The sequence below is a fragment of the Panthera pardus genome, unplaced genomic scaffold, assembly GCF_024362965.1.
Source record: "Panthera pardus isolate Hobbes unplaced genomic scaffold, ASM2436296v1 HiC_scaffold_2, whole genome shotgun sequence".
NCBI classification, from domain to species: Eukaryota; Metazoa; Chordata; class Mammalia; order Carnivora; family Felidae; genus Panthera; species Panthera pardus.
The window spans coordinates 23692224-23764312 of record NW_026526765.1 but is presented as its reverse complement, the minus strand read 5'-3'; the positions used below and the strand labels follow the sequence as shown (position 1 = coordinate 23764312).

General features: G+C 35.3%; 1 protein-coding gene across 1 annotated transcript; it reads right to left on the bottom strand.

Moving 5' to 3' along the window:
- Window positions 1-44124: 44124 nt before the first annotated feature.
- Window positions 44125-44448, bottom strand: LOC109267662 (cytochrome c oxidase subunit 6A1, mitochondrial-like). The gene has a single exon (XM_019450634.1). It carries the CDS (start codon window positions 44446-44448, stop codon window positions 44125-44127), a length of 324 nt encoding a protein of 107 aa, XP_019306179.1.
- Between the last annotated feature and the right edge of the window lie 27641 nt (window positions 44449-72089).

Below are 72089 nucleotides of genomic sequence, written 5' to 3'. Positions count from 1 at the left end.
ATAGAATAAGAAAGATATGCAGAAATTCAAGGTCAGTGGATAAAACCAAAGTGCCTGAAAGATGAAAGCAGAGGACTTCTCTTTTGGAATAAATTGTCAAGAAATAGTTTTAGCATTTTCTGTCTGCCCCATTCCGAACTGGAAAACTAAATTGACATTCCCATGCCTCCATTCCCCAATATTTATATAATAGAATGTTAGATATTAAAAGGACTATCAAGAACCTAAATTAGACTAGAATCTAACAGCTTCAAAGAAAGAAAGAAAGAGAAGAAAATAAAAAGTAAAAGAAAACCACTCCTGTGACAAAGCAGGAACTTTCTGTATCCCTGTCTAAAAAGGAAAGTATATTGTAGACAACCACACATTTTTCCATTGCCCACCATAACAAAAGATAGTTTTTTATTAAGTGTTTTGTTTTAATTCTAATATAGTTAACGTGCAGTGCTGTATTAGTTCCAGGTGCACAAGATAGTGATTTAACAATTCTGTACATTACTCAGTGCTCATCCTGATAAGTGTATTCTTAATCCTCGCCATTTCACACACACACACACACACCCCCCCCCCCGCACATTTACCCTGGTTACCATCCTTTTGTTCTCTATAGATGAGTCTGTTTTTTGGTTTATTTTTTCCCTTGTTCATTTGTTTTGTTTCTTAAATTTCACATATGAGTGAAATCAAATGGTATTACTCTTTCTCTGACTTATTTTGCTTTGCATTATACTCTCTAGCTCCATCCATGTTGTAGCAAATGGTATGAATTTATGTTTTAAGGCTGAATAATATTCTATTATATATATATATATATTACATCATATTATATTAGCTGTGGCTAATATATATATATATATATATATTAAACATTCTTTATCCATTCATCAATGGATGCATGGGCTCCTTCCATAATTTGACTATGGTAAATACTACTGCAATAAACATAGGGGTGAATATAATCCTTTTGAATTTGTATTTTCATATTTTTGGATAAATCCCCAATAGTGTGGTTACTAAATTGTATGTAAATTCTATTTTGATTTTTTGAAGAGCCTCCACACTATTTTCCAAAGTGACTGAACCAATTTGCATTTTCACCAAAAGTCCACGAGGATTCTTTTTCCTCCACATCCTCACTAACATTTGTTTCATATGTTTTTGATTTTAGCCATTCATACAGGTGTGAGGTGATATCTTATTGAAGTTTTGATTTGCATTTACTTAATGCTGAGTGATGAGCGTCTTTCCATGTGCTTATTGGCCATTGTATGTCCTCTTTGGAGAGATGTCTGTTCATCTCTCATGCCTTCTGCCCATTTTTTAGATTATTTGTTTTTTGTGTGTGTTGAGTTGTATCAGTTATTTATATATTTTAGATACTAATCCTTTATTGGGTATGGCATTTGTAAATATCTTCTCCCATTCAGTAGGTTTTCTTTTAGTTTTGCTGATTTTTTCCTTTGATTTTTATTTTGATTTAGTCCCAAAAGTTTATTTTTGCTTTTATTTCTCTTGGCTTAGGAAATATATCTAGAAAAATGTTGTTATGGTTGATGTCAGAGCAATTACCAATTGTGATCTTCTAGGATTTTTATGGTTTCTGGTCTCACATTTGAGTTCTTAATCCATTTTGAGTTTGTTTTTGTTTATGGTATAAGAAAAAGTTCTAGTTTCATTCTTTTGCACATAGCTGTCTAGTTTACCCAACACAATTTGTTGAAGAGACTCTCTTTTCCCATTGCATATTCTTCCCTATTTTGTCAAAGATTAATAGACCACACAGTTTTGGTTTTGTTTTGTTTTTCTGTGCTATCTATCCTGTTTCATTAATCTATGTGTCTATATTTGTGCCAGTACCATACTGTTTTGATTACTATAGCTTTTTATTGTAACTTGAAACCTGAAATTGTGATAGCTCTAGTTTTGTTTTTTCTTTTCAAGATTGTTTTGGCTATTCAGGGTCTTTGATGCTTCTATGCAAATTTTAGGATGGCTTGTTCTAGTTCTGTGAAGAATGCTATTGGTATTTTGATAGAGATTGCATTAAATCTATACATTGCTTTGGGTAGTATGAGCATTTTAACAATATTTGTTCTTCCAATCCATGAGCATGGAGCATCTTTCCATTTTTTTGTGTCGTCTTCAATTTCTTTCATCAACTTTTATAGTTTTCAGAGAACAGGTCTTTCACCTCCTTGGTTAAGTTTATTCCTAGGTATTTTATTGTTTTTGGTGCAGTTATAAATGAGATTGTTTTCTTAATTTTTCTTTCTGTTGCTTCATTATTGGTTTATAGAAATTCAATAGATTTCTTTACATTGATTTTATACCCTGCTGCCTTACTGAATTCATTTTATTAGTTCTAGTAGTTTTTTGGTGGAGTCTTTAGGGTTTTCTATATATAGTATCATGTCATCTGCAAATAGTGAAAGTTTTACTTCTTCCTTACCAATTTGGATGCCTTTTATTTCTTTCTGTTTTCTGATTGCTGTGGCTAATATTTCCAGTACTATGTTGAATACAAGTGGTGAAAGCAGACATTCTTATCTTGTTCCTGATCTTAGAAAAGTTTCAATTTTTCACCAGTGAATATGATATTAGCTGTGGGTTTTTTGTATAAGGCCTTTATTATGTTGAGGTATGTTTCCTGTAAACCTACTTTGTTAAGGATTTTCATCATGAATGGATGTTGTACTTTGTCACATGCTTCTTCTAAGTCTATTGAAATTATCATATGGTTTTAATCCTTTCTCTTATTGATGTGATGCATCATATTGATTAATTTGTGAATACTGAACCATGCTTGCATCTCTGGAATAAATCCCCCTTGATTGTGAATGATCTTTTTTAAAATGTATTGTTGGATTGAGTTTGCTAATTTTTTTGAGGAATTTTGCATCTATGGACATCAGAGTTATTGGCCCATTGTTTTGTGTGTGTGTGTGTGTGTGTGTGTGTGTGTGTGTGTCTGTGTGTCTGTCTATCTTTATTAGATTTTGGTATCAGGGTAATACTAGCCTTATAGAACAAATTTGGAAGTTTTCTTTCCTCTTCTATTTTTTGGAATAGTTTGAAAGGAATAGGTATTAACTTTTCTTTAAATGTTTGGTGGAATTCACCTGTGAAGCCATCTGGTCTTGGAGTTTTGTTTGTTAGGAGGTTGTTGATTACTGATTCAATTTCACCTCTGTTAATTGGTCTGTTCAATTTTTCTATTTCTTCCTGATTTAGTTTTAGGAGTTTATATGTTTCTAGGAATGTATCCATTTCTTCTTGGTAGTCCAACTTGTTAGCATATAATTTTTCATAATTTTCTCTTACAATTCTTTTAATTGCAGTGACATCATTTATAATTTCTCCTCATTCATTTCTGTTATGTTTGTTCTCTCTCTCCCTCTCTCTTTTTATTTTGATGAGTCTGACTAAAGGTTTATTGGTTTTGTTGATGTTTTCAAAGAATCAGCTCCTGTTTTCATTGATCATTTCTGTTGTGTTTTTTGTTTGTTTGTCTTTAGTTCCTATTTTATTTACTTCTGTTCCAATTTTTATTATCTCCTTCCTTCTACTGGAATATCCTTCTTTCTACTGTTTAATTAAGATTTTTCTTGCTTTTTTGAAGTAGGTCTGTAGTGCTATAAACTTCCCTCTTAAAACAGCTTTTGCTGCATCCCGAATATTTTAGACTGTTGTGTTTTTATTTTCATGTGTCTCTGTGTATTTTTTTATTTCTGCTTTGATTTCTTGGTTGACCCATTCATTTTTTACTAGCATGTTGTTTAACTTCCATGTATTTATGCTATGTCCGGAGTTTTTCTTCTGGTTAATTTCTAGTTTCATAGTATTGTAGTTCAGAAAAGATGCATGGTATGACTTTGATCTTTTTAAATTGGTTAAAACTTATTTTGTGGCCTAATATGTGGTCTGTTCTTAAGAATCTTCTATGTAGACTTGAAAAAAATGCATATTATGCTGTTTTAATATAGAATATTTTGAATATATCTATTAAATCCATCTGGTTCAACGTGTCATTTAAAGACACTCTTTCTTTGTTGATTTTCTGTTTGGATGATATATCCATTGAGGTAAGTTGGGTGTTAAATTCCTAAGCTATTATGGCATTGCTATGGATTACTTCCTTTATGATTGTTATTAACTGCTTTAAGTATTTGGGTGTTCTCATATTGCTGAATAAATATTTACAACGATTTTATCTTCTTGTTGGATTTTTCCCCTATTATTATATAGTGTCCTTCTTTATCTCTTGTTATCATCTTTGTTTTAAAGTCTATTTTGTGCCTTATAAGTATTGCTACCCTGGCTTTCTTTTCACATCCATTTCCATGGTAAATATTCTCTATTCCTTCACTTTCAATCTGTATGCTTCTTTAGGTCTGAAATGAGTCTTTTGTAGGCAGCGTATAGATGGGTCATGTTTTTTAATCAATTCCTTCACCTTATGTCTTTTGATTGGAACATTTATTCCATTTACATCCATAGTAATTGTTGATAGGTATGTATTTATTGCCATTTTTTAAATCTGGTTTGTGGTGATTTTTGAAGTTTTTCTCTGTTTTTTTCTCTTGCTCTCTTCTCTCATGATTAGTTAGCTTTGCTTAGTTATTTAATTGGATTCCTTTCTCAAATTATATTTGCATATCACTGATTTCTGAATTATGGTTACCATTCTGTTTGTATATAACATCTTTTTCACATAGCAGTCTATATTAAGTTGATGGTTGCTTAAGTTTTTACTCCTCTCATCCCCAAGTTTTAGGTATACTATATATCCTTAATTTTGTGGGTCACTTGACTGATTTTTACAGATATACTTATTTTTACTGCTTTTGTGATTCCTACTTTCCTTACTCTTAGTCTTTCCTTTCCACTCAAAGAGTCCCCTAAAAAAGGAGGTTTTTATAGTAAATATCATTTTATCTACTTCGCATTTGTGTGCTTTTAAGGAAAACAATTCATCCTGTAGTATGATATCATTGAACCATTTGGAGCTACATCTAGACATGATGAAGAGGACTGAACACCAACCAAAGATGTTATACTAGAGGTTAAATACAGTAATTAACTTTTGATTCTATCTATTTGAGGAGGAATTGAGACATATTTTATGTGAGCATGAATATTTTAAAAATATATTTGTAAAATAAGCTCTTGGATAGCCAAAGAGCTTGTAATATTGGATAGTTGTTCATCTATCCACATTCCATATCCCCCCTTTCCATTTCCCTACCCAAAACTGAACCCATTTACCCCAAATATCCAATGCTTTCTATGAAGCTTATGTAACTCAGTAGAGACTTAATAGGCTGAATTTAGCCTAAATCAGTCACAATATGTATCTTCCTACTTGTCAGTGATTGGTTGGAATACAGACATGGGATTTATTCAGAATTAAAATTGAGAAATCTGCTGAGGACTTCTGAGAAAGTTCTTTCTTGCTCTTCTGGAAAGAACCTAAGAATAGGAGTTAGCGTGTAACAGTGATTGCTACTGACAGTCACCTTATAACCCTGGGGGCAACCAGTCTTAGCATGAAGCCAACCCTGAGGACAAGAGTCAAAAGGCAGATAAAATTAATGACTCTGATGACCTCATTAAGTCATGTATTCAATAAGTTTAGAAATCTGCTATAACTTCCAGTACTGAGACAATAAATGTTCTCATTATTTTAGGAAGTTTATACAAGACTTCCATTAATTAAGCCCAAAACACCCTAAATAATGTAATCATGTTCCCCATTTATTCCCTTCAGGAAAGCTAGAGGGTGCTTGTAAAGAGATTCTACATAGAACAATTTTCCAGTAGTATCCACAGTTATCCCACACATCAAGCTCTCTGTGGTCCATTATTCCAGAAAAACAAGTGGTTTTACTTTATTCTGTTCTCTTTGCTGATGATCCCCAATAAATAGGATTGTATGTACATGTCTAAATCCATTTCAAAACTATTCAAATACTTAGCCATGTGACTTTAGGTTTCCTTGGAGAGCAAAACATTACACTGGGAATTTATTTCATTGACTGGACAGCTTATGAGATAATTTTCTCATTTATTTTGGTTTCATCATAGGGAGGGCAGTGTACTCAGCAGAAAAGAACCAAAACAATATAACATTTTCACTTGGTTGATAATAGTAATGTTTTAAATATTTCCTCTAAAACATTATACATAATGAATAACTGGAATTCAACCCTATGTGTGAACTTTACCTTTCCCTAATTTTTCACTTGGGTTTTATAATTGGTTTTTGCTATTGTAAGCAATGCCTCTGTGATTATTTTACACAAAATAAATATTATTTAATAAAAATATTATTCAAATGACTATTCTGAGCAAGATGCTTATGTAGTTCAGGTTTAGTATTGGGTATTCATTAAGGAATTTGTCTCCTGTCCTCATGGACCCTACGCAATAGTGAGAAGAGAAACATGAAATGAAATCTCACAATGACATATTTTTGTGATAAAAAACAGTATTTCACAAGAGAACAAAAGCTAGAGAGTAAATATATTTTGAATTAAGAAGAAAAACTCATTTCTGATGAACTAATGCTTATACTGAAGTTTGACTGAATTGTAGAGGAGACTGGGCCTTTGAGGGAGAAGATACATCTTCCATGAATGTCTAAATGTGGAAAAGAGTTTTCTGTACTAGTGAAACTGAAAGAAAACTATTGTTCGTAGAAGAAGCAAGAAAACACACAAGATGAAGAAGTAAGGAGGAACTGGAATGTGCAAAATCTTGGATTATATAATGAATGTAATGGTGTGCCAGTTAGAGTTTGGCTAGGAATATAATAACCATTTAACCTACTGAAAAATATTTGATATAAAGAATTAGAGTTTTACACAATATTATTCTTAGTCACCAAAATATACTGTGACTCAATGTAATTTGTTTAATAAATTCATAAGTAATAGACTGGCTGGAATATGTAGAAGGAGAATGCACCCAGAAGGACATCGAGGTTTCTGATGTATGTAATTGGATTGGAAAGATGAAGGGATAGTTTTAATAAAGAAATCAAGTGTTTAATTTAGAAAAAAAACTGAAATAAGGTATAATAGAGTAGAGAATGAAATAAATAATCATATGTAGTGATACAATTACTTGTTCAAATTACCATACAATTTCAAGCTAAGATAAATACAATAAGCTAATAATAATTGAATTTTCTATGTATTCCTTTATAACAGAGGTCATCAAACATTTTCTGTAAATGGCCAGACAGTAAATATTTTAGGCTTTGAGGCCATGTGGTCTCTATCACAACTGGCAGAAATCTGCCATTGTAGAATGAAAATAGGCATAATTCATAGGTAAATGTATGAGGTGAAACTCCACAGATTAATTAAACTTTTATTATAAAGTATTTTCTGTTACTCAATTTCAATAAATTAGAAAACATAATAAATTTCCTTGAAAATTAATAATCTTGATTTATTGATTGATATATAATCAGGAAGCTTGAATAAATCAATCATCATAGCAAAGAAATAAAATATCTACTATCAAAAGTAACACCACCAAATTAATTTATGAAATCATATCACCATGATAGTAAAGCCAGATACCACAAGAAAAAAAAAAGCCTATAGACCAATATACCTGATGAATATAGATTAAAAAAAAAAATCTCTCAATAAAATACTAGCAAATTGAATTCAACAGCACACTAAAAGTATATTACATAATGACCAAATGGAATTTATTCTCGGGATGAAAAGATGGTTCAATGTAAACAAATCAGTCAATGATCAGTCAACACATTAACAGAACAAGAAAAAATATTATCATCTCAATAGATAGAGAAAAAAGATTTGCATATTTTCCAACATTCATCCATAATAACTCTCAATAAAGTAAGTATAAAAGAAACTTGCCTCAATACAATAAAGGTTATATATGAGAAGCCCAGAGCTAAAATCATAACCAATGGAGGAAAACAGAAGCCTTTACTCTAAGATCTGGTACTGGGCAAGGATGCACATTCTTGACTATGCCATTCAACATAGTACTGAGATTTTAGCCAGAGAAAATAAATAAGAAAAAGAAAGAAAAAACATTTAAATAAGAAAGAAAAAAGTAAATCATATCTGTTTTCAGATGATTATATCTGCTTTCAGATGATATAATCACATACATAGAAAAATTTAAAGATTAAAAAAAAAACTGTTAGTACTAATGAACAAATTCAGTAAAGTTGCAGGTACAAAATCAACATACAAAAGTTTGTCGTATTTCCTGTAGTTAATAAGACTGTATTGCATTATTGGAGCATTGAGCCTATTGATGTTTAGAGTAAGTACTGAAAGATATGAATTTATTGCCATTATGATGCTTGTAGAGTTGGAGTTTCTGGTGGTGTTCTCTGGTCCTTTCTAATCTTTGTTGCTTTTGGTATTCCTTTACATATGCATATAATAATAATGCGCACACACATACATATATATATATGTAATATATATATATTACATATATATATATTCATCTTTTCTCCCCTCAGAGAGAGTCCCCCTTAAAATTTCTTGCAGGGCTGGTTTAGTGGTCACAAACTCCTTTAATTTTTGTTTGTCTGGGAAACTGTTTATCTCTCCTTCTATTTTGAATGACAGCTTTGCTGAATAAAAAATTCTTGGCTGCATATTTTTCTAATTAAGCACATTGAATATATCCTGCCATTCCTTTCTGGCCTGCCAAGTTTCTGTGGATAGGTCTGCTGCAAACCTGATCTGTCTTCCCTTGTAGTTTAGGGACTTTTTTTCCCTTGATGCTTTAATGATTCCCTCCTTGCCTGGGTATTTTGTGAATTTGACTATGCTATGCCTTTTTGATGGTCGGTGTTTGTTGACTCTAATGGGGGTTCTCTGTGCTTCCTGGATTTTGATGTCTGTGTCTTTCCCCAGGTTAGGAAACTTTTCCACTATGATTTTCTCACATAACCCTTCCACCCCTATTTCTCTCTCTTCCTCTTCTGGGACCCCTATGATTCTGATGTTGTTCCTTTTTAATGAGTCACTGATTTCTCCAATTCCTAAGTCGTGCTCTTTTGCCTTAATCTCCCTCTTTTTTTCTGCTTCGTTATTCTGTATAAGTTTGTCCTCTATATTGCTGATTCTCTGTTCTGCCTCATCCGTCCTTGCCACTGCTGCATCCATCCGTGATTGCAGCTCAGTTATAACGTTTCTAATTTCATTATGACTATTTTTTACTTCTTTTATCTCTGCAGAAAGAGATTCTAATCTATTTTCAACTCCAGCTAGTATTCTTATTATCATGATTCCAAATTCTGGTTCAGACATCTTGCTTGCATCTGTGTTGGTTAAATGACTGGCTGTCATTTCTTCGTGCTTTTTTTTTTTTTTTTGCTTGTATCTGTGTTGGTTAAATCCCTGGCTGTCATTTCTTCGTGCTCTTTTTGGGGGGTGAATTCCTTCATTTTGTCATTTTGAAGGGATAAAAAGGAATTAATGAGGTAGAAAAATTAAAATTAAAAAAACAAAATTAAAAAAATATTAAAATTAAAAAAATAAACACACACACACACAGACACAAATCTAATAAATTATGCTAGATCCTAGGTGTGTTTTTTTCTGGGTGTTGAAAGTGGTTTGACATATTAGAGAAAACAAGGGGGGAAGAAAAGGAAATCGTTTGGGAATTTGAAAAAATGAATACACTGAAGCAGACTAAAATGAGATGATGGGAATAAAATAGAATTTGAAAAAATTTACACAAAATTAAATAATATAGTAGAAAAATATTAAATAAAAAAAGTTTTAACAAAAATTAAAAATAAAAGTGATTTTTTCTTTCTGTATTCAAGAAAAAGAAAAGAAATGAAAAAGAGAAAAAAATCATTTGAAAAGTTGAAAAAGTGAATGCACTTTAGTAGACTAAAATAAAATGATGGTAGTAAAATAGAATTTGAAAAAAATTTACATAAAAGCAAAAAAATAGTAAAAAAATTAAAGAAAAAATATTTTTTATAGAAATGGAATGTAAAAAATGAAGTTTTTCTCTTTCTGCATTCAAGAAAAAGAAAAGAATCAAAAAAGAGAAAAAAGAAAAAGAAATAAGAAAAAAAGGAAATCGCTTGAACATTTGAAAAGGTGAATACACTGAAGTAGACTAAAATAAAATGATGGAAGTAAGTTAGAATTTTAAAAAAATTACACAAAAGTAAAGAATATACTAAAAAAAATAAAAATATTTTTAATAAAAATTGAAAATAAAAATGATTTTTTTCTCTTTCTGTATTCAAGAAAAAGAAAAGTAGTGTAAAAGAGAAAAAAAGAAAGAAAAAAGAAAGAAAATTGAATAGATGGACCTGCTAATAGATTGAAATAGGACTGAAATTACTTCGTTTTCCTCTAGAAGTCATACTATGTAGGTCTTTATAGTCCATAAACTAAGTAGGCGGTGAGACTTGTGTTCTTGAAGAGTGAGGTTGGCCCAGTTGGGCAGCGCTCAGTGTAACGGCTCCGTTCTCCACTAGATGGCACTGCTAGCCTACTGGGGTGGATTGTAGCCGCGCTTGTAGGTGCGTATGCACATGCGCGGGAGCAGTGAAAATGGCATCACACAGCTACCCAGTCTGCAGTATTGGAACTCTGTTCTCTCCGATCAGCAATTGCACACCCGTCCTCTGTCTTCAGCTTTCATCCACCTCCCACTTTCCCACTGTCCATGACCAAGCCCCAGGCAGTACCTCTCTCCCCAGTTTTGTCACAGATGCGGCTGCCTTCCCCGGCCCCTTACCTCTGAAGGACCGCAGGCTTGACCCTCTCCACCCCTCTGCGGGAGAGTCTCACCGAGCAATGGCCGTATGAGCAATGGCTGAATATCAGCTGCACCCAGGAATGCTTGCTGGACCCCGCTGCTGCCAGTGCCCTGAGACTACGGCCAGGTGCCAGCCCACCCCAGAAAAAGTTTGAGAGATACTGTAGCAGCACCTTTGAGGGATTTTGGAAAATCACAACACACATCTGACACCAGGCTCCACCCTTAACGACCTTGTTCCAGCAACAGCGAATGTGGCCATTTTCAGGGGTCTGCTGGGACCAGGTGGCTTCAACAGTCTCTACCAAATGTCCTCCCAGCAGTGGAACCGCTTTTCCCCATGTGGCCCGAGAACCTCCTGGACCCCACTCTGTTCCTGGGGATTTGCCCTTCCCACCAGAGAACCGCCAGTTATCAAGCTGCGGAGTTGCAGACTTTGCACTCCCCCTGTTTACACTCTTAGTGGAATTTAAACCCTTTCCTTTCTCCTTTCTCCTTTCTTTTTAGTTTAGTACCTGCGGTTATTTCCAATTTAAAACGTTCTCTCCAGCTGCTTTGGGGGAGGGGTGCTTTTCCCGCATCTGCCCCCCCCCAGTCTCCGTCCTCTCTTCTCCTGAAAAAGTGGCTCCCAGCCCACTGCTGGCTTCTCTCTCCCCAAGTTCACCTCTCCGCACCACATACCTGCTGAATTCTGTGGTTCAGGTTGTGCACATTGTTGTGTTAATCCTCCAATCAGTTTTCTAGGTGTGTAGGATGGTTTCGTGTTGGTATGGCTATATTTCATGGGCCAGACTGTATTGCATTATTAAAAGAGTACATCTTAAAAGTTCTCATCACAAGAAAAAAATTTGTAAATACATATGGTGATAGAAGTAAACTACACTTATTGTAGTGATCATTTTACAATGTATAAATATCAAATTGTTGCTTTGTATATTGGAAACTAATATAATGATATATGTAAATTATACCTCTGTTTAAATAAAAGAAAAAACCCAAATGAGTCACATTTCTTTTCACAAAACTGAACTCTCTGAAAAAGAAATTAAGAGAGCAGTCCCATTCACAATAACAACAAAAATAAAATACTAAGGAATAAATATAACCAAAGAAGTAAGGACTTGTACATTAAAAATTACAAAATATTGATGAAACAAATTATATACAGACAAATGGAAAGGCATTCAGTTTTCATGGATTAGAAGAATTAATAAAGTGATCACTACCCAAAGAGATCTACAGATTCCATTCAATCCCTATTAAAATCTCAATGGCATTCTTCAAATAAATAGAAAAAAAATCTAAAATTCATATGGATCCATAAATGACTTTGAGTAGCCAAATCAGTCTTGAGCAAGAAGAATAAAGCTGGAGGGATCACACTTCTTGATTTGAAAATATATTAGAAAGCTTCAGTAATCAATACAAGTATAGTACTGCCCTAAAAACAAACCCATAGACCAGTGAAAAGAACAGAGAGCCCAAAAATGAATTCACAATTCTAAGGTAAACTGCTCTTAACAAAGGTGCCAAGAACACACAGTAGGGACAGGAAATTTCTTTCATAAATGGTATTGATAAAACTGAATATCAACATGCAAAAGAATGAAATTGGATACTTAGCTTACACCATGTACAAAAATCAACTCAAAATGGATTAAAGTCTTAAATGTAGATCTGAATCTATATTATTACTTTAATAAAACATAAGTAAAAAGTGTCCTGGCATCAGTCCTGGCAATGCATTTTGAATATGACATCGAAATCACAGGAAACAAAAGCAAACAAGTGGGACTTTGTCAAACTGAACAGCTTCTGCACAGCAAATAATCAACAAAGTGAGACAGCAACCTAAGTATGGAAAAAAGTATTTGCAAACCATATATCTGGTAAGAAGTTAATACCCAAAATACATAAGGGACTCATATAACTCAACAGCAAAGTAGTAATAACAAGAATTCAATTTAAAAATGGACAAAGGCCCTCAATACAAATTTCTCAAAGTCATCAACATGTCCAAAAGGGGCATAAAAGGGTGTTCAACATCACTAATCTTCAAGAAATTCAAATTAAAACCACAATCAGGCACGCCTGGGTGGCTCAGTTGGTCAAGCGCCTGATTCTTGATTTTGGCTCAGGTCATGATCTCACAGTGGATTCTGCTGTCAGTGTAAAGCTGGCTTGGGTTTCTCTTTCACTCTCTCCCTGCCCCCCCCTTCCCCATTCTCTTTCTCTCAAAATAAACAAATACACTTAAGAAGAAAACTACAATGAGATATCACCTTGTACCTATTACAGTGAAAAAAATGTCAAAAGATAAAAAGTGTTGACAAGGCTATGGAGAAAAGGGAACCCTTGCACACTATCGGTAGGAATGTACTTTTATGTGCCGATTGTGGAAAAGAGTGTGGGGGTTCCTCAAAAAATTAAAAATAGAGGTATCTTATGATCCAACAATCCCACTTTTGAATATATATCCAAAGAAATGAAATCAGTGCCTTAAAGAGATATCTTCACTCTTCTGTTCATTGCAGTATTATTCATAATAGCCAAGATATGCAAGCAACCTAAATGTCCATCAACAGTTGAATGAATAAATAAAATGTGGTGTTTATAATGTGAGTATATAATGGAATATTATTCAGTTTTACAAAAGAAGGGGACTCTGCCATTTGTGACAACATGGATGAACCTGGAGGACATTATGCTAAGTGAAACAAGCCAGACACTGGACACAGAAAGGTGATCTACCTTATGTATGGAATCTAAAATAGCCAAAATCATAGAAGCAGAGACTAGAATGCTAGTTTCCGGGGATAGATGTGGATAAGGAAGCAGGGAGCTGTTGACCAAAGAGTACATAATTTCAGTTATGCAAGATGAACAATTTTTGGAGATCTAATGTAGAGCAGAGTGACTATAGTTAACGATACTTATTGGGTACTTGAAATTTGCTGACAGAATAAATCTTGTGTTCTTGCCATGTGCACACACACACACACACACACACAAGCAAATGGTAACTGTGTGAGGAGGTAGATCTGTTCATTAGCTTGATTATGGTGATTATTCTCCAATGTTTACATATATCAAAACATCACGTTATGTGCCTTTAAATATATATAATTTTATTTGTCAATTATGCCTCAATAAATGAGCTGGGAAAAATAAGACCAAACACACACACACACACACACACAAAGGTAAAGATATTTGTATAGTTAATTTTCCTATAAACTTTAGTGTAATTTTAGTGATATTTAACTCACCCCTACCATGGAATAAGACATAAAACTTTTTGATTAATTTTGCAAAATAAAAATAGAGCAGAGTGAAAATATTATGGTTAAAGCCTAGTCCTATATAATATATAACTGATATGTCTGTATATACTATACTATATGGTACTGTAGCAATGTATTGAGAGCATGGTATGTTATAGCAATGTAGGATTTATCTCGAAATTGAAAAGTTAGCTCAATACCTGGAATGCCATCAGTGCATCTCATTATATACATAAAATAATATATCAGTACCTGTTTCTCATGTGCAAACAAATTTCTTGGTAGCATTTAAAAATAACTTATAATAAAATGTCTAAGCAAAATGGTAATTGCAATCAAAATCATTTATCAAATTTTAATAGCAAGCACCACTTTAGGTAAGGGAACTTTAAAGTCTTCACCAAGGAAAATTAGGATAAAGACAGAGAAGAATGACATCCACATTATCATGCAGTATTCTAAGTTTTGTCACAATAAGCTACATTGACATAGTTTTTATAAATATAAAAAAATGAAGAGAGAGAATATATATCTTTTTGAAGACATGATTTTTATGCCTAAAAAACTAAGAGACTCAAATAAATTCTTAGCAAATATAATAATGGGAAAAAAAGAAAATGTAATAATGGATATAGAGCGATCGAACAGATGCAAAAAATAATTTATTACTTGGTCTCTCCTATTAGAAGTAGTAACAGAATTTTTAAAAATCCATTAACACAGAGGAAAAGGTGTAAGATACTTTGGAATAAACTTAGAGGAAAAGTACCTAACTTTTATGAATAAACCAATACAGTTTTATTGAAGGATATAAAACAAGACCAAAGCAAAAAGAAGGAACATACCATATTGTTTGATGGAAACATACATGTTTATAAAAATGTTGATATTTCCATAATTATATTAAAAATTCAATGTGATTCTAATTTGAAATCACTTTTTAGAGTTATGCTATAACCTTAAGCCAATGCAAAAGTTTTTCTTTGCTTATTTTGTGTTTTGTTTGTAAACTGGGAACCGTTTATTGTGTGTGATAAGAAGCTTATGTACAAAAAATATAGGACCGGTGGCGGGGGGGGGGGGGGGGGGACTTTCCAGTCCACCATGTGTGGTGAGGGGCTGGAAAGTGAGCCTGATAGAGAGTCAAGAGAAGTTCTTTGAAATTGACTCAACTTTTACAATGTGTCTCATGGCAACTAGCCTCTGGGACACATGGGCAAACCAGCAGACAAGATTGACTGTAAAAGCCAAGAATTTTTCCTGCAGTGGAATCTGACCACATTTGGCAGGGACATAGCATATCTCCTGTGACCTATATCCAAGCCCTGCTTTCTCTGTGATCTTGTACAGGTCCTCCAGTTCCTTGTCTGAGACCAGGAGGTTGGTGGTGGGTCATATTGCCTAACTGCTCACAAAATTATTTTAAAAGAATGGTTAGTTGGGAATTTTCTAGATTTTAACATGTAATATAGCTTAAAATAACTAAGAGACCCCAGAAAGCTATAGACAAAGTATCCAGTCATAACAAGGACAAATGAAAGATACATTCAGAAAAATGGAAACTGAGACAATTTTTTGCCAGTGGAACTATATTAAAAGAAATACTAAATGGTGTTTTTCAGGCTGAGGAGAAACACCACCCACTGGAACTCCCATGTAAAGGGAGGAATGAGAAAAATAGAAGTTTTAATTACTTAAATAAACACGAAAAAGAATCCAGCATTTTTTCCTGCTCTTAATTTAGATAAAAACAGCTGACTATGTTAAGCCAAAACAATTCAAAACAATTACAGTGTACTATATGATATAACTCTCCCTAGGCAACAAACAAATAATAAATAATAAGAATATAAGTCAATTAAATAAAAAATATTCAATATAAATATAATTAACAGAGACAAATTTTTTTTCTTGTGAAAAACAATTAACAAGATTGGTAGAATTTTAACATGAGGAAGACAAAGGGAGAGAAAGAGTGTGGCTGCATGAGTGTGAGAACACCATCACTAAGGAGTAAAAAGATTTATTACTACAATCCTGTTGATTTTTAGAAGGAAGCCCAGAGTGGGCTGATGCACTACAATCCAGAGGAGTGTAGTTTGAGAAAAGTCAAGCAGGGAGATTTCCGGTAAGATATCCGGCAGTGACATACGTGACCCTTAGATCTGGCAATGGAAGGTTTTCTGGGGTCCCAAACTTTTAGAAGAAGACGAGCCATGCCAGATTGTAGTTAAATTAACTGTAGTGTTTGGATGATGGTTTGAAAAAAAATTTATATGCAGACAGCTTATTCAAGAAATTTGTGGAGTAGAAGGCAAGAGTACAGTCTAGCAGGAAAGGGATATATACAGTCAATACAAATTGTTTCCTTCTTTCTTCTTTTAATCTTTTTAATTGAAAAATTGAATATGTTTACACATCTGCAAAGAAATTGGCCCACAGGACAATGGAATGTTATTTCCCAGCTCTGTAAAAAAATACATGGGGATAAATAATATGACATCAGTTGTTTTTATCATCTGAAAACCTTGCTGCAAAGGGCCAATAATCTTGGTTAAATGTAAAATATAATGTTATTTTGTTTGTTTGCGTTCACCTTCCTTTCAATAATAAGAGCTCTATTAAGGATTTATAATTGTGGCTTATTGAATATAGCATTCACAATGAAACTGACAGCCAATTAGTCAAGGATCTGTTGAATTAAGTAAAACTGCAATTTACATGCTATAAACAAAATGAAAGGGAAAAAAAATAGCATTAGTTAAGAGATAAAAAGATTAGAAAATCTTGTAGGCAACTGACCTTTGTTTCAGATGAATGCATTTCTGTACATACAGATACATTTAAGAGTAGTAAATGTATCTTGAATTAATAGATAAAATGGCCAAAAGTCTATAATTATATTGTTCATTGTGTTAGGCAATTATTGTCAGTTTTAATGCTTCAGCACTGTATCATGCCTTAGGCAAATACTCTCTGTGTTCATGAATATTGGAGAGAGCAAGTCATAAATCTGTAAACTGAACATAAGCATCTTTCAAGCTGTCTGGCCTCTTGCAGTGTTTGCAAAGCTTAACATATATTTTAATCTGTGCTCTGCTGTTTTTATTTGCTGCTTTCCATCTTTCTGTCCATCTTCTTGCCTCCTGTCTTTCCATCGATCCATCATTTTTTCCAATTAAGGGCAAGCTAGATGACAGACATGACAGGCACTCACTGTCCAATGCCACAGATTCTAAGTAGAAGTAATTACTGTGTATAAAGCTGAAGCAGTGCACCAATGCTGCCACCATAGGTCCCCACGACAGTAGCCCACTTGTTTGAGTAATAGGCATACGGATGACGTGAAAGGTGGGGAATACTGAACACAGCCTCAGAAATGATCTTTTAAGATTAATCCCTTTTCCTTTTGACCCACTGAAAGTAAAACTTATGTTTCTCCAAATTTATAATTGAAGAAATGATTTCATAATGCATACTGGTATATTCTGAACAATTCAGCCCTGGAGGGAAAGATTTTTGGAAAAATGCTATAGGCTTTATGTGCAGAAATATCCTTGATTTTCTCTTGTTATAGGACTTGTCAGTAGAAATAAGGAAACAGTACCTTGCAGCTGAGCTATAATAATGATATCTATTTATTCAGCCATGAGTACAGAGTGAATTGTGTATAAAATGTTGGACAGAGGCACATACATACACATAATTTGTATGTATCGCCATATATGATTTATATATATTTAGTAAGCTCAGAAGATATTTTTGGTGACTCTGTAATAAAAGATGTATCAGTTTTTAAACCAATGTATTAATCCTTGGTCCTTTTAAATGAAAACAGTGAGTTAGGGGTCCTGTTAGAAATGCAAGATTTGTGAGATTCAAAAGAAAAATACATCCAAATTGTGTTTAATAAAATAATGATATCAGAGTAGACTGTAAGCAATCATTTTACTTGTTATAGTGTGGTATAACTTGAGATGTAATTTTTGTAAAGAAGCAGGAGACACCACTCTACAAATGATATAAAAGCTGTCCCAATGTCAAAATTGTTGTCTTTAATACAGTTCATCCAATTAAGGGAGGCTGAATTTGCTTTGGGGAGATAACTGTTTCTGTGTTTGGGGTAGAAAATTCACAAGATAGATCTGGTGCATACTACTACACCAGAAAAAAACATGGCTATTCAAAATTAAGACAGTCATGTCAGGAGGATCCAAGAGTTAGTTTTTTTTTTTTTAAGTTTTTTAAAGTTTATTTATTTTTGAGACAGAGAGAGACAGAGCATGAACGGGGGAGGGTCAGAGAGAGGGAGACACAGAATCCGAAACAGGCTCCAGGCTCCGAGCTGTCAGCACAGAGCCCGACGTGGGGCTCAAACTCACCGACTGCGAGATCGTGACCTGAGCCGAAGTCGGCCGCTCAACCAACTGAGCCACCCAAGCGCTCCCCAAGAGTTAGTTTTAATAGAAACTTATAGGCCGATATAAGATAGTTTGAATTTAAAAAAAAAAATGACTATACAATTGATTAAATCTCTTTAAGTATAGAAAATGAGTTCATAAAGACATTCATGAAAAGAAAAAAGTAGCATATCAAAATGACAAAAATCATTAGCGTTCACTAAAGCATCAACTCATTACTCTGAAAATAGATTAATGGTAAAGAAATACACATTTTACTATCTTTCTGGTAGGAACTTCATTTTAGGATCATTGCATAACTTCGAAAGTCACTTTTCTTAAAAATGAAATCTAGCTCATAAAGAAGAAATTATCAAATTTAAGTAACTTTCTTTTGCAGTTTATATTGAAATACATGATTTAATCAACAGTCATGATGGCTGATACCATTGTGCTAAGGTAGAATGTTAGTGGGAAGTATTATAATAGAGGAGTTAGGTCTCTACTGGAAAGCATTACAATCTTAGCATCAGAGAGAGGTTAGTTATTATGAAGGAAATAGACTTAGCTTCAAGTTTCCTTATTTGCATTTGCCACTTCCAAGCTCTATGAGAGACCAGAGCAATGTGTGAAGTTTGCAGTAACTAGTTAGGGTTTAGTTTTGTTTTGTTTTGTTTTGTTTTTTAATTTTAATTGGTGTGTGTGTATGTGTGTGTGTATTATTTTCTTATTATTTTTTTCTTTAAGGAAATTTTTAATGTTTATTTTTGAGAAAGACACAGTGTGAGCAGAGGAGGGACAGAGAGAGAGGGAGACACAGAATTCAGAGCAAGCTCCATCCAGGTTCTGAGCTGTCAGCACAGAGCCCAATGCAGGGCTCAAACTCATAAACCACAAGATCATGACCTGAGCAGAAGTCAGATGCTTAACGGACTGAGCCACCCAGGTGCCCCATTTCCTTATTATTTCTAACTAAATACTTATACTAGTAAATTTTTTTGGTAATTTTAAATTTTTTAATGTGTTTGTTTGTTACACAGGAGACTTCCAGTTGTAAGAGCTTCAGGCTTCACATAATTTGGACTCATTCATTATTAGAATCACTAGATTTGAGACAAACATTACGTGTTTCCCCATGTTATGCAATGCAACCATCCAAAACTACTCCATAATTCTTGCCAACAGTTTTGAAACTTAATGTATTCAAACCTTTATATCTAACTAATGTTCAGAAACATTCAGAAAATATGAAGAACAAAGGAGAAAGTTAAACTATCCCATAAGGAAACAATTCATAAAATTCAAAATGTGGAGTGCACTATAAAATAATTGAATACATTTTTAAAAACTATTAGTGGAATAGAATAACAAAAAATCAGAATGTTGGATTGCATGTTTTTTATCCTGAAGTAACAAGAAATATTTTTTATAAGGAATAGTGTAAGTTGATTATGGATTGATTATTATATAATATTCATAAATCATAAAATGTATGATATGAAAATATGATTGTATTTATGTAAGAAATATTTTTATTATTTTTGAAATTCATGCTAATTTTAAAATTGTTCAGTTTAAAGAACAAATATTTGGGGATAGCTTTGAAACATGTGGAAAAAACATGTTTTGTTAAAGCTTGTTGATGAATTCCTAAGAGTAACTGAACTTTCTGCTCAATAGTTGAAAATATTGAAAATTTGTGAATATTTGAAAATTTTATAATTTAAACATATTTAAAGCTTTTCCCACAAGCTTTCTATCTACTTACACCATCACTGAGTGGTATTTATTTCTGGCATGCCGGGATGGGTAAGCATATTAACAAATACAGGCAAAAGGAAAAATACAGATAAATTGGACCACATCAAAATTAAAAGCATTTGTGTATCAGAGGATACTATCAGGGTGAAATGTAATCGACAGAGTGGAAGAAAATATTGGCAAATTATATATCCTATAAGGGCTAGATATCCATGATATATAAACATCTTCTACATCTCAACAATAAACATACAGGAAACCCAATTAAAGTATAAAGGACTTGAGTGGACATTTCTCCAGGGAGATTCTAGAAGTAGCCCCTGAGCACATGAGAACATGTTAGACATCACTAGCCTTGGGTGAAATTTGGATCAAGACTATGATGGCATGCCACTTCACGCCCCCAACAAAACAAAACGAGATAAACAAAACAAAACAAACAAAACAAAATACCAGGTGTAGGTAAAGATATGGAGAGGTTGGAATCCTTGTGCATTACTGATGGGAACATAAAATTTTGCAGTGGCTCTGGAGGAAAGTACGTGTGTTCCTCAGAAGTTGCACATGTAATTACCTTGGGATACAGCATTCCCACTTCTGGGTATGTACCCATAAGAGGTGGAGTGAGGACTTGAAAAGGTGCTGGTATGGCCATGTTCGTGGCAGTATTTTTCACAGCAGCCAAGGAGTAGAAGCAACCCAGGCGTGCATCCAAGACTAAGAGGATAAAATGCAGCCCACACATACTTTAGACTATTGCTCAGACCTGAAAGAGAAGGAAATCCTGGCATATGCTATAGTTTAGATGCACCTTGCAGATGTTATGCTAGATGAAGCAGGCCAGGTTAAGTATTCTATGATTCCACTTGTGTGGAAGTGCCTAGGATGGTGAGTTTCATAGAGACAGACAGACAGATGGTGGGATAGTAGTTACTAGGGGCTGCAGGGAGGGGAAAATGAGGAGTTGGTATTTAATGGGTACAGAATTTCAGTTGAGGAGGATGGAGAGGTTCTGGGAAAGGATGGTGGTGATGGTTACGCTGAAGTGTGGGTGTGCTTGAGGTACAGCTCGATGCTGGAGATGATGAGAATTGTGGATTTTCCATTGTGTGTATTTTGTCACAACAGACAAAAAAAGAAAATAATTTAACAAAATAAATTCTAAAAAAATCAGAAATACACCATGTACACATAAAAATACTATGCTTACAAAACCACATTAGCTTTATATTTATGGGCTCATATTTATCATTTCACAGGAATTTTTGGTGGTAAGTATGGATTGCTGCTTTTCACACTCATTAAAAAATAGCATAGACTCCTTTGGGGACCTCTCTGAATTTTCACATGTCCAATATCACATCAGAAACAAAGGCCCACCACTAAAAGAAAAAATTAAAAAATATATGTATCATCTGTTATATATGCACTTATATCAATAGTCAGCAAACTTTTTCTTTAAAATGCAAAAATAAGTATTTTAGACTTTGCAGGCCATACATAATTTGTTGCAACTATATAAATCTTCTGTTGTAGTACAAAAGCAACCATAAACAATACATCAATGAATAGGCATAGCTGACTCCATTAAAACTTGATTTATAGGAACAGTCATTGCCCGGCCCTAGATAATTTGCTGGCCATAATCTTTACCATGTGGTATATTTGATTTTTTTTTTTTAAATTTTTTTTTTTCAACGTTTTTTTATTTTTTTATTTTTGGGACAGAGAGAGACAGAGCACGAACGGGGGAGGGGCAGAGAGAGAGGGAGACACAGAATCGGAAACAGGCTCCAGGCTCCGAGCCATCAGCCCAGAGCCCGACGCGGGGCTCGAACTCACGGACCGCGAGATCGTGACCTGGCTGAAGTCGGAGGCTTAACCGACTGCGCCACCCAGGCGCCCCTGTGGTATATTTGATTTTTAAGAGGTTCAGCTTTCCTTTCGGCACTCAGCTGAAGCTAATAGCTGGACTAGATGTAACCTGGGTAGGCCCATGAAGTACACTGGTGTGGAGTCCTCAGTAGTTGGAGCAGTCATGATTAGTGTTGGCAATCACTCCAGGCCTATTCCTCTTTCATTCTGATCTTTAAAAAAAAAATTAACATTTATTTATTCTTGAGAGACATAGTGCGAATAGAGGAGGGGCAGAGAGAGACAGCGACAGGATCTGAAGCAGGCTTCAGGCTCTGAGCTGTCGGCACAGAGCCAGATGTGGGGCTCAAACCCACAAATCGTGAGATCATGACCTGAGTGGAAGTCAGAGACTCAACTGACTGAGCCACCCAGGCGTCCCTCAGTATCTTATCTTTAAGTATTGTCAGGGTGCCTGGATGGCTCTGTCAGAAGAGTGAGCAACTCTTGATTTTGGGGTCGTGAGTTTGAGCCCCATGTTGGGTGGAGAGCTGAGTTAAATAAATAAAACTTAAATTAAGTATTGTCACGTGACTTGCTTTGGCCAGTAAAATGTGACCAGAAGTATTATATGAATTTCCAGTTGGAGAATTTTGAAATCTAGGTGCGACCTGCCAATTAGTCTTCTCCTGACTCTAATGATTGTGGAAATACATGTTAAGATTGAGTCTCTATCATCTTAGATATCTGAGTGACAATCATAAACAGAAAGTCCCCGCAGTACCACAATAGAGATGTTTAATTGGCAAGGAGTAAATTTTGTTTGTGTTAAACCAATGAGATTTTGTGATTTTAAATTATCACAACATAATTGTATCCATCATGTGTGCTATTACACTATTAGATTAATAATTATATAATTTAAAAATTTTTATCAATCATAAATCATGGTTTGCCAATATCTGAAGCACTGATTGAAGGGGTGACCTATTGAAGGGTATTGAGGTTTGCATCGACATAGATTTAGTGATGAAACATTTTGGAAATGCACTAAGTCCTCATGAAGCAGACCATAAGCAGTATTGGCATAGGCTTTCTTAGCTCACACAGCCCAAACTTGATTTTTATCTGGAGTACCATAAATCTATATCAATGTAATTCCTGTAATTGCTACTTCCATCTCAACCATCGACTATGAAAATTAGGAATTGCAAAGCATATTTTATAATGCTGATTTTAATACCGAGGCATGTAAAAACAACATGATTTTCTTACATGTATGTAAAAAAATTAAAGATGAGTCAAAGTCACTTTCCTTCCCTTTGCCTATTGAGAAAGCTCATCTTGATTTTAAAACATAGTCCTTTTTATTATAGCTCTATTTAATTTTAACTTTATTCTGATAGAAAGGACCCAAACTAATGAATAATCTATACATATGACATGAATTCTAAAATAAAATAAAATAAAATAACGACAAAAAATAAATTGTATTGTGCATATTGCTAATTCAGGTTACCCATTTCATCGTAACGCATACTTGACTTTCTAATATTTAACTTATAACCCTTTATCATTAACCTTGAAAAAAAATAAAATCCAAACCTACCATTGAATATCCACAGCATGTCAGCTGGGTCTCTGAATTTTATGAATCTGATCATTCTGTGAAACACAGCATTCATCATTTTAGTCTATGTATGAAAAATGCTGAGAGTATTTCATTACGTATTCCTTGCCACAGGTGTAGACAAATGATGATGACAAGCTGTGAACCCAAAAACTGTATTTAACGGTCTATTAGAATAGGTTGAACATTGACAGTGAAAACATTTATTGATAAAATTTCTAACTCATGCTGCGCAGGGAATGGATGACAGAGGGAACCGACTCCTGACTATCAGCTCGCACCAGGGAAAACACAAGCAATGAATGTGTTCGCAACCTCTGTCACCTCCTATTTGCTTTACATTTACCATTGGTTTTAATAAATAGGAGCCGGGTTCCAACAAATCTCTGCAGGGTTCTTCAACTTCTGTCTGCTCTGCACTTCTGCAGCTAACACATCTGCTTGAACACATCAGCTATGAGAAGTGCACATTTTGAGTCTTCCCAGGATCTGCAACTTGGGCAAGGGCGGCAGTAACGTAGAGACCCTCCACAGTTTTAAGACATTTTTCAAATCCCATTTTAGCGCAATTTGTCCCTGAGAGCAGCGTATGCAGTCTTTAGAAAAGCCTTAAACATCTGCTTGAGACACCGATGTTTCACAGACTTCAAAGGCAACAGATGTGACAATGCACAGGGATTCACTGAGCCTTAGGTTAGACTGGGGAGATCAATGACCCTGGGCTTTAACTTAAGCAAATATATTATCTGAGTTAGTTTTTTTCTCCACAAAATATCTGTTTAGTAATTTTTACAGTGCTTATCATGGTTAATTTTGGCTTCCAGTTTACAGCCTCTTCTCATTTCCAGAATTACTGAGGTCAACACCTATTTTTCCCCAAACCCCCTTAAGTGAGATTGTTTTATACATTTGTACTAAGTTTGATCGGTCACATAGTGCATGCCATTGCAGGATTCTCCTGACATTTTAAATGATTTTTTTTTAATTTGCAGATATTATAGTTCACCCTTTGTGCTATGAATTTCTATGGGTTTTAACAAATGAATAGTATCAGATGTCCATCAGTATAATATTATACAGAATAATTTCACTGCCTTAAAAAAAATTCCCTGTACTTCTATTTAACACTTGTCTGACCCCAGACACCTGGAAATCACTGTTTTTTTTTCAAATCATTTTTATAGTTTTACCTTTTCCAGAACGTCATATTTTTCATTATTTATTCTTTTCAGACCAGCGTCTCTCACTGACCAATATACATTTATAATTCATCCATATATTTCTGTGACTTAGTACCTCATTTATTTTTATCATTGAATAACATCCCCTTGTTTGGATATACCATAGTTGTTTATTCACACCTCCTGAAGGACATCTTGGTCACTTCTGGGTTTTGACAATTATGAGGAAAGCTGGCGTGTTTATTGGCACGTAGTTTTTTTTTTTTTCAGAACTTTTTCTTTATCTTTGATTTTTCTATACGTTCTTTGTCTTTGATTTTCTATAGTTTCTATGACATGCCTGCATATAGTCTTTTGGCATTTATTCTGCTTAATGTCTCTGAGCTTCCTGCATCTCTGATTTGGTGTCTGACATTAATTTGGGGGGAATTGTCAGTAATTATCATTGAAAATATTTCTTCTGCTCCTTTCTTTCTTTCTTCTCCTGGCATTCTCATACATATATATTACCTTTTGTGGTTCTCCCACACTCCTTAGATATTCTTTTTTCTTTTCTTTTCTTTTCTTTTCTTTTCTTTTCTTTTCTTTTCTTTTCTTTTCTCTTCTCTTCTCTTCTCTTTTCTTTTCTTTTCTTTTCTTTTTTCTTTTCTTTCTTAATGCAGTCTTTGCCCTCTTTGCTTCTCCGTCTTGAAGGTTTATATCGAAATTATCTCAAGTGCAGAGATTCTTTCCTCAGCTGCATCTAGTCCACTCATCATCCCATCAAGGCAATCTTCATTTTTGTTAGTGCTTTTGATCTCTAGTACTGCCTTTTGGTTTTTTCTTAGGACTTCTCTCTCTCTTGTTATATTGCCCATCTGTTTTTGAATGTTAACTACTCTATCCATTATGGCCCTTAGCATATTAACGTTCTTTTAAAAGTCCTGGTATGATAATTCCCACTTTGAGGCTTCCTCTGTCCCTTCAAATTGTTGTATTTTTTCCCCACATTTTAGAATGCCTTGTATTTTTTTTTCTTGATAGCCAGACATGAACAAGGAACTGCTGTACATAGGTTTTTAGTATGTGGTGTCAAGGTATTGGGAAAAGGGAAGTGTTCTCTGGCCCTACTATGATTAGATCTCTGTTTTTTAGTGAGCTTAGACTGTGAACTTTACAAGTATTTCTCTCTTTTTTTTTCCTCTCTCCTTAGGTAGCTGAGGATGGCTAAGTGGGTTGGAGTTGATACTTTCCTCCTCCTTTATGGAAAGCTATACTTGACTGAGGTTGGGTTTTCACCTTCTCCCAGGTGAGTTAGGGAGGGACTGATAACAACCAGCACATTAGTTTCTGGTTAATTTGTTTCTTCTGAGGGCAGGCCTCCTTAAGAACAGAGTGCTCTGGCGTTTTTCAAAATGGTTCCTTTTCCCTTGCTGCCACTGGAAGCCAGAGGGGATTCTTCTCTCCTACTTACTGTGAGAATCTTGTTGGGCTCCTAGAGGTAAAATTCACGAAAATGTGAGAGCCCCTGTAACTGGGTCCCCCTGGAGTTTTTAACTGTCTGGAGATGTCCACAATGAGCCTCTAGCACTTAATCAGCTACAGTTCATGTTTTCCTCCTCCAGCACTGGCTCCCTTCGCATCTTCTGCTGCTGAGTCTCTGCTCAGGTAAGTACTGATACCTGTATGCACTTGGGTGACTCTCTCCAATCTTGGGGGCGGTGGTTTGTGCTGTGTCCTCTTTTATGGATTTAAGAGGAGTTGTTGGTTTTTGAAGTCTGTTCAGCTTTTTTCTTGTTAGTATGGGGTGGTGACTTCCAAACTCCTTATATGTAGAATCAGAAACCTGAAGCCTGCAGGGTTTCTGTGAATATAAGTTTTCAGTAAGTTGGGTAACTTTTCCTAGGGGTATGACTGCTAGATTGTATGGTTAAGTGTATGTATAACATCGTAAGAAATTGCCAAACTACCTTCCAAAACCTTTTGCTTTCCCATCATCAGTGAACGGGAGTCCCTGTTTCTCTGCATCCATGCCAGCTATTGGTATTACATTTTTGGATTTTAGTCATTCTAATGTTGTGTAGTCCTATCTTTTCTTGTTTTAATTTTCAGTTTTCTAATGATAAATGGTTTTCAGCATATTTTCATATGATTTGCCATTTGTATGTCCTTTATGGTAAGGTATTCAGATATTTTGCCTATTAATACTTTTATTGTTGAGTTTTTAAATCCTTCTCTGTGTTTTGCATACAAGACCTTTGTCAGGTATGTGGTTTTTTTTTTTTAATAGTTTATTCCAGTCAATAGCGTGTCTTTCTATTCTCTTAAAAGTTTCTTTTACAGCATATATATTTTTAGTTTTAATAAAGCCCAACTTAAGTTTTTCTCTCATGGAATGTGCTTTTGATATTGTATCTAAAAGCCTATCACCAAATTCAAGGCCACTTAGATTTTCCCTTTCTTCACTTTTGTAGTGATACATTTAAGCATCTTGTTGTTTGCAAACCTTTTTAACCATTGCAATTCAGTAAAAGCTCTAAAATCTGAATATTTAGCTTCCTAATTTTCTCTTTAACTATTGATTTACTAGTCTAAAAAAGATGCAGTCTAAAAAATTTTAGTTCTTTAGAAATTTAAAGGACTTTCTAGCAAATTCCATGCATTCTAATGACACTTAAGTTGTTTTACAGAGTTTTCTTCAAAGGCTTAAATATTTGAAGAGTGGTAACAGAAATTTATACTGCCACGTGGAAGCTCTTTCTTTTGTCTTCTGTTTTATTTTCACATTAGTGGCAAAATTTTACAGTCAGTTGTAGTGTGTATATAAAATATTTTCAGATCTCCGTTTCTTTTTTCTGCGTCTTATTGAGTAATAATTGAGAAACATCACTGTAGACTTAAGGTGTAGAGTATAGTGGCTTGATTTCTATGTATTGTGAAATAATTCCCACAAAAGATTCAGCTAAAGTCCATTTTCTCATGTAGATACAATTAAAAAAAGGAAAAAAGAAGAAGGTTGTTTTTTGTGATGAAGATTCCGTATTTACTTAATATTTAGTATTTAGTATTTAATTTCCTATATGTCATGCAGCAGTGTTAACTATTGTTTTTTTAATACGCATTTCTGTCAATTGAGGTAAAATTTAACAATTTCCTGGAAACAAGATGTTGACATAACTTGGAATTGAGGTGTATTTTACATGACCTCCGATTTTCAAAGGGGTTAAAGGATATGAACGCACTCATACATTTTGGTTTTGATCTATATTTTTTTCAGGAGAGCTGACACACAATGTTACATTAATTTCAGCTATAGAACACAGTGATTCAACAAGTCTATACATTATACTATGCTGCCCACAACTGTAGCTACCATCTGTCACCATGCAACCCCGTTACAATGCCACTGACTATATTCCCTACGATGTACTTTGTATTCTCCTGACTTATTCCATACTGGAAGCCTGTATCTCCCACTCCCCTCCACCCATTTTGCCCATTCCTCCACTTCCTCCCCTCTGGCAACCATCAGTGTGTTCTCTGTATTTATAGGTATGATTCTGCTTTTTGTTTGTTTATTCATTTGTGTGTGTGTGTGTGTGTGTGTGTGTGTGTATTTAAGATTCTGTATATCATTCAAATCATATGATATTTGGGTTTCTCTGTATAACTTACTTCACTTAGCATAAAACCTGTCTAGGTCCATCTATGTTGTCTCAAATGACAAGATCTCATTCTTCTTTATGGCGAGTAATCTTCCATTACACGCAAACACACACACACACACACACACACACACACACACAGTGTCTTCTTTATTCATCTATCGACGTACACTTAAGTTGCTTCCATATCTTGGCTATTGTAAATAATGATGCAATAAACAGAGGGGTGCATATGTTTTTTTTTTTTGAATTAGTGTTTTCATTTTTTTTAAATACCCGGTAGTGGAATTATTGAATCCTATAGTATATTTATTTTTAATTTTTCGAGGAACCTCCATACTGTTTTTCACAGTGGTTGCACTAATTTACATTCACTAACAGTTACACGAGAGTTCCTTTTTCTCCACATTCTTGCCAATACTTGTTGTTTCTTGTGTTTTTGATTTTAGTCATTTTGATAGATGTTAGGTGATATTTCATTGTGGTTTTGATTTGCATTTCCCTGAGGATTATTGATGTTGAACACCTTTTCATGTGTCAGATGGCCATCTGTATGTTTTCTTTGGAAAAATGTCTATTCATGTCCTCTGCCTCTTTTAATCAGATTATTTGTAGTGCTGTGTGTGTTTGTGGAGTTGTATAAGTTCTTATATTTTGTATATTAACCCCTTATTGGATGGTTTGGATATTTTTTTTGGTTTGGATATTTTTTAGTAAATAAATTATAGGTAAACAGCTGTAATATATAATTTCTGATAAAAATTGAAGGATCAAAAAGAAATCAGTTCATTCAAAATGCTAGAAATCTCAAACTAAAAGAAGATAGTGAGCCTGATCACAAAAAGAGTTAATATGAAAGGAAAAATAGGCATTTGTCAATGACCCTAGAATCATCTCCTTTTATACCTTCAATGATTTTAATAGCATTTTATCTATCTATGTCAACTTTTTTTCAGTGATGATAGAAAAGTGCCATAGTTGTGGGGTTCCATGGTGTAATGGTTAGCACTCTGGACTCTGAAAAATGCCATAGGAGCACCTGGGTGGCTCAGTTAAGTGGCTGACTTTGGCTCTGGTCATGATCTCACGGCTTGTGAGTTCAAGCCCCACATCAGGCTCTGTGCTGACAGCTGGGAGCCTGGACCCTGCTTCGGATTCTGTGTCTCCCTCTCTCTGTTCCTTCCTGCTCATGCTCTCTCTCTCTCTCTCAAAAATGAATAACTATTAAAAATGCCATAAATGATTTATGATTCAAATTTACTAATCAGGGCAAGAAATTTTCTTTCTATGATAGGAAAGTTCCATGTGAAATACTCTATTTAAATAAAGAGGAGAAAATGTGGAAAGATTCCACCATGTAGTAACCTGACATAGTGAAGGTGCTCAAAGTGCTTGCTGAATAAGTTCTAAAATGATTATGAAAAGTTGGCCCAGCAAAAGTTGAAGAAATTGTACCAATATTTTTGAGTCTAGTTCGCCAGGAATATTAATATTTGCTAAGTACCATTACGTATTTTGCAATCCTTATTCTACATATTTTACATACACTAATTTATTTACCCCCAATTATCTTTTTTTTTAATTTTTTTTATTTTTTTTAAAATTTTTTTTTTAACGTTTATTTATTTTTGAGACAGAGAGAGACAGCATGAACAGGGGAGGAGCAGAGAGAGAGGGAGCCACAGAATCTGAAACAGGCTCCAGGCTCTGAGCTGTCAGCACAGACCCTGACGCGGGGCTCGAACTCACGGACTGTGAGATCATGACCTGAGCCGAAGTCGGACGCTTAACCGACGAGCCACCCAGGCGCCCCTACCCCCAATTATCTTGTGAGTGGCTGTACCTTACAAGCAATTTACCACTTGTGATTCATTTTTGGTTTATATAAAATTGGTATCTAGATCTAAGTTTCATTATGAGCCTATGTGTGATTAAGACACTCATACCCACTGCATTGAATTGAAGGCCGTGGAGGCCTGGTCCAGGCAAAGGCATATGCCATGAGGTGGAAGTAGCATACAAAGACTTCATTGGAGCAGCACTTGTCCGCCACTGAGGAGAAAATCCCCCTCAAAAGGAGACATTTTGGACACTGGGGCAGGACTGTCATCCAGAAAGGGAGCCCGCCAAAGGAATTACTTGGGAGGAAAATTGAAGAGGAGGCTTAGTGTCAGGAGGTGTTACTCAGCAGCAAGATAGGGACTTTCTGGGTTTGAGAGACGTGGCTTGGGATCGGGGATGGCCCCAGGTTTATCTTATTTACCACTAGCAGATGCCGGGTGCAGTTTCACAGAGTATGGGAAGCAGGCCAGCTTCTAAATAGCTAAATATATGCTAATTTGGAATATATTTAAGGCAGCTGGATGTGTAAGAATAGGAGTTTTGTACCAGCAGGCTTTTGAGCTAATAGTCTTAGACTGCTGTAAAGAAGCAAACCATACCAGGGCCTTATGGGGCTCATTTGTATAACATCTCTCAAGACACAATAAATAAGCATACATTTTGCGGATTTTTAAATTACTTCGTATAAATACATGTAACATCACATGAGCTGTACCTTTTTTGAAATGTTTATTTGGGGGCGCCTGGGTGGCGCAGTCGGTTAAGCGTCCGACTTCAGCCAGGTCACGATCTCACGGTCTGTGAGTTCGAGCCCCGCGTCAGGCTCTGGGCTGATGGCTCAGAGCCTGGAGCCTGTTTCCGATTCTGTGTCTCCCTCTCTCTCTGTCCCTCCCCCGTTCATGCTCTGTCTCTCTCTGTCCCAAAAATAAATAAACGTTGAAATGTTTATTTGTATTTGAGAAAGAGAAAGAGAGCACGTAAGCGAGTCAGGGAGGGGTCAGAAAGAGATGAAGATAGAAATGGAAGCAGGATCCAGGCTCTGAGCTGCTAGCACAGAGCCTGATGCGGGACTTGAAATCAGGAGCCAGGAGATCATGACCGAGCCAAAGTCTGACGCTTACCCAACAGAGCCACCCAGGCACCCCTGAGCTGTACTTTCAAACACACACACACGCACAAGCTCTAAAACTATTAAATATTAGGAAAAAAGTTTTCTACATAGGCTATCATCCAACAAGCTTTGCTTAGGGAATTTCTTTGTTGTGCTTTTTCGCCTTTAAGCAATTGTTAATCAGCTAAGGCTGCCATAATAAGACACCGTGGGTACATTGGGTGATTTAAACAATAGAAATTGATTTTCTCATTGCTTTAGAGGCTGAAAGTCCACAGTCAAGGTGTTTGGCAAGTTTGGTCTTTCCCTAAGATTCTCTCCTTGGCTTGCTGACTTCTTGTTGTGTCTTCATGTGAACTTTTAATGGTGTCTCTTCTAATAAGGACACCAATTCTATTGGATTAGGGTTCCAAACTTACTGACCTCATTTAACCTCCTCAAAGGCTCTATTTTCAAATATAGTCCTTTGAGGGTTAGGATTTCAACATATGAATTGGGGGGGGGCATAATTCAATCTATAATATTTAATCTCTGGCTTGCTTTTATACATATATAATATGCATACATAAATGTTCACATATTTATATATAATACATATATTTACATACACATAAATGTTTTCATTTACATATAATACATGCCCCCAAATGTCACCATTTTAATTGGGTGTGTGTTGTATACCAAGTATCTACTTCACTTGAACAAGGATTGCAGATTCATTTGGCTTATGAAATTCAGTTCATTTATAATCACAGTTTCACACAGCACTTCAGAGAACAGGAAATTAACTTTTCTAGCTGAATAAAACCAAACATGGAAACAAGTTTGTAGTTCCTAAAAGAGCTTTGTAAATGATTTTGTATCACACATTGCATTTAATTTATTCCAGCAGACATTAAAATATCTGTTAAATACTCTTTTTTCATGAAGATGTTCACAACTGCCAAATGGAATAGCCATCATATTCTTAAGAGTTCAACATAATTGTCAAGAATAGACTTTATTAAAATCAACCAATTCCATTAAAATGAATACATTGAAAGGATTCTCAGAAATGAGAAGGAATGGTTATGACTTACTGACATTTGAGCTCTATAAGGAAATTTGAGCTCCATGGTTTTTGTTTATATGTGCAAATAGACAAAAGCTGGTAGCATTTCAGTTTAAAATGATTCTATATTAAGTTTATGCATCCCTACAAATATTTGGTAATTTTCAAAACTGTATCTGCATGCAAGACACTTTTCTAGGGTTTAGGACTAGATCTTTGAATAAAACAAATACCCTGCCCTCATGGAACTTCCTTCCAGCATAGAGGCAGATAATAATCAAATTCCTCCTTTAATTTGGTTTTCCCCTTTGGGACCAGCCCTTGACCTTGACAGAAGCTTATTGGTATTCACATAAATATATATCTGTAATTTCTAAACTATAAAATGTTCATATAATAGTGGTACCTATAACCATTTCAGGGGACTAGCATGGCCTACCTAATCTAAAAGGCTAAAATAGTCAGTAAAGACAATTCAGCTTTAATTTCTAAATTACTCTAAAAAATAGATGGAAATGCAAGAGCCATATAAACAAATGGTTAAGAAATTAATTTTTTGCTCTCCTTGACTCAGTTCTTTGCTATGTAATAACTCTATGATATGAGGTAATCTATCTCCACAAAACTCAGATGTTTTCTGGGTAAAATGAAGGAAATAGTAACTATATTAAAGGCAACTCTCCGTATGATGGACGTTAATATGTACATTGTATTTAGGATGATGCCTATCATGTAAGATTCATTCAGATTTGTAGTAGCTATTGCTGAAATGTAGATGTGTTAAAGAGGTGTAAAAGTTTCTATCTGGGGCAAATTTCTTTCATATAGATTTTTTAAAATAAAACTCATTCCATAGTGTATGGGAAACTTTCCATAAATGGTTATTATAATAGCACTGCCCTAGAAAACAGAATTATTTCCTGGCTGTATATGTTCAAAATTCAAGAACATTTTGATGTGTTTGTGAGAAAATTTTCAGTAATCTCAAATTTATTTTTGATACATTTGTATTCTCCAGGTTTTATATGTAAAATATATATATATATATTTTATATATATATATAAAATCAAATTTTCTTACTACTAGAGTGTCAATTTACAGATAAGCATATATTTTAAATATGTATGTATTTACATATGTATAATATGTATATTATTTATGTATACTTTAATATATATACACATGTACACATTTTGTTATACACACATATTTTACCTTGTCTTTCATCTGAGAGGGCTCAGGAGTAAGAACTCTCCAGTAGCAACGGGTACACTTAGTAATGTTGTTTTGGTTTCTAATTCCTCATTATTCAATAAAAGGAACCAGTGCTTCCTGAAGAAATGGCTGCCTCTAGCATCAGAGAAGGAAATTCACCATATGAGCCTAGAGGATCATCTAGTGCCAGGAAGTAAGGAAGGGCAACAAAACACCTATAATGATGAGAGTAGGTTGAAGAGACAGAGAACCAACTGAAAAAGGCCCCAATGGCCAAAGCTGGAAAAATTTGAGCATCAAAATAAATTAAGTGTATTGAGTTGTAACATAAAGTATAAAATTAACATCAATGAGGCCATATTCATATAAATAAATGATTATTGAATTGCAAATAATTTAGATACTCCATCCTTAAGGACATGGAACATAACTCTCATTTCTGAAATGCGGCCTATACACGGTGATTTCCTTCCAATGAGTAGAGAATGAGAGACAGGGTACAGGAAAAATTAAAACAAAAACCAAAAACTTTATAGTGGAAAAAAATTAAAATGCTATCTCAGCCAGGTGGTCAAGGTCAACATCAACATTGCTAAATTATGTTGATAGTATATACACTTGACATGATGAAAATGTCATGTCTCTTCTGTGCACTTTCTTCTCCAAATCTCAGACTCCCATGTAATAATAAGAAAACATCAGGCAACACTCAATTTAGGGACATTTTGAAAAGATACCTGAACAGTTAGTTCTCAAACTGTCAAAATCATCAAAATCAATAAAGGCATGAGAATCTGTCACCAGCCAAGAGGACCTTAAGGTGACATGACAACTAAGCAGTGTGGTATCCTCGATGAGTTTCTGGAAAAGAAGACATTAGGTAAAAACTAAACAAATCTGAATAAAGTATGGACCTTAGCTAATAATTAGTTAATAATATAGCAATTTTGGTTCATTAACTGTGACAAATGGACCATACTAATACATGATGTTATGACAGAGGCTACTGGATATAAAATACATGAGAACTTTCTGAACTATCTTCACATTTTTTCCTATAAATCGAAAACTGTTCTAAAAACTACATTTACTAATGTATAATCAGAAATTTTAAAAATTCACCTGGTTTGGATGGTTCAGTAATAAAATGGTGGTGTTCAAAGGGAAGTCATGGAAATAAATACACTCAAAATTAAAAGTTTATGTACAGAGTGAATATAACTATACCTGTTTTCTTTTTCTTTTTAAAATTATCTAAATGTTTGAAATACTTACATAATGAGTCAAAATAAAGGCAAAGGAAAATAAAGGTAATAGAATCTTTTAAAAAGTGACTCATCTGGGCGCCTGCATGGCTCAGTTGGTCAAGTGTCTGACTGTGGCTCAGGTCATTGTCTTGCAGTTCATGAATTTGAGCCCTGTGTTGGGCTCTATGATGACAGCTCAGAGCCTGAATCCTACTTTGGATTCTGTGTCTCCTTCTCTCTGCCTCTTCTACACTCACGCTGTCTCTCTTTCTCTTAAAAACAAATTAAAAAAACAATTTTACAGTAACTCATTTGATTCATGTAAAATTCATATCAAATGAATACTATTATTTACACTGGACCAAAAGTTTGCAAAAAAATGACTATCTTTATTTACTTTGTGGTAAATATGTAATTTTAAAATACAACTTTTAAAATATGTCATGACTGGTATAGAACTGACAAATCAGAGCAGATATTGGTAGTGAATAGCAATCATACCTACATAACACCTAAATATTAGATGGACACTCCTAAATATAGAATGTCAATCCATCCCAAAGATAAGATGTTTAGACGGAGTACCTGAAGTTTTGCTATGTTTCATAGTGAAAGAAAATTATATTATAAAAACAGGTGTAATGACAGATTTCCACAACCAGCATACTCCAAGCCCCAAATCTGGGGCACAGATCTAAAGGAAGCAAGGAGGAACCATTATTCATCTTCCTGACCTCAGTGTTCCACTTCCTGTCATTTGGGAGCTCCATTGCTCTTTGACTATGACATTTGGTACATATCTCCTCCCTTGGACAGATTCCTATTCACCCTTCAAGAACCGGATCAAAAATCAGTTTCTTCAAGAAGTCTTCTATGAAACCACCAGAGTTAACTGCCCCTCATCCGTATTTTTATATAGTATTGTGTTTATTTTTTTCATTCCTTCAACAAATATTTTCCAAGTAGATACTATATTCTAGGTCCATATTTGTATCTCTGTACCATCATTCCTTGAACTGTATGACAGCCACATCTGATTATCCTACTGGACTCAGACCTGGTGATCTTGGTGTAAAATGAAGGAGAGGAAGGAGTCATCACCTACTTCTCACAGCCAGCTGTTTGCATGCAGTACATCCTTTATTAACCAGATTTTACAGATGTGAAAAATGAGACACTAGAACATAGGTAACGTGACTGGGGTAAAATTTTCTTCTTTATTCTTTTGATGTAATTGAATATTGATGTTTAGCCAATTCCGAATAAATCCTACTTGGTCTAGTATGAAAATTCTTTTTACAAAGTTTTGGGTTTAGTGTCCTATAACTCTAGGATTTTTCATCTCCTTAAGAGAGATGTTGGCTTGTAGTTTTATTGTAATGTCTGTATCTGGTTTTGATATTGGGATAATTCTGGTATCATAGAATGAGTGAGGAAATGTTCAACCGGCTTCTATTTTATAGAGGATATTAATAAAGACATTTAATTCATTTCTTTCTTAAATATTTGGTAGAGATCACCAAAGAAAAAGTCTGGGCCTGGTGCTTTCTCTTCTTGAAGGATTATTGTTTGAATTTCTATAATACGTGTGGTCTTATTCAGATTACCATTTCTCCTTGTGTAAATTTTGATGGGTTGTGTCAAGTATTCATTTCATTCAAAGTATCAAATTTATGATCATAACATTGTACATAATGTTAGCTTTTAAAATGATGGTACTCTTGGGGTGCCTGGGTGACTCAGTAGGTTGAGTGGCTGACTCCTGATACCAGCTCAGGTTGTGATCTCAGGGTCACGAGATCAAATTCCTCATTGGGCTCTGTGCTGAGCATGGAGCCTGCTTTGGATTCTCTCTTGGCCCTTCCCCAGCTCGCTCATGTGTGCTCGCTCTTTCTCTCAAAATAAACTTTTTTTTTTAATGATGGTACTGTTTCATTTCCGATACTAGTAACTGTGTCTTCTCTCCATTTTTGTTCCTAGTCTGTATAGAAGTTTATCAATTACATTACTGTTTTCAAAGAGCCCTGATTTTTGGTTTCATAGATCCTCTCATTTTATCTATTGATTTTTCTCTACTTCTTATTTTAAACTTCATTGATTTCTACTTTAAGGTTGTTATTTCTCTTCTGCTTTTTGGAGGTTTATATTGCTCTTCTTTCTCTAGTATCCTAAGATGAAAGCTAACGTTTTTGGCTTTAGAGCTTTCTCCTGCTATACTATAGGCATTCAATGTTATCCATTTCCCTCTAAGCACTGCTTTCACTACATACCACCAATTTTGATAATTTGTATTTTCATTCAATTTAAGTTATTTTAAATATCTTTGGGAATTTACCACTTTCTGTTATTGACTTCTAGTTCAGTTCCATTGTGTTCTGAGATCATGCTTTGGATGACTTCAACTCTTCAATTTGCCAAAGTCTGATTCATTTACTTGAATGTGATATATCTTGCTGCATGTTTCATGTGAGCTTGAGAATTATGTATATTCTCCTGTTGTTGGGTAACTATTCTATAAATGTCAATTAGAGGCACTTGATTGATAGCCCTTCAGTTCAACTATACCCTAACTAATACTCTGCCAGCAAGATCTGTCAATTACTGATAGAAGTCTGTTGAACTCTCCAGCTATAATTATAGAGTTATTTACTTAATCTTGCTATTCTACCAGTTTTTGCCTTATTTATTTTGGTATGTTGCTGTTAAGCACATACACATTAAGGACTGTTAAATCCTCTTAGGAAATTGACCCCTTTATCACTATGTAATGCTTCTCTTTGTCCCTGATAATTTTCCTTGCCTGAAGTCTGCTTTGCCTAGCATTAATATAGTTACCCTAGCTTTCTCTTCATTAGTGTTAGCGTGGTATATTTTTCTTCATCCTTTTCTACATAATCTATCTGTGTCTATGTATTTAAAGTGGGTTTCCTGCAGACAACATAGAATTTGTTCTTTTTTTTAAATCTATTCTTTTTGTTGTTGTTGTTTTGTTTTTAAATAGTTGAATTTTTTTAATGTTTGGGGTGTTTAAATTTTTCTTAATGTTTATTCATTTTTGAAAGACAGAGAGAGACAGAGCACAAGCAGGGGTGGGGCGGAGAGAGAGGGGGTCACAGAATCCGAAGCAAGGTCCAGGCTCTGAGCCATCAGCACAGAGCCCAACACGGGGTTCAAACTCACAAACCTGGGCTGAAGTCAGACGCTCAACCAACCGAGCCACCCAGACGTCCCAATGTTTGTTTATTTTTTGGGACACAGAGAAAGAGAGGGAGTACACAAGAGAGGGGGAGGGGCAGAGAGAGAGGGACAGAGAATCCCAAGCAGGCTCTGCACTGACAGCAGAGAGCCCTGTGCAGAAGCCAGATGCTTAACCAACTGAGCCACCCAAGCACCCCCTAATAGTTGCATTCAATCCATTCATATTTAAAGCAATTATCTATATACTTGGATAATTCTCACCTCTTTCAGTACTGTTCTTTATTCATTGCGTTGTTTTTCTTTTAATCTTCCGTACTTCTGCCTTCTCTGACTTGATTAGTCATTTTTTGTGATTCTGTTTTCTCTCATTATTTATTGATATTTTATTTTTATTTTTAAATTTTTATTTTAGAGAAAGTGTGCGAGTGGGGAGAGAGGGGCAGAGGGAGAGAAAGATTCTTAAGCAGACTCCACACTTAGCATGGGTCCTGACATCAGGCTCAGTCCCACAAGTCTAGGATCATGACCTGAGCCAAAATCCAGGGTCGAACCCTCAACCGACTGAGCCACCCAGATGTCCCTGTTTTCTCCCATTTTTTAGTAGAATTATTTATACTTCTTTTTAAAAATTATTCTACTGGGTGCCTGGAAGTTTTCAACATATATTTATAACTAATTGAAGTCCACTTTCAAGTAAGACTATACCATTTTACGAGTAGCGCAGGTATTTCATAACAGAACGTTTCAAATTTATCCCTCCATCTGTTCTAGTATTGCTATCATGCATTTCACTTATTAATAAGCTATTATTGTCTGCTATGTCTTGCTGTTATTCTGGGCACCTGGGTGGCTCAGTCCGTTGAGCGTCTAACTTTGGCTCAGGTCAGGATCTCGCAGTTTGTGAGTTCAAGCCCCGTTTCTGGCTCTGTGCTGAGAGCTCAGAGCCTGGAGCCTGCTTTGAAGTCTGTGTCTCCCTCAATCTTTGCCCCTTCCCCCCCCCCCCCCCGGTGCTCTTTCTCTCTCTCTGAAAAATAAATAAACATTAAAAAAAATTAAAGTTACTGAATCAACTATATATAAAAAAATATCTTTCCTTTATTTCCTTTCTAATGCCCTTTTTTGTGTAGATTTCAGTTTCTGATCTTCATCAATTCTTTCTGTAAACACTTTTTTAACATTAAACTTTAAATATTTTTTTAAAGGGAGGTCTATTGGTGACAAATACTCTTGTTGTTTTACTAGTTTCAGAAAATCTTTATTTCTCCCTCACTTTTGAAGAATAATTTTCCTTGATATAGAATTCTAGGTTGGTGATTTCTTTCAACATTTTCAGTATTTCACTCCTTTCTCTCATTGTTTGCATTGCTTATAGAAGTCTGCTATGAGTCTTATACTTCTTTCTTCCTAGGTAAGATGTCGTTTTTCTGTCTATGTGTGTGTTTCAAGGTTTCTCTTTAATTTTTTGTAGTTTAAGCATGAAATGCATAGGTAAAGGGTTTTTGTTATTCTACATGGAATTCTCTGAGTCTTTGATCTCTGGTTTGGTGCCTGCCATTTTAGGAAAATTCTTAGCCATTTTCACCTCTTACATTATTTTCCCTCCTTTTTTTCTTCTCCTTCTTCCATTTCCAACATGCATATATTATGCCTTTTGTACTTGCCCTATAGTACCTAGATTTATTTTTCAGTTTTTGTTTCATATTTTTTCTCTATGCATTTCAACTTAGAAAATTTCTGTTAAGGTGTTTTCAAGCTCAGTGATTCTTTGCTCTGTCCAGTTTGTTCATAAGATCATGAAAAGCAGTCTTCATATCTGTTACAGTGATTTTGATTTTTAGCATTTACTTTCATTCTTAGAGTTTCCATCTAACTGCTTACATTACCCATTTGATGTTGCATACTGTACACTTTTTCCATTAGTTCTCTTCACACATTAATCATACTCATTTTTAATTTCCAACCTGATAAACTCAAAATGTCTGCCACTTCTGAGTTTGGTTCTGTTACCTGATTTGGCTCAGACTATGGTTTTACTTACCTTTTAGTATTCCTTGTAATTTTTGTTACTTGCTAGACATATTGTATTTGGATAAGAACTACAGCAAATAGGTTTTTAGTGTGAAGTTGTATGTTTATCTAGCTATGGGTCTGTTTTTATTGTCTGGCGTAACTATAGGTGTCAGAGCTTTAATTTCCTCTGGTGTCCTTGATTTTTTGTTTGTTTCCTGTGTTTTCTTTTGATTTTTGGATTAAGCTTCTCCAGAGGAAAAAAAAAAAAACACATGAGAGAGAAAGAAAAGCATAGCAGAGACAGAGAAACAGAGACAGAAACCGAGAGAAAGAGATGTTTAGGGAATGTATTTCGGAGACTTGGGTTTATTTGCTCATGTAGTTGTGAGGACTGGCAAATCCAGAATCTCCAGGGCATGCCTGTAGGCTGGAAATTCCAGCAGGAACTGATGTTGTAACCTTGATTCCAAAGGCTTTGACTCTGTGTCAGCTCTGGAAATTATTTTCCTCCTTCATCCAATTTTGTTATTGTTGCTATTTGCTGTTTTTTAAATATATGTATTTTAAAATTTTAGTTGAAATATAGTTGACCTACAATATTAGTTTCATGTGTACAACATAACGATTTGATAATCAAATAATTACGAAATGTTCACTGTGGTAAATGTAGTTACTGTCACTATATAAAATTATTACAAAGTTATTGATTGTATTACCCATTCTGTCCTTTTCATCAACATGACTTATTTGTAAATATCAACTTCCTATATCCCTTCAGCTCTCCCAGAGTTAAGCTCTACTGACTTTCAGAGACAGACATTATGATGGTCATTTTCCCCTTGCCCGTCTGCAGGGCAAGGGGTATCCAATGTGGGGCCTGATCCCTCACTCCTCAGGGAGGATCTTTGTGCCTATGGTATTCCTCCCAGTTGTGGTTTGGTTGTACCAGTGGTTTGGTTCTTGATTCTGTCTCTGCCCCTCCTACCCTTCTTAGTGTGGCTTTCTATCCCTTGTTGTGGAAGAGTTGTTCTGCTTGTCTTCAGAGGCATTTTAGGTGTGTACATGGGAGGAAATGAACTCAGAATCTTCCTACTCTGCTATCATCCTTTGTTTAGGACTTTTCTGGACTAACTCTATACTGTCTGTATTCTTTGTTGTATGTATTGGCTGGCCTGTACTTAACTTCGTGGAAGGGAGATATACATATACACCTTCAACTAATGGGTTTCTAGGACTTTGCTGAGTGGCTCTGTGTGTGGGTGTGGGTTGTGTTGGGGTACAAGTTCACTGCTTTAGCCAATAGTTTAAGACTGTGTCATAACTTTCACTTACTGCTTTTGTTAAGCCTCAAGGTCAAGTAGAGGTTAAAGTACATTTTCATGTCTCTTCTGGGCATGTGCACAGTTCTTTTTTTATTTTTTTATTTTATTTTATTTTAATTTTTTTTTAACGTTTATTTATTTTTGAGACAGAGAGAGACAGAGCATGAACAGAGGAGGGGCAGAGAGAGAGGGAGACACATAATCTGAAACAGGCTCCAGGCTCTGAGCTGTCAGCACAGAGCCCGACGCGGGGCTCGAACTCACGGACCGTGAGATCATGACCTGAGCCGAAGTGGGACGCTTAACCGACCAAGCCACCCAGGCGCCCAATGTGCACAGTTCTAAACATGAACATGACCTCCTAGATTTCCAGAAATATGATGGAAAGTTTTTCAAAGCATTTTAGTTCCCTCCTCCTCCCTTATCCCTTTGTGGAGCATGCACTAAACCAAAGACTCATTTTATTAATGCTTCTATTTGAAACCACAGCCTCTGATAATTTTTTCTAAGTTTTTTAAAAAAATATTTTAAACTTCTTTCCTATTAATATAATATGTGATGTCTCTATTTTCTAATAATGGTACAGATAGCTATGTGCTTAAATTCCAATGCTTCTAGAATTGAATTATTAATTAATAAATAAAATATAATTATATATCAATTATCAATACATTTTATTTATTGAATGTCCTTATTCATTTTACATTCTTGAGCTCATTGTTTTTAATCATAATGGTAAGCTTCTTTTTAATCTACTTAAATGTAGCTTTATGTATTGATTTAAATTTTTATTAGCTTTAGTAGAAAGTTTTGTTTTAAATAATGACAATTTAAACAATTTCCTAATACTTCACCAATGTAGCTATAGGCATCTTGTTTTATTATAAAATTAAGTTTTTAAGTGTCATGCACAACGCCCAAGGAAAAAGTAATGAATGTATTTGAGCATTATCCCTGATTAAATTTGTGTATTTTATTAGATTAGAAACAAAGCTTTGCCAGTGGGTGTATATCATTCCATGGGAACATGGAATGGCCCTCATTTCGTGGAAAAGCTAGGTTTGTGTTGAAGTTGCATATTTTTTCTTTAAATCTCTCTTTTCCTGTATATTTTGAAAATTTTCAGCAATTGTGAGTCACTGGATAAAATGTTTAACATATGAGAAGAAATTAAACACAATTACATTTTTTTAAACCCTTCATATTATTTCATGTTATCTGGGTCTTTTGTTAAGTAACTCAGCATTCTTTAAAAAGAAAGTTTCTCATATGGACCAATTTATGTCATGAACCTCTTATATAAAGTGGAAAACTGACAATTTTCAAATTCTTGTGTTTTTATTTATAAATACAAGCTTAAAAATAGGTTTAATAAGTAATCTAAAATAAAACATTGGCGTACTGATTCTGCAATATATTGATAGGTATTATGATTAATAAAATCATGATAGATCATCAAATCCATTTTAGAAATGTTGGATTAATAATGTTGAGGTTTACTTATGGCAGAAATTCTCAGTGCATTTGCAAAGTTTAAAAAAAATACGTTATTTTGGTTTTATTAACCTGCCAATTTTCATCTTGACAAAAAATACATCTTCAAATATTTTTATTAGTGTTCTAGAATATTGCTAATTACTAGAAGACTTAGGATATCCATTTTTAATATTTACCCAGCCAATTCACAGAAACTACTTAAATCAACAATGGTAAAATATATTAAAAAGTAAGTCAGTGAAGTATAACAAAGAATGCAAGGCTACATACTGAATACTGCCAGTTTCCCATTTTACCCCACCACTCTGTCTAGAGAAGAAAATGGCTTTCTTTACCCTGGGCCACCATATTAAAATATTTTCAACAATGATTTAACTGCACTGAGTTTTTTTCAAGGCTTTTAGTAATATTTTAAGGTTATCAAGTTATGTTCCTGGGCCTTATATATACTTAGGCTATGACCACCTCTGCAGTCTCATCTTGTGAACATCTTTTTCATTTTTGTTTGTTTTTTATTCCATACTCCTCTGATAACCTACTCATTATAGAAGACTAGCCACCTTATAGCTCCTCTAGGTCGACTTCTGCTGAGTCCATTGAATCAAAGTGGGAACTAGTCTCAAACTGGTTTTGTCCAATTTATTTTCTTTGTAAAGCACTGAGTAGTGAGAACTTTAATTGTAATTGGATCAACTGTCGTCTTTCATATAGTGTGAAAAATGTTTAATTGTCAAAACACATGTATATGGCTGTTATATATACTACCTATGTAATGAGGTGACTCTTTACTTGGAAATGTAAAACCCAAGGCAACAAGAATAAAAAGGTGGGATCGGCAGAAGTGAGGTAAGGTTTTCTTCTTATTACTTATTTTTTAAAGATCTATTATTATTATTATTTCTAAATTATTTACTTAAGTCATTCTAAATTATTAAGTCATCTCTTGTCAAATCAAAATGTTAGAAGACCAGTCTACACATCATCATTTGATTCAGCTAAAGAAATGAGCTTAAAATCACTTACGTTTTACTGGTCCATGTATAGAATAACGGTCCAAATTGGTGGTGTGGTCCACAGTGTCAGAGTAGTGGTCCAGGGTCCAGGTTTTCTTTACTCATATCATCGTGGGTTGAAAGTGTCTTTGCATGAAGGCTACCGAATAGAGCATGGTAGCCATCTTTCCAGAGAAAGAGCTTGGACCTGATGCAGAGATGAGGGTAGGTGGAGAATACGGGTTCTTGTGCTCTCCCTGGTGTGACTTCAGGAAAGCAGTTAGCATATTGACTCCAACTCCAGGGAGCTTGATGAAGTAGATGAGGACCTTTCTTGTGGATAGGTGGCCCCAGTTGCGACTGGAACCCACAGAGTAGTCCAGAAATCTGGTATTCAGCCGCCACCTCCATTATGACCTGAAGCTATCATTAGCTCTTAATTTATGCAATTATTCTAGAGATTAGAAATAAAATATGTATTCCCGATTTAAAGAAGAATTATCAAATTTAAAACTGTTATGGCAGTAAACAAGTTATATTCCTTAGAAAATCAGTGCCATGAAACAGATATTCAGTCAACTTGTTCAGAATTCAAAATAAAGTCATAGAAACTAGATATGATGAGAGAAACATTAAGAGAGAGAAGTAGACAATAAAATCCAGTCTGCATAAAATGGCAATGTCATGAAACAAAACTGATAAAATATTGAATGTAAAGACTACCATGTTAATGTGAAAGAAGAGCATAGTTGACAAATTTATCTTTTTCATTAAAAAATTAATTTATAGGGGTGCCTGGGTGGCTCAATTGGTTAAGGGTTGGACTCTTGATTTCAGCTCAGGTCATGATCTCACAGTTTGTGAGTCTGAGCCCCACGTCTGGCTCTGCGCTGATAGAGCAGAGCCTGCTTGGGATTCTCTCTTTCCCCTCTCTCTCTACCCCCTCTCTCTCTACCCCTCCACCAGGCATGCTGTCTTTTTCTCTCTCAAAAGTAAATAAACCTAAAAAATTAATTTATAAATCTTCAAAAGCATCAAGCAAAATTAATGAATTATCACACTGGCTACTTTTGCAAATTGCAGAGTTTTTTTTTTCCTTTTTTTTTTAAATCCAGAAAGTTATATAAAGATTTATCAGTTACTAGGTTCAGCCTTCTTCCAATATTTTTGAAGACACAAGTCAAGATGAAGCTGATATTTACCAAACACTTGATCTGATAAAAACATAATGCCACTAATGGAAGAGAAGTTTCTTCTGTTGACTGAATAGATAGAGGTGGACTGAAGGGGTAAAAACATTTTTTAGAGCAAATTTTTGCCTCATGAAACTGAGAATACATGAAACAATGATAATAACAATTTTGATTAACCAGAGATGTTACAAATTGAAATTTAAATAAATACTTAAGGTTCTCCAAGGCAATCACTCATCTTCTTGAGGCCAGCAGTGGGTACTAAAACTCTTTACTATACCCCATTCCCTACTATTATGATAGATTATACACTCAAGTGCTTGGCATTCTTTACAATATTGGTTAAAGAGAAACCTCCCTCTCTTTTCTCTCCCTTCCCCTATATTCATCTGTTTTGTTTCTTAAATCCCACAATGACTGAAATCATATGGTATTTGTATTTCTCTGACTGGCTTGTTTCGTTTAGCATAATACACTCTAGCTCCATCCATGTCATTACAAATGGCAAGATTTCATTCTTCCTGATTGCTGAGTAATATTCCTTGTATATATATGTACCGCATCTTCTTTATCCCTTCATCAGTCAATGGACATTTGGACCCTTTCCATAGTTGGCTGTTGTTGATAGTGCTGCTATAAACATTGGGGTGCATTTGTCCTTTGAAACTCAGTATTTTTGTATCCTTTGGGTAAATACCTAATTGCTGGATCATAGGGTGGTTCTATTTTTAACTTGTTGAGGAATCTCTACATGGTTTTCCAGAGTGGCCGCACCAGTTTGCATTCCCACCAACAGTGTAAGGGGGCCCCCCTTTCTTCATATCCTTGCCAACATCTATCGTTTCCTATGTTGTTACTTATATCCATTCTGACAGGTGTGAAATAGTATCTCATTGTAGTTTTGATTTGTATTTCCCTGATAATGAGTGATGTTGAACATCTTTTCATGTGTTTGTTACTCATCTGGATGTCTTTGAAAAAATATCTATTCATGTCTTCTGTCCATTTCTTCACTGGATTATTTGTTTTTTGGGTGTTGGGTTTGGTAAGTTCTTTATTGATTTTGGATACTAACCCTTTATCAGATATGTCATTTGCAAATATCTTAAATATGTACACTTAATTAGCACATGGCTCTTTTTATATAGATCTTGAAATACAAATCAAAGTAGCATTCAGATGGAATAAGGACTTAAATGTATAGAGCATAAAATCCTACAATTATATAGGAGAAAATTGAAACTGAGCTACACTATAAGGAGTTATAATGATTTGATTAAATATCAAAAACTTCAGGGCACCTGGGTGGCTCAGTTGGCTCAGTGTCTGACTTTGGCTCAGGTCATGATCTCATGGTTCCTGAGTTCAAGCCCCACATCAGGCTCACTGCTGTCAGCATAGATCCTGCTTCAGATCCTCTGTCCCCCTCTCAAAAATAAACATTTTTTAAAAATATCAAAAACTTCAAAAACTGAAAAGAAATTTCAAAATAGAGAACTTCTGCAATGCAAAATAATCAATAGAGTCAAGAGATTTAATAAAATACATAGAAGATAAATATTACATTGAATCGTCACAAGCAATTCAAAACAAATAATAAAAGCTTATAAATATAATAAAATATATAAACTGCTTAGTATTCAACCAAACCAAATTTAATACAAATGTTTTATTTATATATTTAATTCATAAAATTAACTAAATGTAAGTATTCAGATTTGTAGAAATGTAAACATTGGACTAGTATTCTTTGTATTGCTTTGGATCATGCTTTTTATCTTATAATAAAATTTAGAAACTTTGTTCCATATCTCTTTATAGATATATAACTTTTTCAGAATACCTTCATAGTCTTATATATTCTGGATTCTTCATCATTTATTTCCCATTCCTATGTGGACATTGAATTGTCCTCACTTGGCTGCTGTACAAAGAGTTCTATAATGGAAAGCCTTATCCATCCAATTTTTTGGGGATGTGTTTTCTGAGCATTCATCCATTCTCCTGGGAAAATCTTGCCCTTTTCCCAAACTCCAGTTCAGGAATCACAAGATTGGTCACTTACATTTAGAACTTTGCATTGTATTATTGAGATATGTGTTACCTCTGTGATCTCAGAGTTCGTCCTCAATTTGGTCATATTACATTAACAAAATCATCTTCCATTAGATTTTCTATTTTTACTGAGCATACACTTATTTTTCATCTTCCTTTCATTGGTGGCACTAAATTACTGAGAAAAGGGCCCAAGAAACAACTTTATTCTGCCATCTATAATTATAAATCAGTTTAATTTTTAGTTATATGTAGTAATATTGGTTCTTTTCATACATTATGTAACTTAAAATTTAGAATATTTACAAACTGTCACAAACACTAGGATATTAAAATTACATATTACTCTGAAATTACATCTGATAAGTATTTGTATTTTTTTAAGGAACAGTATGTATAAATGGTACTCTTTTATTGAAGTATAATATAATTACAACGTTATCTTAGTTTCCAGTGTACAGCACATTGTTTCAACAATTCTATACATTACTCAGTGCTCATCATGATAACTGTAGTCACCATCTGTAACCATACGACTACAATACTATTAACGATATACCCTATGCTGTACTTTCCATACACATGACTGTTTTTTTATAACTAGAAGTTTGTATTTTTTAATCCTTTTTCTCTATTTTGTTCATTCCTCCACCTACTTCCCCTCTAGCAAACCACCAGTTTGTTCCCTGTATTATAAGTCTGATTCTGCTTTTTGTTTATTTATTAGTTTTTTTCAATACCTCCTATAAATGAAATCATATGGTATATGTCTTTATCTGTCTGATTTACTCCACTTAACATACCCTTTAGGTCTATCCATGTTGTCACAAATGGCAAGATCTAAGTCTTGGCTTTATATTATAGTGTGTGTGTGTGTGTGTGTGTGTGTGTGTGTGTGTGTGTGTACGTGCGCGCGCATGTGCACATCACATCATCTTTTTTTTTTTTTTTTTTTTTTAATTTATTTTTGGGACAGAGAGAGACAGAGCATGAATGGGGGAGGGGCAGAGAGAGAGGGAGACACAGAATCGGAAACAGGCTCCAGGCTCTGAGCCATCAGCCCAGAGCCTGACGCGGGGCTCGAACTCACGGACCGCGAGATCGTGACCTGGCTGAAGTCGGACGCTTAACCGACTGCGCCACCCAGGCGCCCCTCACATCATCTTTATTGATTTATCAATCAATGGATATTTGAGTTGATTCAATATTTTGGCTATTATAAGTAATGCTGCAGTATGTATATCTTTTCAAATTAGTGTTTTCATTTCCTTTCAATAGATACCCGGTAGTGGAATTACTAGATTGTATGGTATTATTGTTTTTAACTTTTTGAGTAAACGCCATACTATTTTCCACAGTGGCTGCACAAATGTACATTTCTACCAAAAGTGCATGAGTGTTCACTTTCCTCCACATTTGTGTGAACACTTGTCATTCATTTCTTGTCTTTTTTTGTGTGTGTGTGCTATATTTTTTTTTAATATGAAATTTATTGTCAAATTGGTTTCCATACAACACCCAGTGCTCATCCCAAAAGGTGCCCTCCTCAATACCCATCACCCACCCTCCCCTCCCTCCCACCCACCTTCAACCCTCAGTTTGTTCTCAGTGTTTAAGAGTCTCTTATGCTTTGGCTCTCTCCCTCTCTAACCTATTTTTTTCCCTCCCGTCCCCCATGGTCTTCTGTTAAGTTTCTCAGGATCCACATAAGAGTGAAAACATATAGTATCTGTCTTTCTCTGTATGACTTATTTCACTTAGCATAACACTCTCCAGTTCCATCCACGTTGTTAGTCATTTCTTGTCTTTTTAATACTACTTATTCTGACTGGTGCAAGTTGATAATTCATTGTGGTTTTGATTTGTATTTCTCCAAAGATTAGTAATGTTGAGCATCTTTCCATGTATCTGTCGGCCATGTCGTCCTTGGTAAAATGTCTTTGCAGATCCTCTGCCCCGTTTTGAATTGGATTTTTTTTTTCTGTGTTAAGTTGTATAAATTCTTTAGGTATTTTGGATATTAATCCTTTATAGGATATATAATTTACAAATATCTTCTCCCATTCAATAGGTTGCCTTTCTTTGTTTTGTTGATGGTTTTCTTTACAAAACTTTTTATTTTAGTGTAGCCAGAATAGTTTATTTTTGCTGTTTTTTCTCTTGCTTGCGACTGTCTATAAATAAATTGCTAAAGGCAATGTACGAGAGATTACTGCCCATGTTTTCTCTTAGGAGTTGTATGGTTTCAGGTATCACATTTAAGTCTTTAATCCATTTTGAATTTATTTTTGTGTGTGATGTGAAAAAGTGGCCCATTTCATTTGTTACTTCCTTTCTCTCTCCCTCTCTCTCTCCTCAGCGTAGTTCCCCTGGGCTAGGGGTGCCTGGTGTGGTGTATACTTTTGTTCCTCCATGCTTGTGGTGTCCCTCCTATTTCGGGTGTGTTACAGGAGAGTTTAGTTCCCAACTGTATCTCCACCCTTGCTACCCTTTTTGATGTGGCCTTTTCTCTGTGATTAACTATGAAAGGTCTGTTCTTCTAGTCTTTAGGCCATTTTCAGAGTTAGTTGTATACATGGTAGCTATTATCTTGGTGTATTTGTGGAATGAGGTGAGTTCAGTATCCTCTTAGTGTGCTTCTTCCCAGGAATCCTATCTTTGGTACTTTTTGATATAACATTGCATTAAGAACATTTTCCATGTTACTGAGTATGTTTTCAAGATCTCTTAGTATCTACAAAAGATACTCATCTTATGAGTATGTTAACTTACCTGTACTTTTATTCCTTGCTATTGAATGTGTTTCTAATTTTTCCTATCCCAACAAATTTTGTAATAACCATTCTTATATATTAATTTTAGTCAGTTATTTTATTCCTGTAAAATGAATAATTATTATAATGCCATATAAAGTATGCTCTGGTCATTCAAATCCATAGAGAAAACAGTACATCTGAATATATTGGTGTTTAAGAATCATAGCATGTCTAGGGGAATTTTAAGTAAATGAACTTTGTGATCACGTTTAAGAACAAAAGCTCTATACAACCAGATATTATGTGCCACCTAATGTAAAGAAACAGGAAGTACAACACATCAACTATGAATTAAACTTGCCAACCAAATCTAAATCTAATCAAATCCCTTCCCTGGCTACCAATTTATAGGAAAAACATAAAATCAAAGAAATATGTTAAAAATAAAACCTATAGGAATGCAAACAAAAATACAGAATTTGTCAATTCTGTAGGGCAAGTGACTACCTACAAAGAAAAACAAACTTCATGGAAAAAGAGAAAAAAAACCTATAAAGACAAAACAGTCATCAACCAAGCTATCAATATTTTGTGCCTATTGGAATCCTGATTTCAATAAACCAATTTTGAAAGAGACATCATGGAAATATGTCCACAAACTAGATTTTTATATTATTAATGAAGTATTGTTAAATTTCCAGGTTGACAGCTAAATAATATTTTTAGTTTTTATATATATATATTTTTTTGAAATGTTATGATGTCTAGGATTGGTTTCTGTCCAGTAAAGGGCTAAGGGAAACTGACTGGTATAGAACCAAAATATGATTGTACATGTGTTTATAATTGCTGATGCTGTCTAGCTTATAGACATATGTGTCTTATGACATATATGTCATATCTTATATGCTATCACACATATGTGTATGTGTATATATATGTGTGTATATATGTACATGTATATATGTACACACATACACATACATATATGTGTATACATACACATGTATGTATACACATATGTGTGTGTGTGTGTGTCTCTCTCTATATATATATATATGTATAGACACACACGCATACATACATACATTTTTTTCTATTTAAAATTCCACAAAAGAGGGGCATCTGTTTGGCTCATTCAGTTAAGTGTCTGACTTCAGCTCAAGTCATGATCTCAGGGTTTGTGACTTTGAGTCCCAGCCCCACGTCAGGGTCTGTGCTGACAGTTCAGAGCCTGGAGCCTACTTCAGATTCTGTGTGTCTCTCTCTGCTCCCTGGCTCATGCTCTGTCTCTCTGTCTCTCTCTCAAAAATAAATAAACATTAAAAAAATTTAAATGCCACAAAAGAGACTAGTAGTAAATGGGTTTAATATTTAGGCAGGTCACATATAATAGAGTCTTGTACTGCATGTGTGTGTGTGCGTGCGTGTGTGTGTGTAGAGAGAGAGAGAGAAAATTTGGGGAAAGAATAAAATCATTAGATTCACAAGTTAGAATACAGTGTTACGAATGTAAACATGAATTGATCCAGTAGCAAGGAGACCAGTAAGTCCTTCTTCATTTTCTACAGAAGCAAGGAGACCATTAAGTCCTTCTTGATTTTCTATAATCCCAGTTTCCATACTGGTACACTCTTATGTGCTGTAATTTCTCTATAGAATGATAAGAAATATAATACTGAAATGTGACAGCCAAAGGGACTTAGTAGAGGCAAGGAGACCCTCATGTCTTACAGTAGGAGTGCAGAGATAGCCAAACATAAAGCTTGAGATTTATTAGCTTGGCAACATACATACCATTTAACATATGCCCTCACTTTCCCTCCTGGTGATGTGGCCTTTATCTAGGTTTAAGTCACAACAACCTGCTGAAGATACACTGAGCTTGGTAGGGAAAGAAAGTACTGGGGCACCTGGGTGGCTCAATTGGTTAAGTTAGACTCTTAATTTCAGCTCAGGTCACGATCTCATGGTGAGTTGGAGCCCCACATTGGGCTGACAGCATGGAGTCTGCTTGGGATTCTCTCTTCCTCTCTCTCTGCTCCTCCTTTCCCCCAAGTGCGTGCACATGCTCTCTCTCAAAAATAAATAAACATAAAAAAAAAAGAAAGTACTATACTGCAAATCTTTTGACATATATTTGTCATCATTTGGGCAGCATGAGTGGCATTTGATTAGAAGATAATTTATTCAAAGATTGGAAGATAAAACAGGGAAGATTTAATTTACTTGAGAATACTCTCTGGAGATAAACAGTTTAGCATCCTGGAAAGAGATCCAGGAGATTGTGCAAATTAAATAATAAGATGGCTCCCAGTGGCATGTTAAACACAATGGCCAAGTTGAGCAAAATCACAAGGTGTAAAATGCCATGTCAGATGATCATAAAGAGATTAGAAAGTTCAAGGAAATGGACATGCCAGAATGGATATAATATATACAATCAGAACATGAGCATGATGATTCCTTGGGAACGTTCCTTGGGAAAACTCAAAGGACACACAGAAGGCCAAATTTGAATAACCTGGTAAAAAAAAGCAGGAACATCATTAAAAATTCAGTGTGGCTCTACTTTTCAATCCAGGACTAGAGATAGGAAGGACTGTTATAGAACTTGTCTAGCTGAAAATAATGGCCATGTATGGACTTCAAAACTGTAGAGTCCAGGGCAGGACTTAACTGCCAGCAACCAGGTGGTACTTAGCCATAGATCTTGTGATGACTAGCAGAATTGGAGCAGCAGCCCCAGGAACCCAATCCAAAGGGACTAATAGGGCTAGTTAATAGAATATGACTTCCTTAGGGGCAAATGAGACTGGTGGCAAATAATTGTATTTCTCAGCTTCAACCAGCAGAATAAATCCAGGTTTGGTGTCTGAGAAACTGAGGGTGGCCACCTTAATTAAAATATGATCCCTTGCAGAGTTTCCAGACTTGAGCTCATTGTTCAGAGTTTGATCCCAGTGAACATTGGTTTTTCAAGTGGAACAACACCATAGCACTATGGTGTGTACAGACAGTAATTATTTCTTCAGTTTTTCCCCAAAGGGGATTATAAACACTTATTCAATTGACTATAAATTAGAAAATGAGGGCTACCCACATAGTTTTAGCACTTCATAGTGCTGAGTTTGATGATATTGAACTGTGGGAACATTATTATAGCTCTCATATTTATAAGGGGGAATATGGAAGTCAGGAAATATATGGCTTAGATTGGCTCTCTGGTGATAATTTCCCCGGACCCTGAATGTTGAACTGTTATCACATACTTGGAAGTTAACACAATCTCCAAATTGGGTCCTTGGTTGTGGATAACTACCAAAAGGGAGAAAGTCAAATGTAAGGTTCTGAAACTGTCCCCTCCCTGACCACGTTATTAAAAATAAATTTTAAAAATGTATCTGTATACGTTGCAGAATTTAGGAGATTCCTGCCAGCTTTCTGATAGATGCAAGGGTGGTGGTCCTTATCACATCCCCAGTTAAGTTACTAACATTATCCCTGCAGAATCCAGATGGGTCTTGGAAGATGACTGTAGACCACTGCAAGCTCAATCTAGTAGTTGCCTTGATTGAAGCTTCCATGACTAATGTGGTAAGTTTGTTAGAACGGATACAGCCTCAGGTTCATTGTATGTGGTTACTGATTTGGCATACATGTTCTTTTTTTATTTCTAATGAGAAAAAAAAATATCAAGAAAAGTTTTTCTTCACTTACAATATACAATAAAGATTCAAATTTTACCCTTGACTAGTAACTACCTTTTGCTCTCTTATAGTTAACAGGGATCTGGACTATCTAAAGATTGCAGAGAGCATCATATGAATCCATTGTTTTGAGGATACTGATACAGTGAGGATACACTGATCTATTCAATTGGCTTCTGCCCTGAAAGGTTTGTAAGACACATCTACTCTAGAGGATAGAGTAATTATAGTGGCAGAGATGGAGGCCAGTAGCATGGATTTTCATTTACTAGAGCTGACATAGCTATTGCTGCTGCCAAATGTCCAACATGTAAGCAACAAAAGAAAAACCAATCTCCCAAATGCTGTAATTTCTTGATGTATCCTGTCTACTTGGTAGCAAGTTGTCGACTTTGAGACTCTTTCATAACTGATACAGATTCACATTCTAGATAAGGGTTTCCCTCTTTAATCTGATGAACCTCAGCAGAAAGACCCACTATCTCATGGTTTACCAAATATTTGATCCATTAGCATTAGAGTCTGTAATAAATTCACCAGATTTCAAAGCACAAGAAGTTTAAGTGTTGGTCCATGGCCAAAAACTCTACTGGTCTTTCTGCATACTACATCCTCCCAAAAGTGACCAGACTGACAGAGAATGGCCTACTGGAGACGCAGATGAAGTTTCACCATGGTGGCTACACTCTACAAGCTCTAAGTAGGGTTGGAGCTTCTGGCCCCCAGTGAATTTGCCTTAGCAACTTAGACTATTGCAACAAAATACTAGACTCATAGACTCAGTGGCTTAAAAAGCACAGATTTATTTCTCATAGTTCTGGAGGTAAGGATGTCCAAGATCAAGAAGCCAGCAGATTAAATTCCTGGTGAGAGTCCTTTTCTTGACTTGCAGACAGACATATTCTGTGTCCTCACATAGTTGAGAGACAGAGGAAGAAGGAGAATACACCCTGGGTCTTCCTCTACTTATATTGACACTAATTTCATCCTAGTGATCAAGAGGAGACATGGCTTCTGTTACATGCCAGAGGCATGAAAGAACGCGTGTGGAACCTACACGATCTATTTGAGTATCTCTTGGTACTCTCTTGCCTAATTCTGGCTGTTTATGGACAGGTATAATAATCTTGTCCTAAGAAAGTTACAGTGACTTGTGGCTCAGACTCCTTTATCACAATACCAGCTAAGCCATGGAGGCCACCAGAGGTGGTAGCTAATGGCAAGAGGAAAGGAGACACAGATTACCTGTGGCAATGAGGCCTGTAGTACTTCCCACTAATCTCTCACCCACCAGAAAACATGTAGAGAAGTAGATCCAATAAGCACATGGGTTAAATATGGAGGATTGCTGTTATGCACTCTCTTCAGAGACAACTTGATATACAATTCTGGGAAGTTTGGTTTGAAAATCACCTTCAACTGTTACTTATCCCCTGGTCTACCTCAAATGCAGAGAACTACCCCACCCAAAGGGACTCAATTCCTCCTAAGGGAGTTCATATTTGGTGAATGGGTCAAGGGTGAAGTGGGTACAAAGGTCTGGCTATTTCAGCCTGACTGGAGACCTTCTGAATGGCAACATTTGCCTAGATATCTCTGTGGAACTCTGTGGATAAAGGTTTCTTGGGACTGTATCATCATTTAACTCCTTTCTTGATTCCAGTCTTGCTGCAGGAGTTGATCTTAAACATTTGTGTCCCAAATCCCATTTCAGCATCTGTGTCTGAACTTTTGGAAAAACCTAACCTGCAGCTATATTTACCTATTTATATGTATGGGAAGCATGTAATTCATAATCTTTATGACATATAAATTACGTATTCTAGAGACTGTTCTGTACATTTTCCCCTCTTAACTGCATATCCTATTATTTCCATATATAGAGATGTCCCTTACTCCTTTTTGTAGCAGCATAAACTCAATTGCATGGATGTACCACAGTTAATTCAACCAGTCCCTACTGATGGAGAATGGGATGGGTTATTTCCTGTCTATTGCTTTAAATAATACTCTATGTAATCCTGCAAGTTACTAAGTAGTGTTTTAGCAAGTGTGTCTCTGAAATTATTCTTAAAAAGGGTTGCAAGGACAAGGGGTGAATGTATGCTTATTTTGTTAGGAATTGTCAAATTTGTCTTCCTTAGAAGGCATAGCAGTTTGTATTCCTAACACTTAAGGATTTTCCCATATCCTTAACAACAGATTATATTATCAAGATTTTAGATTGCTGCCAAACTAAATGATAAATTATATCTCAATATTATTACATTATTGACTTATCTTTGTATGACAGATTTATTATTTTTATTTCTTTTACTGTCTTATGTCTTGTAGGTATTTGCTTTTCCCTTCAATTTTTAAGACTTTTCCATAGATTAGAGATACATTATTTCTCCCTTTTATTTAAATAGCAAACATTCTTCAGGTTTTTCTTTGTGTTTTTTATCTTATTTTTTTGCCATGCAAAGTTTATTATTTTTATTTATGCTAATTTATCAATATTTTATTCCTTTCGGATAGTGAATAATATCTTTAAATTTTATGTAATCTCTTTTTAAAAATGAATTTTATCTCTATACTGATTGTTTTTAATTAGGGAGGTAAGTCATTTTGAAAAATTGTTTTCTTGAAAGTTTTAAGTATGCATCTAAATATGTCTTTTGAATTTTTTCCATGCCTATCAAGTTTGAGTTTTCGGTGATGTCTCTTAATCCTCTGTTTTCTCCAATCCGAGGTACACTTCTGTATAATTTTCCTAGTTCATTCTTTCAGTTAATCCCTCCTTTTTCATATTCTTATGTTGTACAGACATATTACTTATGAACTTAAAAATTTTTAATTTGTGCTATTCTTTCAAAGCATTGATCATTTTCTTACCTTTAAAACCTTTAATCATTTTGAAATATGCTGCAATTTTCCTTTCATTTTGTGATGTCATGTTTTATTGTTACTATCTCATGGAATGTTGCCGGCTAATTTCATATTTTTCTGCCAGCATATTTGTGTGGGTTTCAAATGTATTCCTGTTCTGCTACTTATGTTTCAAAGAAATGGGTGTCATAGTAGGTGTGATTAATGTTGTGAATCAACTTGGCCCAGTTGCTCAGACGTTTTGTGAAACATTAATCTGGTGTGTCTGTAAGAGTGTTTCTGGAAGAGATTAACATTTGAATTGGTAGACTGAGTAAAGCAGATTGCTTTTCCTAATGTAGGTGCCTCTCATCTGATCAACTGAAAACCTGAGTGGAACAAAAAAGACTGAGTTAGTGGGAACTTCTCTTGTCTGACTGGCTCCAGGCTGGGGCATTGTTATTTCCCTGCCCTTATACCTGCTGTTCTTAGGTGTCAAACCTGCAGTCTTCCTGCTGGAACTCACGCCATTGAGTCCCTTGGTGCTCAGGCCTTCAGAGTCAGACTGGAATTACAGGATCAGCTCTTCCTTGTCTTTAGCTTATTGACTATAGATCTTCTCTTTTGACTATAGATCCTTCTTTTGTGAGGACATGTGAGAAGTTTCATGCTCAAGGATGTACTCTTCTGTTGTTACCACTTAGTATTCAAAACTATGGCCTCTCCTTTTGTAGCAACGTGGATGGAACTGGAGAGTGTGATGCTAAGTGAAATAAGCCATACAGAGAAAGACAGATACCATATGGTTTCACTCTTATGTGGATCCTGAGAAACTTAACAAAAACCCATGGGGGAGGGGAAGGGAAAAAAAAAAAAAAAAAGAGGTGAGAGTGGGAGAGAGCCAAAGCATAAGAGACTCTTAAAAACTGAGAACAAAATGAGGGTTGATGGGGGGTGGGAGGGAGGGCAGGGTGGGTGATGGGTATTGAGGAGGGCACCTTTTGGGATGAGCACTGGGTGTTGTATGGAAACCAATTTGACAGTAAATTTCATATATTAAAAAATAAAAAAAAACAAAAAACAAAAAAACTATGGCCTCTTTGGGTGGCCATGGCTCTGTATCTCAGGGGGTTAGTGTGATTCTAACTCTGTTGTCCTGAAGTCTATAGGCCTTGACTTTTTCTTTTCTTTTTTTATGCTTTGACTTTTTAAAGTAGTGATTCGCTTTTAATATTGTATTATTTTGGAATGTTGTTTCCTGAGATCTATTTACTCCGGATCTGTTTACCTCTAGCATCATAACAATCTTTCTGTGGGATTTCTAGCATTCCTATCTTCTTAGCACAAATTATGTTCCCAATAGTTTTCCTGCAGGGTAGATCTTTGCCTTTATTATTTTTATCTTTTTAAAGTTTATTTTAGGGGCGCCTGGGTGGCTCAGTCGGTTGAGCATCTGACTTCGGCTCAGGTCGTGATCTTGCAGTCTGTGGTTTCAATCCCCGCATCAGACAGTGCTGACAGCTCAGTCTGAAACCTGCTTCATATCCTGTGCTTCACTCTCTCTCTCTCTGCCCCTCCCCGACTCCTGCTCTCTCTCTCTCTCTCTCTCAAAATTAAATAAACATTAAAAAATTTATTTTATTAATTTTGAGAGAGAGCATGTGAACAGGGGAGTGGCAGACAGTGAGGGAGAGAGAGAATCCCAAGAAGGCTCTGTGCTGTCAGTGCAGAGCCTGACATGGGGCTTGAACCCATAAAACTGTGAGATCATGACCTGAGCTGAAATCAAGAGTTGGCTGCTCAACCTGATTGAGTTGCCCAGGTGGTCTGGAACTTTGGCTTTGTAAAACATATTTGTGGCATGTTCAGTGATGCCTGGCTATTTAGTCTGTTATGGTTGATCTTCACCTTGCCCCAATGTGTTTCCCAGAGTGTTTTGTTTTGTTTTTTTAACATGTCTCTGAAATCTGAAGCCTGCAAGTTCTTACAGTATTTCAGATTTTTCTAGGTACTTTTGAGATCAAGTTTTTGTTTGTTATTCCTGGGTCCCATGACCTGGGTCCCATGACCTGTTTGTTGTTCCTGGGTCTCATGACTGCATCCTTCAGTGCTTACCTGTTTCTTCTCATCTAACACTGGGCAGCAGCTGATCTGTCGTGGATCTGATGCTGTCACGTGGTTTGGCCACACCACTCACCCTCAGAGGTTCTTGGAGGATTTCCTGCCACATAGCTGCCATGAATATGTCATCTGTGAATTATTTACCTTGCTATCTCTTATGGCCTATATGGTTTTTATGAAACAGTTTGGGGAAATTTATTTATTTATTTATTTATTTATTTATTTATTTTTTTTAACGTTTATTTATTTTTGAGACAGAGTGAGACAGAGCATGAACAGGGGAGGGGCAGAGAGAGAGAGGGAGACGCAGAATCTGAAACAGGCTCCGGACTCTGAGCGGTCAGCACAGAGCCCGATGCGGGGCTCGAACTCACGGGCGGCGAGATCATGACCTGAGTGGAAGTCGGCCGCTTAACCGACCGAGCCACCCAGGCGCCCCAAGGGGAAATTTAGAGAAATTGCTGCAGTCATGATCTTGTTGTTAGTGGCTTAGAAATAGTTTTTTATCTTTATTCATAATATTGAAGTTACTTATTCATTTAAAGAACTCATTTATTAAGTATTTATATAATTACAGATAAACTCTTAGGTATGTATCATATGTTAATACATTTTATCATATATTTTAAATTATTATTATATAGTATGGATTGGTCATTATATAGCATATTCACATACAACATATATCAAATAATTTAAATATGATCATTTTATACAATTTTATGTTAACCTTATATTAATAGACATATTTATACACTATCTCCTTCATTAGAACATAACCCATTTGAGAATTGAAATTATATTTTATAAATCTTTATAACATAAGTGACAAAACAATTCTTGATGTGTATTTGCAATAAACAATGTAATTGACAATGTACCATGATTCAAACTTGAAGCATTTTACTAAACATTGGATAATTTTAGCTCTGAACCTAAAACGCCAAAAAATATATCCACAAAATCAAGAAATCATGTGTTCGAAAAGTGAGCAGAAAAAAAATTATAGGTAACATCAAAATCATATTGCAGATGTATCCACATTTCATATGTAAATCTCCATAGTTGAAATAGTTTTATTTATATGCTCATGATATCTTAATCATTCTTGTATATAAGACTAAGTTTCCTGAAGAATTTCTAAAACTGAATATGAGATCAAAATATCTAATATTTATAAAGTAATTTTGAACATTTATTTGCTAAGATAGCAGAGCAACTTTGACACTCATTGTTCTTTTCAAAATTCTACTTTATATTTTTGGTAGGTGGTTGGAAGTGTTTTATTTTGATATTGAAATATTTTTTCCTGGATATTATCCTATACCCAATAAAATTATAACACATTAGTAGAAACTTCCTTAATGGCATGCAGTTTGGGAAGATGATATTTTGGTAGAAAAAGTGTTCTTCTATTATCCAAAAATGTTTCTTTTCTTTTTACCTGTTACTAATATTCTTTTTTTCCCCTCAATGTATAATAAATCGGTCCCTTAAATACAATCCATATTACGTTTTTTCCTATAGAAAATTATATTTTATATCACTGTTTTAATGTGTTCCTTCACAGCATTGGAAATGTACCAAACTTGACTTTCCAGTTTTATAGTTCCCTACCATCCTGCACCACATCGTATTATTCTAATCCTGAATGTTTGAAAGAAACATTTATAAATAGAATTATTTTGAAAGTGTTTGCAATTTTTACTATACGTACTTTTGAAATTTACAGGTAAAAAGATCTGTAGACAAGTGTTTCCTATTCTTGGAAGACAAACCCAACACATTTTCAACAATTTATTGGACTTTCACTGCCCATGTCTTCTAAGAAATCAATTTATCTTTCTTGGTGGAATCTGTGAACAGAACTGCATTTCCAATTGACAGGTGCAGGAATTTCCCTGGTTAGCTGCCCCTTTGCTCTTTTTCCTGTGCTGTCACCAGAGAGAAATGACTGTAGGCCTTGGTAATGAAAACATTTTCTGACAAATAGTCCCATCCATGTAGAAAGAGGACAACACACGTCCATATGCAAACCTCCATTCAACTTCCTTCTTCCTAATAGGGTTTGTTCTTTCTATGACTGTTCAAATCATTCGACTATTCACAGAAATTTTAAAAGAGTAAGAATTTACAGGGGTCAAAGCAATGGCTGTTGGCTTCTTCATGTGAAGTGGGTTAGGTGGATGAAGGTCATCTTTGGTACTCTGCTGTTCGTGTTTTCAAGTTATACTTGTAGAACATTTTTTTTTCTTTTCCCGTCCATTTCATGGCTAAATGTCTAATATGAGAAAGGTATCCTAATGAAAGAAGTACAGTAATTACCCACTAGAGAGGCAGGAAGCCATATAAAGACACCAGTTGGAAATAAAGGGCCTGGGGCCTGTTTTGTTCAAAGCTAAAGCTTTAAGTGTGTCTTGTATCTCTCTTGCTTTCTTTTCTCTCTCTCAAAAGATTTACCTGTCGATGAGTGAGCACTGTGCATCCTTAGTGAGAATACATGGTACTGTGTAACCTCTCCTGGTGGATTATTTCATATATCATTTTAAGTGGGCAATAAAAGATATTGCTATTTAAGTCATTAAGAATAGTGACTTTACAATGGGGCACTTGCAAAAAAAGATGTCTTTAATTTTCCAAACAATTCTACCTAGAAAATCTGTAAGGACAGCCTTGGTAATGGAAATAAGCCAGAAGTTCTTTCTACTCTGGATCCTTGTTGAGCGGGTCTTTTTAGTAGAATCCCCTGGTCTTTGTTTCACATCAGTGTCTTAGTTTTATCCCTTGACAAAACAAGAAATATAATAAATGTGTGTCTAAGGATCAATGCCCTCACTTCAAATTAATTCTGTTCCATTTTCCATTGCTAGGATTAAAATCTCTGAGCTTTCTCCCATGGTTTAAGGTGGTCACTTTGTGCTTCTTAAATTTATATAGAGCATCTAAAATGAATTATTTTGATATTATTGTCTGACCTTTTTGTACCTATCTCTATAATAACACAAACAGCATGTTATAATTATATAATAACTTACATGTGTTTTGGTCTTATGGTGTTTGTTTTTCTGTATAGGGTTTCAAAATATAAAATGCTTTGAGGAAAGGGTAGATTTTCTTGTTTGATGGTTACCAGTAAGGTCTGATGGTTATCAACAAAGCAATCTTCATATTATATATGGTCTTGAAAATGAAAAAAAAAATGTTTTCAAAATCAGTGTAATCCACTCTTGTCTTAAAGCAATACCACTATCTACTAACTAATATGCTAAACACCCTCACAGAATTCCATATTCATTACTTCTTGAAATCACTTGGGTGATATTCATTTGGTAGATTCAAAAGTTATATGATTTCTTTAGTCAAATAGCTTTTATTTTGTTAAAAAATGTCATGAACAGAATGATAAGCCATCCAGGACCTATAATGGTAAATGTAGATATCAATTAACGTTGTTTTACTGGGGGAAAAAAATCTATGTAGAGTATCTGTGGACTAAAGAATCTTATTTCCATGCATCAAAAGAAGGTCTAATGATTTCTCATTGTTTTACTACAACAGACATGGTGCCTTACACGTGTGTCTATAGTAAGTGGATCTACTTTGGGGGGAAGTTAATAATCAACCCATTTTCTAGTTTAAATTCTAAAAAATACCATCATTGGACATTGTTACAGTACATCTTAATTCAGCTAACAGTATAAACCTATATGTCCTTGATAGTTATTTCATACTCAGTCTTCTGTATGTCTTAAAAATATTAAAAGTGGCTACACACAAGAAAGGTAAAAGTATCCATTAATCCAAGAATATTCTTGAAACAGTGTAGACAGTGGTTCCATGAACTTGAGTCAGTCTGCTGAGTTTAAATTTTGGTTTCACCTACTGGGTGTGTCACCGTGGGAAAGTTATAAGATTCCTTCAACTATCAGCTTCTCATCTATAAAATAATTCTAGGACTTAATTCCTGGGTTACTGTGAAGGCTACATGATAGAGTATATGAGATGATTAGAACAAATCAAGGTACCAAATAGCACAAATCAAGTGGCAGTTAATTTGTGAGCTGGTCCAAACTATTAGCTATGTTTTTCCTTCCAGGAATAAGACAATTACTAAATAGCACTCAAAACCGTTATTTGTAAAGCTTAAAAAAAAAAAAAAAAAAAAAAAAAAGGTGATTTGCTGAAGAGATAGCATCAGAATCTCTCATTTTACCATTTGGGCATTTTTTTTTTTTTTTTTTTTTTTTGGCACAGGAAAGTTGATTCTTTCCTAGCAAGCACCTAATATACCTTGTTTGCCTTTTGAAAATTTATGCTGCTATTAAACATCAAAAATTGTGTCACATGGAAATGCCTTCCTGGGACGGTGTGCTGTTACTGTTGAATCATCTGTTTGTGCTATCATTAGGTACAAAAGCTTTGAAGTAAGACCTGAAGCCAAAATTCTCACAGATGTTGCATGGAAATAAACTTCAAAAAGGATGCACAGCGCTCATTCACAGACAGGTAAACATCTGTGAGAGAGAGAAAGGAAAGTGTGAGAGACAGAGAGCCTCACTTAAAGGCTTAGCTTTGAACAAAACAGGCCCCAGGCCTTTTCTTTCAAATTGATGTCTCTATTTATATGGCTTCCTGCCTCTCTTCTAGTTAACTATTGAAGTCTCCCTCTTTGAACTAATTTACATTGACCTCTCCCTTAACTCCCACTAGTTTCTTTTAAAGTAAGGTTTGTTTTCCCTAATGAGGATCGGCTGTGAGCAAGGGCGACCAAAAGAAAATAAGTTCCCTTTTAACAAGCTAGGCCTCTACTTAGGCTGATATTTGGAGGAGAGGCCAAGAATACATAGAAGATCTTGAGTCTGCGGGTTTAAAATTGAAGATCCTATAAATGCAAGGTATTTAGGCTCACCACATATTTCTTTTTAAAGAAACTATTCCAGACACTAAGGCTATAAAATAAAGACAAGCAAAGTCATAAAAAGAATGACCATTTTTGATGGCCTTGGGCCACCAATTAAACTTTCTCTATTTTTTTTTTATTTTTTTTTTAAACTTTCTCTATTTTTAATAAATGCACGAAATTTAGATCGAGTTTTACCTTCATAAAATTATTCTTTTTCTGTTCATTTTATCAACAGATGGTTTAGAAGTACTAACGCCATCACAGAATGAACAAGAAAGCAAAACTACAAATCAGAAAGGGTCAATCTATCAGAATGATAACTTGATCTCTCAAAGCCTACAGCTTGCTCAAAGCCCCAAAATAATTTCATCAAACAGTATTGTAACTGGAGATAAACAGCCCAGCTCTCTTTGAGTTTTCAGGTCTTTTGTCTTCCTTTATTAGTTTATCATATGATTTATTTTTCAAAAAACAAGGATCTGACAAATTTGTGCCACTAAATCCCTTCACTACTTTGATCTTCATTTATGCTTTAGGGCAAAACAGCTTATGTGATTCTCTGCTTTATGGAATGCAGATTCTTTGCCCTTCATGTACAAGCCAAGCTTCCTCACCTCCAAGCATTCTGGAACTGATCGATGGCAAGCGTGCCTCAAAAAGTCTTTTCTTATCCTCAGTAAGAATATATCAATAAATAGGAAAGGATGACGATGCTACCAAAGCCTGTGAGCACAGCTTCTCATTTCATCAGCTCTGCTGATGTTACCTCTGGCTCAGGGGTTCCATTTCCTCTGCCTCTATGGGATACATCAGGATTGCTTTGACAGAAAGGCCCAAAGGCATATGGCAGAAAGTTTCTTGCTTTTTAAGCCTGCTTTTACTGGCTCACCAGTTCATCGAAGTAGCTCAAATGATAACCAGGGAGCTGGTAAGATAATCCAAAGAGTGCTGTCCTCAGATTCTGAGTTAATAAAAAAGAAGGCAAACTCATCTGAGTGAACATACTTTATTCTCAAGATAAAAAGAAAATAGGATATTCCTTTGGCTAATATTATTTTATTTTTATTACAATATTTTTATATTATTTTCCTTAAGAGATCATGGGTTTTATGTCACAAAAACACGGATGGAAATTCTGACTTTATCACTGATGAGCATTGTGACTGAGGAAATCAGATTAATCCTATAATCACCTTGAAATCCAGTCATCTCCACTATGTGTGGGTTTGCACCCGGCTCTAAATCAATTGAGATAGTATGCTGATTGAGGTTTTGTGATGTGTCAATGACATGTGTTCATGTTTAGGATTATAATAGACACAGAAATAATCACTTAGCGTGGATTACTTCTGTTGGAAAAACAAAAAACATACAATCAAAAAACAAAAGCTTAAGACACTTTATCTCTGCCTGGTTAAATACACCTACCTCAAGAGCTTGAGTTCCCTGACTTCATTCAGTATTCCTATAGCTTTTGGTGTTTATTGGCCATAATGCATTGAACCATGGCCCCCAAAAGATATGTCCATGCCCAGTTATCCAGAACCCTTGGATATTGTATAGCAAAGGTATGATTAAGTTAAGGATCTTGAGAGGAATGATTTCTCCTGGATTAGCCAGGTGAGCTTTAAATGCAATCGCATTATCTTTGTGAGAGAAAAACAGGGTTTTGAGACAGAGGAGAAGATCCAGACAGATTAGAGCAATGCACCCACAAGCCAAAAATCATCTGAAGTCCCCAGACGCTGGATATTCCTTCTAGCTTTTGGAGGGAGTGTAGCCCTGCACCACCTTGATTTAGCACTTTTGGCCTCTACGACCATGAGAGAATACATTTCTACAGATTTAAGCTATCCAGCTTTTGATAATTCTTTATACCAACCATAGGAAGCTAATGCGTTGCCATTTATCACTTTGAACCTTCTGTATGTGTTTGGGAAACCTTATCAGTAGACTGCTAGGATCTTCAATGTGGAAATCACATGTTGCTTCTCTTTGCATTGGATTCGGTACTTAGCACAATTTCTTACACATAGCAGGGGCTAAAAGAAAATTCCTAAATGGAGTATTGAATGGCACATTAGTGAGAGAATTATTCAGGAAACAGTCCCAAAATACAAAGATTAAGAATAGACTGGTAAATATTCGGTAAGGTGGACCGACTATTAAGAGATCTATCTTTAGGGGACAAAATAAAATGAAACATTCATTTTTACACTGAACAAATTAAGAGCATGGAACAGTAAGGAACTGTGACTGACAAGTCTAAGATTAATTGACAAGCTAAGGGAAGAATTAGTAACAGAATTTTTGTAGATTGATTATACTTCCAGTGTCCAGTTCAACTTGTAAGGAGCTTGGGAGTGGTCACTGTCTTCCTCACAACAAGAAAAAAGATGGATAAACTGAAAGTCATCGACTCTATTTAGTCATCAGTGAGTCAAAACCACATGGCAGACTGTTTCCCTTAAGACTAGAGAGATAGGTGAATACAGAGAATCACAGCTTATTGGGTGGATGAGTCCTGAAGTGGAACATAATCTTGTCACTAGTGCCAATCCTAATAGGAAAACAGACTGCGATTGACAAATCGCTACAATCCCAGTGTGCACTAGCTTGGGAGTTAAAATCTCCACGTGGCCCCAGTCTTTCACAAATTTTATGTCCAGGAGTCCCATCAGGGACTCTAATCAGTGAAGGTTAGAGAAAAATCATCTCCTACATCTGGCAGGGGAAGAGTAAAAGCCACTGCTCTGGAATAGGCCTCTATCTGTTTGTTCTTCTTAACAAGCCCTGCCCTCAAGGGAAACTAGTTTAGCAGAGCCTGTTTGGAATTTATATAAGTCCAAAGACCCGGCAGAAGGGAAGTCACCAATTCTAGCCCTCTAGCTCTTTGAAAGAGAAGAAATTAGTAGATGATATATTAGAATACGTGTTTAGGAAAGAGACGTGTAATGAAATAGTATTAATTCTTTTAGCGGATTAGAGAAGTTACCACCCAGAGTGACTGGTTAGGGGCATCCTGGCTATCAGCAAGACAGTTTGATACAGAATCCAAGAAAATTCAACACCAGGACTCAAGACAACTACTGATGGATGGACTCTGGCAAAATTAATAAATTAATCAAAAATGAGAAAGCATGGAGGTCAGAAAACAATGGATGCTACATAATGGAGGAAGTCCTAGGTTGAAGATGAATGAAAGTCTGAGGAGGAAGACTGTGCAGCAAGACTAGGGAGCAACCAGTCCAAAAGGGGATGGAAGAACTACCTGTGAGAAAATATTATGGTTAGGAAAAAGTACAATAGATCTGCAGGACCATTTGGAGAAAACTATTTAAAAAAAATTTTTTTTTACATTTATTTATTTTTGAGAGACAGAGACAGAGCACAAGTTGGGGAGGGGCTGAGAGAGAAGGAGACACAAATTCCGAAGCAGGCTCCAGGCTCTGAGCTGTCAGAAAAGAGCCTGATGCGGGGCTCGAACCCACAAACTGTGAGATCATGACCTGAGCCGAAGTCGGATGCTCAACCATGGAGCCACCCAGGCGCCCCTGGAGAAAACTATTTTTAAATAGAGAATAAAAGGCAAAGGAAGCACTGAAATAATTATCTTCAGGAAAACATGAGAGTGTACAGAAAGGACATTTAATAATGTGCACAATTGGGTGATGTAGTGAGCACACTTTACACATTTTTTCCTCTGTGTATATTTGTCAATTTCATTAACTAAAGGGAAGAAAAGAGGTCTTTATATTTCCTAAGGGTGAATTAGTTTTTTAAAAGAGTACCCATAAAAATACATATTGCAGAGAAGAGGTTACAGCTAGATTGGCGGTGATCAGCAGATAAATCGCTAATCTGTTGTACATTCTCAGACTTTGTAAAGTTGTACTCCCTGAAAAACATTTTATGTTAAGTGGTACTTATGCATATTTTGGCTTTAACCAGTTTTTTGTTTCTGCAGCAAAATTGTTTAAAATATTATAATACAAGTATATTTTCCTTCTTCATTTCTCTTTTCTCAGTCTTGTTGAACTTTGTTTTCCCCTTCAAACTCTTTCCCACCTCATTACGCTTTCCTTCTTTTACAGTCTCATCCCTTCTTAAAATATAGAGCTGTTTCTCTTCTAAAGGATACACAAGAATATGTGCATAGATGGAAATTAACTGGGATTCTGTACACCTAGATTTTGTACCATTTCAAATCCATACTTCTGGCGTATTATGTTCCCATATAGTACCATTTTATTGTTCTTAAACTGGTTAGTTATATTTCCTTGGGTCTCACTTTGTTTCTTCCTTTGATAGGTAACAAAAACACTTCAAGAAATGTATCATTGTGCTCTTAGAATGGTTTTCTCTAAGCATTGTTTGGAGTTCTCAGTTTAATATGGAAATAAATTATTCATATAACTTATGCACTTTGTTGCATAAAAAGTACAAACTAAACATGGACTAATATATATTTTCTATCTTCAGAATTCTTAATCATGTAACATTTATAAAGAATCCTATATATCAATCTTTCTTACAGACTATGTGGTCTACGAAGTTCTACATCAATAATAGTTTATCACTAATTTATTACTGACAAATAAAAACAGCTACTCTTTGAGGCCTATATTATCATATATAATTTAATATGGGGAAATAGAGACTTAAATGAGTGGTTCTCAAGGTGGCCTTGTTAATAAATAAGAGATGCTGCTGATATTTATATTTAAATCCACACATTTAAATCCAAATTTGATATATATTAAATATTGACTGATATTGGTGACTATTATATGTCATGATAATTAATGTTATGTAATATTCATTTGATTTTGTCTATTTTTTAGACTCACAATAGGCTAGCAAAAAGGAAATAAAACAACTTTTCTATAAGAATAGTTTTTTTTTTTAATGCATGATGTGGAATTGAAAAGTAAAATTCAAAAGATCAATAATGTATACATAGTAATGGATGTTATTGACTTCTTAAATTGTCAAAAGTAAATATGTTAGCATAAGCCTGCACAAGATTTAATTATAGGCTCAAATAGACAGATCCATCTCTAGAAGCAGAGTGTAAAGCATTTTCAGTGACAGGCCATGGAGTCCCTCTTATTGAATTCTGCTCAATAGCTAAAGAAACAGTCATCAATTTGGTGACTTAAACATTTAATTTTCTAGAGACATCAGAGTAAACACCCAGCGGAATGAGAATTATGCACACAATTACAATTTGTATTGCAAACAACAACTAGCACTGCAAAGTGACATAAAATAAGGTTTGCAACAACTGAGATATTTAACATACTCCTGACTGAGAAAGCTCAGCATTGTAAATATATTTTCCCTTGTGAGTGTGTGTGCGTGTGTGTGTGCATACCAAAAATTAATAAAAATTTCACACTTAAACTAATTAGCTTAAAAATTAGTCTGGAAAAGAAATAGAGAATCATTTACCTCACTTTCTTTGGTACAAGTTTGTACTTCTGTTTGTTTTTCTTGTATAGCCTCGGTCCATATTCATTAAACTGCTATCTCCAGGCTTATGCCCCACTTGGGTCATGTAAAAAAAATAATACAAGATCCAGTCAAGCGGATGGCCTTGTCAATCAACTGCCTCCAACTGTCTAGCAAACCCATCCTGTTCCTCTCCTCATGCATTTTCACAATTACTGGGAAAGGACAAGTTCTAAGTTTTTCACTCTCTTCGGGCTTTCAAGATCCTCATGTTCCTCTTCACTTTAAGGTGACAAGATTTTTCACCTACCACACAGAAAAATAGAGCACATTAGGACATAACCTCTTCAAATTCATAGCTCCAAATCCCCAGACACATTTTTTTTCTTCCTGTCCCATATTTACACATCCAAGGCCATCTCTGTACTAGTGCCCTGAATATGACTAAATTTTCAGGAAACTTGTAATATTCATTATTTATTATCTTCTATGAATCTCCTGACTCCCCTCATTTACTAGACATCTTTGACAGCTTAAAAACATGTTCTTAACGTATCTCTCATAAAGAACATATTAAAAAAAAACAAACTCTACACAGTATATATGAGGATCCTCTGTGCTATCTTTGCAACTATTCTCTAAAAGCCTAAAATTACTTTGGAACAAGAACTTGAAGACCTAGAATTCTACTTCCTTTTACCAATGTTAGCCTACATCTCCATTCTTTTTCGTAAACAAATTTTGTGGAAAAAGTTTCTCCACTCCTTTCACTTCCAAACCATTTGGAGTTTATGGTTAATGCCCCAAAGGACCACACCAGGGATTTCCATCCGATACATCTGATAAGCAACTTTAGACTCAACTGTTTTTATTTAGCAGCAGTGTTTCACACAGCCCAGCACACCTTCTTTTTGAAATATGACTATTGTCACTTTCTTTTGTCAAAATACGATCATAGATTTTTGTTCCCTGAGGTCCTTTGTGTATAAATTCCAACTATCGTGTAGGACTGTCAACCTGGCCCTCTTCTCTCTCCTGGCTTATATTGCTATGTACATGAAATAACTTCCCAATCAAAATCTCTAGTCCAGGCAACTCTGTTGTTATTTATAATGTGCCTACATTTAATAATTCCCATTGGGTGTTTAAAAATACACCCTAGAGTTAATGTAATCATCTCTCCTTTTACCAATGTTTCCTTCATCCAGACTCTTCAGTGAATGGGCAGCCATTCATATGTGTTTGAACTATACATCTTTGAGTCTTCCTTAAATCACTCCTGCATATTCTCTTACCAATTTATCACCAAGTCCTCTTTCTAAAGTGGACTAAAGTCTTTCTGAAGGCCTCCTCAGTCTCAGTTTTATGCAATATTTTTGAATCTACACTCGGACAACTACATTGACTTCCTAAATACTTTTTCCACGTTTATGTTCGTGGAATCTGCTCCACACACCACGACTAGAGTGATCTTTAGAAATACAAATCTAATCATGTGACTCCATGTTTATAATCTTTTCTTATGGCATACAATCTCCAATGTATGGCATGGAAAAATACATGTAACTCCTATCATAGCTTCCCATCCTCCTTGTCTAATCCTAGCTTCCGTTGGCCCAATATCCCTGCCCTCCCCTTATTTTCTTTGGATAAATATGTTTCCATTTCCAGTAGATTTTCACACATGGTTTTCCCTCTGCTTGGAGGATTGTGTCATCGCTTCGTCCATTAAAGAATCCTACTCTGTATTCGTATATCACTGTATTTTCTTTAATGTTTATTATTTTTGAGAGAGAGATAGTACGAGTTGGGGAGGGACAGAGAGAAAGGGGGACAGAGGATGTGAAGCAGGCTCTGCCCTGATAGCAGAGAACCAGATGAGGAGCTCAGACTCAAGAACCATGAGATCATGACCTGAGCTGAAAACAGGAGTAGGATGCTTAACCAACTGAGCCACCCAGACTCTCCTACATCTCAGTCAGTTTAAACATCCTCTGACAGTCTTTACCTACCGGCTCTTTGCTTTTGTCGATCTAGGTTTCCAGAACACCTAGGAGTCTTTCTGTCACTTTGCATAGTGACAGATTTCATAGCAGGACATGATGGACACGTACATACACAACATACATTACATTTCCTTCTGGTAAGAGTATAGTTTATTTAACTTCAAAAAATTTCCCTGTCATCTGCATATCTCTGCGGCATTGCACAGAGCAGAGGTTTTCCCTTCACCCCCACTCAAATAACCATGAACTTGTATTGTTCTCAAATGCAGTTTTAGGTACACTAAATATTTATTGGCTTGGGCTGCCATAACAAAATATCATATAATAAGTGGCTTAAACCACAGAAATTTATTTTCTCACAATTCTGGAGGCTGGAAAGATCAAGATCCATGTCTGGCAGAATTTACTTTCTGTTGAGAGGGCCCTTCTTGATTTGCAGATATCCATTTTCTTGCTGTGTCCTCACATGACAGGGATTAAGAGATGAGCGAGACAGAGACAGGCAGATAGAGGTGAGAGATAGGAAGAGATTGAGCTGGCGGGGTGGGGGGAAGATGGACAGAGAGCGAGCTCTCTGGTGTCTCTCCTTATAAGGACACTAACTACACTAACCCTATCCTATCAGGACCTAACTCTTATAACACCATTTAAACTTAATTACCTCTTTATAGGCCATGTCTTCAAACATAGTCACATTAAAGGTTAGAGATTCAGCATATGAATTTTGGGGAAAACGCAACTGAGTACCTAGCACTAAATATGGATTGGCTAGCTATATGGCTGAAGTACTGGCTCACTTTTTGATGGTATTCTATTAGCTGTACTTGTTAACTGTACATGGATCAAACATATCTATGTTCCAGCAGACTCTTCCAAATTATGAACTTAAACAGCTCTCTTATCTTTAGGGGAATTCTCAAGAAATCCATCCTTAAGTACTTAAGAAGCTACATAGTAAATGTCTTATGGTATATAAGTATATATCTTTATAGATATCTATATAG

Bases quoted from the DNA above. Each gene is read 5' to 3' on its own strand.
- LOC109267662 (XM_019450634.1), bottom strand. From the start codon at position 44,448: ATGGAGGTGGCGGCTGAATACCAGATTTCTGGACTACTCTGTGGGTTC.